The sequence below is a fragment of the Oryza brachyantha genome, chromosome 10 (assembly GCF_000231095.2).
Source record: "Oryza brachyantha chromosome 10, ObraRS2, whole genome shotgun sequence".
Lineage (NCBI taxonomy): Eukaryota > Viridiplantae > Streptophyta > Magnoliopsida > Poales > Poaceae > Oryza > Oryza brachyantha.
The window spans coordinates 13,725,940-13,796,537 of record NC_023172.2 but is presented as its reverse complement, the minus strand read 5'-3'; the positions used below and the strand labels follow the sequence as shown (position 1 = coordinate 13,796,537).

The following is a 70,598-nucleotide window of genomic DNA, read 5'->3' as shown; positions in this document are numbered from 1 at the left end:
CGTGATCACGCATTTACGTGATACTGACCCTGATTAACTGTTTGTGTATTATTACTCAATACTGTTGAGAGAAAAACCTAATTTCAGATCAAGGACCACACGAGCATCTCTGACTTTCAGATTCAGTGTGAAAAATTTCCTTGTATTTTGTTCCGTGGACTTGCAGGCTGTCACTTGTCTTTTGGTGTTCATCCAGCCTGTGTTTTGTCAATTCTCTACCTAACTTAAACTTTCTCAAATCTTTTCCTACCCCTCTTCCTACTACTACCGTGTTTTGCCCCAGTAGGTAACCGATCCCAGTGTAAAAAAGAAGAGATATGTCTTCAGTTGCGTGCAGCCAGGGAAGTATACCTGTGGTTAAATTTTGGTTTGACATCTCTCCCCTGCATATTTTCGTTTTATAAGTCAAAATTTAAATTTTTAACTTTATAATTTTTCACTAAAGTTTATTTATATCCTTGGTTTTTAAATCGCTAAGAATACATATATAAAATTATTGAGCGCTTTTACGATACCTTCTACTTAGCGGGACAGTAGTATACTAGATAAATCTATCACCGTTGATTTTTATGGATACTTTTGTAATTTGCTTAAGTAAGGGAGGATCAAATTAGTCGTTTAAATTAATTGGGCTGAATTTAGTAGTAAGCCTAACATGCCGTGGGTTAAACACACAAGAAAGGAAAGAAAAAAAACGCAAAAAGAGAAACAAATCAGACGTTGTTGCCGGCTTGCCGCCGCTTCTATTTCCTTGATTAGTTGATTCACAGTTGCATCCATCCAGCGAACGCACCGCCTCTATCCACCGCCTGCTCCGCCGCAAGTGCCATGATCAATCGGGCCAACCGAAGAAAAACAAATAAACATGCCTTTCATCAACTGTATATTCACAGGAATACCATGCTTTTTTTTCCCCAAAATAACCCTACTACTACACTACTACGCAATCTAATAGAAAAAAAATATCGTGTTCGTTCGATCTGGTACAATAGACGGTTCATATCTATTTAAAGGTACTTAAAAAAATACATAAATTTAACATTCATATTTTTTTTCGTTTGTAAATATACGTCGATTGGCAGTCACCCCATCTTACTTTGGCCAGTCTGAAGCGTCTTTTCTCCGTAAATTCTTATGAATCGGTTCAATCTAAGAAAAACCTATCATGAATGATCTAAGCTCTAGAAACGAGCCATTGCTACATTCATTTCCACTTCCTTTTTTTTCTTTCGGCGAAATGCGATCCATTTCACCAGGAAAGGTAAAATTCTAGGCGAGCATGTGTACGCTACCTGAAACATGTTTTGTGTGAAGATTAGGCGGTTGGAACTAACATCCGCGGAGCCGGAGCGGAGGCAGTGTGGGCGTGAGACGATGCGTGCCGCAAAGGAAAAGCGCATGCAAATTGCCTCCGTGTCGCGTCATCACTCATCCCGGCCGGTGCATAGCACACGCCGCCGTAAGCAACGCCGCGGTGGTGGATGGAGTCGACGTGCCTGTGGCACGTGGACCTCGCAGCCCCGACTGATGTGGCCAAATAACATCGGGCTCGTGACGTAATAGTATTGTTTGACTTAGGTGCAGAGCTAGAACAAAATATAGAGAAATGTTTTTCACCTACTTTTTTATGTTTTTAATTGAGTTTAAACTGTTACATGTGTCTGATATTGGATTGGAAGAGATACATATATAAAAAATATATATTAACTCTAACAAAAATAAAATCTAACTCTCCGGATTACCGTAGCTCCACACCTGGTTTGGCCATACGATATAGCATAACAACATTGTATCACTACGTGTTTATAGTGTGACAGTGTTTTCTTCAATTCTTGTTATGTGGTATGATAAAAAATTATTTTAAAATTAAGTTTGTAGAGTTTTCTTAAAAAAAATAAAAATTCCCAAGTGGCGCCGTGCGTGTGTGGAATTAAATGTTTCGTGAACTGGATCAACTGAACCAGCAGCTGTCAATTTTATCGTTCACAGATCGCAGGATAAGTTGACCCAGTTCAGAAACCGACTGGCACGAGCTCTCTGATGGCACGAGCTCTCTGTTCCCCAATTTGACTGTAGAAAGGAGCTCAGAATTACGCTGTCCATTCGCTACAATATCTTGTTGATAATGATAAGCGAGCCTTTTGAGTTTTAACTAAAAGTCGTCCAAGCCTCCAAGACCTTGTTGATGATGATGCCCTCTGCTAAGAGGCCAAAATTACACGTCAGATGAGCTGCCTGGTGTGTCCGTGTGCAACTCTATTGCGTCTCCCGTTGGGTTAAAAATAATTCAATCATTGATCTTGTGTGCTCATCAGATCATGGTAGGAGCAGTACCTGACTTATCTGTAGCAGTACTCTGCAATTTCTGCTGCCATTTTCGTTTCTCCCAGCATCTGTTTATTAATTGGCGTGTACTAACACGTTGATGTCATTTATTCCTCATTGACTCATTACGTACATCAATCATCATATCCCAGAGATAATTCGATTTAGTTCCCAGAGTGGCAGAGTGCTACAGTACATGTAATTTCAGAACACGGAGATTCAGCTTCAGCAGAGAGTTGTTTTAGCCAATAATTGTGCAGAGTTTTGCTTGCGTGCAAACCAATCCAAAACGTGCATCAAGAGCTGGAGTTAAAGTGTTAACTACCGAACACCTAATCCCCATCCTTATTTTACTAGTTCTTCTGTATGATGCCACTTACCACAAGTCATTTATTCGTTACTAGTAGCAATCACCAAACAGCAGCTCATCCCGCTGTTCATCTTTGACTCCTGATTTTTCCTGAAACCATGCTGCTGAGTACTATTCAGAGACCAGGCTCCATCGTTTCGCCTTTTAGAGAAATAAATGAAAATATGTTTTGCAAACGAAAAATAATTTACGGATAAACTTTTATATACGTGTTCATTGTGACTCAAAAGCAAAATGTGTAAAACAAACCATAATGAAAAAACCACAAAATCAAGTCCAAAATTAAATTCGCCTCAGCACTCGAAGCAGTAAATTGACTGAATTCCCTCTTCAGATTACGTGAAGAACAGAGACATTTCACGCAGATCATCAGGCCTCTGAACCTTTTACTACTGCTCTTACTGCTACTGAACGTGCAGAGGCGTGTGCTGCTGCCATTCTGGAGATTTTTCTGATTTCTGACACTGGCGACGCTGCAGATTATCATCTGAATCTTTTTTTTTTGACCCCTGATGGGTGCGTCCACTACGTACTCTCCGATGGTTACGTGTGGCCGCCGGCGGCCAAAGCTGAATGAAATGCAGATGCTGCCGTGGCCGTGCCCTTACTAATGGCACTTTAATAAGCAGCCGCACTGTTAGAAAGAAACGAGCAAGGACAGGTTGCTGGCTCTAACTCTAACTAACTGAATTAACTTCACATGTGACCTTGCAGTACCGTATCTTCCATGAACGTTTTCGCAAGCTACTATGGAGCAGTAGGAGGAGTAGTGGTAGTTTGAGTGATGGACAATTAAGCCTTTCAGAGGATCAAATGCTGCATGTCAAATACGGTAACATGGCGTCCATCTCCGTACCACTTTCTCGTGCAGGGCCCGGCCAATCTCGAAAGAAACCTTTGTCTTTTCGTTTTTCTTACAAATTTCAAGCTGTTTTTAGAGTTTTCTCATCAAAATTTATTTTTAGCTTTTGTTTTTAGGTCGCTAAAAACAGATATATAATTTTTTATTCATAAATTATGTTTATAAATATACTGTTTATCTTTTTCCGAAAGTGGACCGGAGCGAGTGACAGACAGAAAAAAATAAATAAAGATATAGAGTGAAAGAAAGAAAGGAACATTGGCGTACACATGGATCAAACATTGTTGCATCATGCATGAGTAATGGTAGTTTCAGGTAAAATTTGGCCATCACAGGTTGATGCTTGATCTGATCTGCATCTGCACCTGCTGCTCCAGGAAGAATGGTGACCGGCCGTTTGCATGCACCCGTCCGTCTCTGTAACCAGGTGCCAGCCAAGTCACTGGTGGTACTGAATGCTGATAAGAGTCAGCATCTGCAGTTCCCTCTCCCTGATCTGTCCGTCCGTCCCTGTGGTGTGGCCTGCCTGCAGCCTGCGTCCCCCTCTCCATCCCCTTCACCCCTCCCTGTCTCACAGCCGGCTCAGCTCTGCCGTCGCCCGCGCCGTCCCTTTCGCCTGCATGGCTGCATCCTGACGGGAAACGCCGTGCTCTCCCCCGCTTTCCGGCCTCCGCCTGCCGCGGAAGCGTGCTACTGTGTCTCTCTCTTAATAACTTTATTTTTCGATTTCTATATCTCACGTTTCAACCATTTATCTTATTTTAGAAAATTTATACAAGATTTTTAAAAAATTAGTCAGGTATAAAATACATTTATGTTTTACCATCAGATAGCAATAACATTATTAATCGCAAAAATATTTTAAATAAGACGAAGAGTCGAAACATTGTATCTAAAAACTAAAAAACGATCTTAATATGGGTACCCTTCGTTCAAAAATATAGCATATATTATATTTCGTTAGGATAGGACTCTGAATAAATAATTATTTTACGTAAAACAATTTTATAATAAAAATAATAATATTACATTAGTATTTAAAATTGTTTATCTATACTATTCCAAAAGCAGGTGATGACGGTGACAGTGAATCTGTCAACCATAAACCATATTATATATTGTGTTTTTTTATATAATTTATTTAAAATTAGTCTTATTTGTTGGTTTTGTTTTTCTCCTCTAAAATAAAAGTTTTAAACAATACTAACATGCATATAATTCATATTTTTCTGTAGCAAAATACGGGTATTTAGCCAGTATAAAAAATAAGATAATAATATAGCGCAATTTTTTTGTCAAAAGTTTTATCCTAACAAAACTTAATACACGCTGTATTTTCAAACGCGGGGAGAGTACTTACTTGGCTAATGGAGAGCCACATGTGTGTGGAGACAGACAGTTAGGCTAGCTGGCCATAACAGTGCTTGACACTGCCGTGCTTGACACTTTGACAGTGAAATCCCCTGAGTTTAGTTTGCTCTTCTTCCGGTGGCATCATTGCTGGGGGCTCAAAGGGGAGGAGGAGATGACTGCGACCCTGGACCTTGGTTAACCTCCTCCGTCCCTAAATATTTAAGCCGTTAACTTTTTTATATACGTTTGATCATTCGTCTTATTCAAAAAATTTACATAATTATTAATTATTTTTATATCATTTTATTTATTTTTAAGTATGTTTTATATATATATAGCTTTACATATTTTATAAAAAAATTGAATAAAACGAATGATCAAATATATATATATATATAAAAGTTAACGGTGTCTAAATGTTACATTTAAGGGACAGATGGAGCAGTTGTTTTGTTGTTCTTTTTTCGTTTTAGGTTTAACCATGGTTATGAGAATTGAGTGTCTCCTTTTCGACCAGCAAGCGTGCGTGCGAGATCTCTTGACTTTCACACTCTGATGCCGTGCCATTTGGTTGGACGTGCTTTCGAAAAACGTTTCTTTTAAGATAATGGAAAGAATCTTCCGGTTAACGGTGGAAGTGCACACTTCTTATTTGTGAGCTTATTTGGGTTTTGTCCTTGATTCATCCGTCAGGATCAATTGGACCACACACTATAAATTTTATAATAAGGTTAACCACGGTTTGCAAAAGGGTTAAGTTCGATTCGCAATAGTTGAAGGGGGTAAACCATACTTCTTATTTGGATTAAATAGACGAATGATGTTTGTCTGGTATGTAGGTTAAGGTGGGGTAAACCATACTTCCGCAAAAGTTGAGGGGGATAAAAATGAACTTAACCCTTTGAAAAACAAGGGTGTTTTCTTTTCTACTAGCATGTATGCATGCAAGACCCTCGTATCATATTACTAATACTCACTCTGATTTCTTTTATTTGATGTTGTTAATATTTTTCAACATTTAAACATTAGTCTCATTTAAAATTTTTGTGCATATAATACATTATGTAAATATTTGAATAAGACGAATATTCATGCATAGATCTAAAAGTTAACCACGTTGAATCAAAAAATATGAATGGAGTATTTGGTCAGACGTGCTTATAGTAAATGACCTAATTACTTCGTACCAATAGCCTATTTTCGCCTTTTGTCCTCGATTCATCCAGAAGGATCAATTGGACCACACACACAAATTTACCAGACCTTAGGGCTTCCTCACCAAGCAGGATGTACTGGAAGCGCAAAATGGTAGTCTAAGAGCAGTACAATAGCAGGCTATAAGCCAGCTATAATTATATTTTAAAGAGATAAAAGGGGAGAGATAAGAGAGATGAACTACTAATTTATAGCCGGCCAGCTGTAGTACGAGCTCTAAGACACAGTGTGTATGACATGTGAGACATGGTAGTATATGTTTTGTAGATAACTATTGTATAAATTGACTACTAGATTAACTATAGATAAATTAGAGCCAGTAGTTGGTTATACTATTTCATGCACAGAATTTTTATCAGTACAGAGTGACAAGGAGATGGAATGGCTTGAAATGGAAATGACAAAGCCAGGTCGAATCGGCAAGCAGCACACCGGCCAGAAACCCAGTCAAAACGTCACTGAAGAAACAGAGGCGTCCAAGCCGTTTTTATTCACCTTTCACAGCGGTCGCTAGCTCACGGCATGTCGGCTCCCTTATGTTTTGTTACTAACTTATAATTGACAGCTGCATGCCATGAACTCAAATTACAATTAGCAGTGTTTTTTATGCTCTTCAGATAATGACAATTAGTAGTAGTAGTAAAAGACCAACTCTTTTCTTTGTTGTGCGTATCATGGATGACCTTTTCCATGTGCAGTAGCAGCAATTGATCACTGTCAATTAGAGCAAGTTCAATAGTTTAGCTAACTGCTAGCTCTAATTTATCTATAGTCAATTCATACGATAGTTATCTACAAAATATCAATACATGGTCCCACATGTCATACACACATTTTGTTTTGAAGTCCGTGCTGCAGCTAGCTAATTTAAATTAGTAGTCCACCTCCCTTCTCTCCTCCTTTTATCTCTAAAATATATTCGTAGCTAGCTTATAATCTGCTATTGTACATGCTCTAACAACCTTTAATTAGCTGTGCTTGAGCAGTACATTTGACCCGAAAAGATGGGGAGGCCATTTAATCACCTGTTCTAACAACCTTTAATTAGCTGTGCCAGCTTAATTACACCGTTACTTCCAGAATAGATTTTCGTGTCCGGCGTTGATACGGCGCACGAGTTTGAACAGTGAAAATTGTGCAGGTACTGCTGGTGGTAAATGCTACCAAAATTAGTGCAACGTGACCAATTCAATTATTACTTCTCTAGTTTCTACACTTTGCGGCATTGGTCAAAGTAGTGATACTTCTGGATGTACACACTTTATAAAAAAATATCGTTCTCAATGTTCCAGTGTATTCTTCAGATACCTCTTTTTAGACGAAACATCTCATCACAAACAGGTGGTTCTTTAGACCTCAAAATGCTCTCTAATTATCAACAAATTTTAAGCACCAATATCTATACTTCTTCAAAATAAGATAATTTTGTAGTATTAATTTTACCACCTACCATTTTATCTTGACTAGTTAAAAGTGGAGTAGTCTGTTCGTCCTCCCCATCTCACGTCATGAAAAACAAATGCTTCAAAAAAGAAATAGAAAAAAATCAATTTTTTTTCTTTTAAGAAAACCATTTGTTTTCTTTATGATCTTGTGCAGTCCATAATGGATCATTTCATTTTTTATGAGCCCGTGTATTCTATCATTAGTTGTATGGACATGTTTAATGCATTGGTGTATTACTAGTATTGTAAATATTATAAATGACCATCTTCAACTTCTTAATATTATAATTAATTAAATCTGAATGAATAGTCACATGTAAAATAAATTAATGGGAACACTCTCTATAGAAAAGCTGATAACATTTAACAAAAATTTTTATTTCTTTTAATATTTTTATCTGTTGCAAGTACAGGCATTTAGCTAGTGTTTTTAAATATCATTTTAAAAACGTGTACTACAAGAGTAATTATGATGTGAAATGCATCTAACAAACTATTTGTTGGGTATAAATGGATTGTCCTCCAATCCTGATTACTTAGCTTGCATCTTCTATTTATGGCTAATATATGAACCTTGCAACCAAAATTTAACTTTTGAGACTTAATTTTAGGGTTGTTATAGTCTATTCTAGCCTTTGTTTTTAAACCGCTAATAACACAAATACAAAAATATTTATGATTTTTGACCTTTTTTACAACTTAGGGTGAATTTGAGATGGGGGAAGAGAAAAATAATATATGCAAAATGGAGGTAAATCACTAGTGCACGATTAGTTTAATATTAACTACTTCAAACTTGACAAATAAATTGATATGATTTTTAAAGCAACTTTATATGATTCTTTACGTAAAAAAGGACCATTTACTAATTTGGAAAGCATGCTCATGAAAAACAAGTAAAATTTTCACTAAAATCATGTGTGCAGAACACTCCTATAGGCTTTTAACTTTTTACTACTCTTTAACGGTTGAGTTTAATCTCTCTCACGACACTCTATGGGAGAAGAGTGGTGGATCTATTGCCACTCACTCCTAAGAGCTGAAAAACTTTAAATTTTCCCACCTTTATTAGTCTTAACTCAACTTGCAAAGGCAAACTCTCATTTTGTTAAAACTTTGGGTGAAAATTTCACAAAAACCCCAAGTTTTGGAGGCGTGCATAACCCAAAACATTTGCTATCGCAATTGTCTCAAGGAGACACATATTTATGTAAAATACTCATTTCCACGTATAAGCTTAAAAGTGTAGTTTTTCTCAAACATTTTGTCTTAAAAGATGGAGATCGAAACATATCACATAATACATAGGATTTTGTGTTATGCATGGCTCTAAACTAGGGCTTTTGTAAAACTTATATTCTTTCGTGACAAAGCTTTTGACTGAAATTGTCGGTGCATATATACAACTCAAATAGTATCGTTAGACAATTTATTAATAGTCAATGTATGAAATATCCAAGTACGCATGCACAATGCAGAACAAATTAAACACATCAAATTATCCTTTGAGGAGGATGTGATGAAAGTGAAACACCGGTTACGAAACTGGCTCGTAGCTAGCACTGTCTCTAATAACAAGTGGACAGCTTACGGGTCAGCAGTGGTCAAATTAACCTGTTACTGTAGGCAGCCGTGAGCCGTGAGTCAAAAAAACCACCCCAAAATTTGACCGCCGAAATACCTCACCATCCCCTCTGACCCGCGTGTACGTGCACACTTGGACCATTCCCCAAACAAGCCCGAAATCAAAATGGATAAACTATTAGCATGTGGTTAACTAGGTTTTAAATATTGTAAATTTGTAAAATAAGATTTTATTTGATTCTCTAGACAATTTCGACAGAGAAAACTTCTCTTATAGAAAAACACACATTTTATCATTTATATTAGCTCAGAAAATGTTCCCACTAAAAACGAGTGGCACGAGCCTGAATACATGATTGCACGAATTAACAAAGAGTCTCATTTTTTCGCTTATGCTTATAAACTAAAATCTAATTCTTTTTCAACACATTGAATTTGGATTTGATTTTGAGATATTTTTCCATCATCATATTTTATTTTCAGCACTTGCTTTTATATCGCTAAGAATTAATACATCTATAAAAATTTTATTTATAAATTATTTTTTATTTACAAATATACAACTTAATTTTCCTAGAAAAAACAGAAAAGATAACCCGCGAAGGCTACCTAGTTAGCCGGCGTGGCCGCGCGTGCACGGTTGCGTAGCGCGATCCGCGTGCCGTTCTGTGCATTTTAGCCGACATGCTTTGGCTCGGCGGCCTCGGAGACGCATCGATGATGGTGGAATCGATCGGAAAGGTGTAGCTGCAACTTGCGGGGAATAGAACATCACAACACGTTGCACGCGTGCGTGCGTGCGTGCGTATCCGGTCAAAGCCCAGCGACGTTAGCTGGTTTCACACATCGACTGATCGACCCATCTCGCGCGGTCAGGTCGATTCGATCAGCGCTATCGATCCGATTTTTCGAGCTGTGCATATGGTGAACTCGTATGAAACGATACGAGGTAGATGCCCCCGATCGGTGACAGAATAATGTCATGTCTCATCATCTGCTTCTGCGCGTACGTCGCCTGGCCGCTGCAAACGCATCCAACAAACGACGGGAGTCGAAAGGCTCGTTGCGAAAGCGAGCAGAATTGTGTGCCCGTTGAGGCACAGTTGTTCAGGTTGCTTGCTCGGCACAAAGATCTCTTTCGTTTTCTTAGGTTTTGTTCTCACTTCCGGATATTGCCCATTATGTGTATGTTTCACGAACTGCTAAAATTTTTAACTTTATATAGGAGCAGTTAATTTTATCGTTTATATTATTAAATATAGCTATAAAAAATCAAGAAAATTAATCTGCATGCCTAAGTTTAAGTTTGACGGGAAAGCATAGACATCTCTCTCACGGGCATTCGGACGCACGCGCAGTAGAGCGAGCGGCGACCCGATGGATACATGGATAGACAGCAACGTACGTACGTTGCCATTTGTAATAACCTTAAGCTGCCCATGGCATTTCATTTGTTCCTGGACAAGTTGCTACTCAACAAAATGACAGGGGAATAATAATACACTCTAGAATGGCCTCATACACATGTACACAAGGGTGCTCCTGTTCCTGGAACACGAGCTTGTACTGCCGCTACTGCGGCAACCTTGTCGTGTGCTGCTTCGATCAGTTAATAATTAATCAATCTCACAGAAAAAATAATAATGACGGAGCTGTCTCCAAATGTGAAGAGAATTAATCAGAATAGAATTAATGAGTAAAAAATTTTGTCGTCCTGTGCTGTGATGTGAAAGGCTCTGCAGGTTGCCAATTGGAAGAGGGAGGCAGCAAGACCCAGAGAAGGACGCGTCCTACGAACGAACGGATGAAGCCGAAGCCCCTGCCCGAGGCACGCAGAGCAGTTTGGTTTGGTGGTTGGTTCGCCGCCGCGGGGTGGATTTTGTTGAATGGATTATTATATTATTTTTTAGTTTTTATTAATTAATAATTGATAAAGGGTGATTGTTTGGTTTTTAGGAAAAGACAAATATTGTTTTTATAAATAAAAAATAAGTTATCAATAAAATTTTTATATATGTTTTTTTAGTTATTAAAAACAAAGTAAAAAAACTATGATAAAAACCCTTAAAATCTACTTAAATAAAAAATTTAAACCTTAGATTATAAGTATAAAGTCTGTTTGGATCCAGGGACTTTTTTAGTTCATGTCACATCGGATGTTTAGACGTTAATTAGGAGTATTAAATATAAACTGATACGAACTAATTATATAAATAAATGCTATTTCATTAGATAATTTTTTAAGTCTAATTAATCTACGATTAGTAAATGTTTACTATAGGATCACATTCGCTAATCCGTGGGCTAATTACGCTCAATAGATTTGTCTCGCAAAATAGTCCAGAATATGAGATAAGTTTTATTAATAATTCATATTTAATGTCAATATGATAGTGGCTTAAAAAAAATCTCTAGAAACAACAGCGTCTAAGAAGAGTAGGATACAAATTTATCAAGTAATAAGTACATATTGTAAGCAGTTTCTATCGGTCTATCCACGTTCTTCACGAAATTCGAAGACGGCGCTTCCGAGCGTTTGTGATCAGGTGGACTGGAGGGTGGCAGATGGGAGCTGAGCGCCGCCGCACGCCAGCTTTGGACGGACGGACGGTGTCAGCGGCGGCGCTGTGTGGGCTGTGGCTACTCCTACTAGCAGTAGCACGAACCGAAGACGAGGTCGTCAGGCAAAGCTGCAAAAAGCCGGCAGGTCACTGGGGGATGGACGTGGTACGTCATCCTGCCGCTGCTTCTGCTGCGGACTGCCGGGCCGGCTGCTTGCCACAGTGCATGCCCAGCAGTACTCCCTACTCCAGTCCAGCCAGGGGGTAATCAGTTCAAGTGTTTGAACCTTGGTCATTCCTAATAAGGAGATTCATTTAACTAATTGCATTTTTTATTAAAAAGGTTAATACCCTAAAATATATGCAACTCTAAGATTTAAATTTTATAATATAATATAAGCATTTCCGCACTGATTTACATGATTTCAATCGTTTTAATGATTCCAAAGCCAATAAGATGTTTAGGATTCCTAGGGCTCATTTGAAACACATGATTCGAAGAACACCGGAATAGCAAAAACACAAGAATTAGGATACCATTCCAACTTGATCCTATTGAATGTCAAAACACAGGGATTGTTTAATTATGTTGTTTGGTTGCTTCAAATGAAAAGCGTACAGGAATTTGAAGAGAGGGGGTGACACAAAGGAAATTTTCTAATAGGTTTGAGCTCATGGTATATTTACTCCAAAGTTTAGGTCATTACATAGGAATTGTAAAGGGTTCACTCATTTGATCCAAAGAAGCATATCGAAAATATTTCCAAAAGATTTGTACCCTATAATTTTTTTTCTAAAATTCCTTTGTTTCAAAGGAGCCCTTTATCAATTCAAAATTCAATAATTGACTACTGAAGTAACTAAAAGAGAATTTTTTGCATCTTCTTAATCTATGCTAAATAACTCGGAAATGATTGTATTTTAGAACAGATGCAGTAAACATAAGCATTTCTAGGTTGTTTAGTAAATATTAGGGTTGGGTAAAAAGATACATTTATAGTCACTTTAGTGGCCAATTTTTAAAATTTAAATGATTTATTTTATTCCTGAGCTTCTGATTGGTTGATAAATCATTCATGTGATGGGAATCAATTAAGTAATGCTTATATTATGGTATAAAGTTTGAATATAAAAAATAATTATATTTTGAAACAGAATGACAACTTGATCTTGATCAAATATAAGTATTTCTAGTTATGCATCTGGATGTCGAGTTAGTAAGGGCTAGAAATATGTAGTCCCTCTATCACAAAAAGAATCAAATCCTTGTAGCCCCCGAGAAAACTCGGCCCGTAGTCTAGGAGTATTTAAGGGATAGAACTTTTTGATTCATGGAGCAATGGTAGGCAAGAAAGTATGAGTTAATTATTTTAGGATAAAATTTGAACTGGGAAGAAATTTATTTTTAAGAACAGAGGGAGTAGTTAGATTAGCAAGCTACGTAGTAATGAGTGTCCATGCCTATGCACATGAGGAAGTGTTTCATTAGACATAAATTTAATATGAGTAAATAAGAGTACACATTGCACCGGGTATAATATGCTTTGTTTCATGTTGCTCTAGGTCTAATACATAATTTTATTTTAAACTAAGGTATATGGAAATAACTTTCACTTTCCATTGGGTTGCATCATATGATTAAATTAAATAGGAGTCTTTTAAAATATGAGTACAACTTATGAAGAATTTAGAATGTTTCACTTGAGTTCTTGTTCAATTTTCCTTAAATTCCATGAAATTGGTAGTTATCTTAGAATGTATCCTTGTGCCAATCGAAACTTATAAGACCTTGGTGTAAAGTAACAATACATGCTAAACATGGTGTAAAACAAAAGAAAGTGGCCATTACATGGTGCAAAGTTCAATTATTTAGTATTAACTATTGAAATTTGTAAAAGGAAAAATAAAGAGGCCCATCTTTTAGCTTTTCCGTCAAAAAAACCAAACGGTATATTCGTAAATATATAAAAAAAATTGTGAATAAAAAGTTTATACATGTGTTCTTAGCCATATAAGAGTAAAGATCGAAGAATAAACTATCATGAAAAAACTCTAAAATCAATTCAAAATTTAACGTTGAAACTTAAATTTTGGTTTATAATCATAAGCAAAAGCGAAAAAATGAGGGTGAAAATTTCTCACGGAATTTCTTAATACTTCTCGTGCTCATAACCACGTGTATGAAGACAAAATGGAAGATATTCGAACGAGCTAGCAATAAGCGAACAAAATCCTTTGTACTTTCCAAAAATCAATTATTTGAATTTTAAATTTACCTCAAATGATCTGTTTAAATTTTCCACCGAGCTTTCGATATTATGAAAATGGTACCCTCTCCTCCCAAAACGAGCTTCTCTGACTTAAGTAAGAGTGGCTAACATGTAGACTCATGAACAGTGAGGTCCATTGTCAGCCATCCATGTTCCTCTGACTTTTAAAGTCAGAGGAGCCACTTCCCCTCACCCTCCTGCCCCTGGTCACGAGCCGTTCAATTTGGGCCCACTCAGTTTCTCAAACGTGTGGAAGGAGCTCAGCAACACAATGATCTACTGTAGAAGTGAATAAGCTAAATGCGGGGGAATAATTTGATTGTGATTTGCACGCTTAATTGAATTGACCACACGTTACAACTTAACACTCACGTACCGTCCATCGATCTCTTCTCTGCTTTCTTTAAAGTGAACCAAAAGAAATTAGAAAACGACGAGGCTGAAAAAATTAAATTTAATTACCAGAAACAGTTCACAGTGCATGAACAAAAATTAAACAAAAAAGAACTGGGAAAATAGATGGGATGATGCATGGTGTGGTGATTAATTAATTAATTAATAGCAAGTCGATCACTTATTTAATTTACTTTTGATGCAAATAAATATATGTCCCTGAGTTATTACTTACCAAGATCCAGGGTGATCGATCGTCGTTTTTTAAAAGTCAAATAATATATTTATAAATAAAAGATAATTTATGAATAAAACTTATACCTACTCTTAGTGATTTGAAAGTCCATGTGAAAAACAAGTTTCGATAAAAAGGCTCTAAACTAACTCTAAATTTAAAATTAAAAATTTAAATTTTATCTAATAACTATCAGCAGAAAGGAAAAGATGGGATGCCAATATAGACTTTTCAGTGTTTGATGCCATCATTCACAATCTGTTTGGATCTGATCGATCGAGTTGAGTTATTAAGGTAAACTGCCATTGACGTGCATGCATCCCATCCGAAAGTGACACTGCATCACACCTAAGTGGATGAGTTAAAAAGAGGGTGAAGCAACTAGAAAAAAAAAACCAATTAAAGTCACGCAGTTGTGGATTAACACGCCGCCAATATGGTCAGGAAAGTTGGGCATCTACTTGCAAATATGTGGGGTCCGGATTTGATTAATGAAAATGTGATTAGATGGTGATATGAGAGTTTTGAGGAGCTAAATTTATCTAAGCATGCATCCTTCCTACCTCTTTTTTTTTTTCCTTCATAAAGTATAGAATAAACGATAGTAGTATATATTATGGTATCAGGATAGACCAAACTATTTTGGTAAAAGTCTACATGTAATGTGAGTTTCATAGTTAGGTATGAGTATGTTCCACCCAGCTAGGTTAAGAAAAACGTCAATTTTCTTTTGACCCAACATAAGGTGATTTTGACGGCACGTGTCTACATGATGTTGGTAGTTCAATGAAAAAAAGACCTAGCTTACCAACACCAATCTGAGAGAAAATATCTTCCCAGCAAAAATATCCCTCGAATACATACTCTATTCGGTTTCATAATTCTTATTGTTTTTGAGAAAGAGCGTAGTCAAACTTTTAAAACTTTAAATATTAATTAGTTTTTAAATATATAGTTAGAAATTACTAAAACAACATGTATAGATAACTCATAAATTATACTTTTAACAGAAGAAAATCAGAGTCGTTATCTAAAATGACAAGAATTATCAAACCGGAATTAAAAGAAAATCACGGTCGTTAAACGACAATAATTATCAAACTGGAGAGACTATCATTAGTCAATTTTATTAGCTCATATGTCAAAAATTAATCTCCTGTTTCCAGTGACGGCGAAAAAAATAGCTAATCCACTCCATTCTAAAATAGCACAATGTTTTAGCATTTTCCTATTACATGGAAGAGATACACACATAAGTGTGTTAGTCTCTTTACCACTGCATCTGTTTCATAATGTAAGATGTTTGACTTTTTTGGTTGCAACGTTTGACCATTCGTCTTATTTAAAAATTTAGTATAATTATAAAAAATAAAAAGTTATGCTTAAAGTTATTTTGATAATAAATTAAGTCAAGCAAAATAAATGATATTTTCAGAAATTTTTAAATAAGACAAATGGTCAAACATTGTAAAAAAAATCAAATATCTTACATTATGAAACAGAGGGAGTAACACTTATATATAAAGAGCTATGCACCTAAAGCTCCACCATATATATTAATTTGATGTGCTTCATCTACCAACCAAGCCAGCATACAGAAATTTCAAAAAAAAATAGATATAGGTTATACCAAGTTTTATCCACGAAAGTTTTAGTCTGTTTTTGTTTATTTTCTTCAAAAGCACAATATTGAAAAAAACACCGAGATTTACTGATCTCTAACGAAATGATCGATTACACATACATCTGCAAAGCTACTAGAATTATATACACACACACAAAATCATTGAGTTATAATTAATTAATTACCACGTCTACGATGAATAATTGTCGTACCCTCCAGCGGCTAAAATAAAAGGTCCAAGAGAGGAGTTGGAGGTTGGAAACAACAGGCTGTCACAACACAGGTTTTGTACGTAGTTGTTACCAACTTCAACGCCGACGTCGTGTGGCCAATGTTCACCTGTCACCGCTGGCTGCACGTAAAGCTATGCCTCCTGGCCCTGGTGGCCGGCAACGACGACGATGGGAGGGCCAAATTAAACATTACTCTCATCGGTTCCATAATTCATAGGTTTCAAACAACCATACTATCTTAAAATAGTTTTATTATACTGTAATTTTCTATTATAATATATGAAAATCAGTAAATATTTAATTTTACGAAAGTGATTCTTATAGTTTTACTATACTGCAATTTTCTATTATAATATATGAAAATCAGTAAATATTTAATTTTACGAAAGTGATTCTTATGATAATCTGTATAGTGTCTTCTTATGTATCCTAGCTAAATATCTTGGAAGTTATTAATATATAATGTTTTGGTGGTTTGACTTTTAACTAGCTTGTACCTCATCTTTTTTATACTTATATTTATAAGTCAAAATTTAAATTTTGAGCATTTAATCTAAAAGTGAATTTTGGAGTATTTTGATCGTACTTTATTTTTCAGTCTTGGCTTTTAGATATCTAACGATAAGTATGCAAAAGTTTTGTTTACAAATTATTTTTTATTTATAAATATATTGTCTGTCCTTTTCCCATAAAAACGTCAACCAATCATCTCTTGGGTAAATTATGGAACCAACGGAGAAAGCAGGGAAAGCGCTGATTAACATGCGAGTCTATGATCGAAGCACAAGCTATTAGCTCGAGTAGTTTAGTTTAGCCTAATTGTTTCAGCAAGATAGGATTAGCATTGGTAGATTAGTTAAATTAATAGGGGGATAATTTGGGATGGATCATTGGCTTTTACATCCCTCGATCATGGGGTGTGATGCAGGTGGGATCGTGTGCCACCTGGAGGGGAAGATTCCTCTCTTTTTCTCTCACCCTTAACTTCAGCAGCATATTTCTAACCTTTGGGGTGTGGGTGCTACACGCACATGAGACCGTACCAGCATAAATAACACTCGTTCATAAGCAGCATATCGACCAAAGAGCATCCCACGTTTCATCCTTCATATCCTCTATCCTAAAAATAGAGAATAAAATATAAATATTGAGCTCCAGCAGAACATATATCTTATTCTCTATTTTTAGATATCATCTATATTTGGAGAGAGAAACTCTATATATTTGGAGAGAGAAACTATATATTCGGATGTTCTCTCTTCGTCCTTCAAAGAAATATAGAGGATGTTATATATGGATGATCTGCTTAAGTATAAAGATATATATAGAGGATGAAACTGTTTTAGATGATCATCCAAATAAAAGTATAGATGATCAAATTTAGATGATTGTTGGGATGGTCTAAATGGCAGCAAAATCAACCTCATGTCTGTTTATATGTTGGGAGCCATTTCAATGTGTATTTATATCTATATAGTAGATAAAATGTTTGTGCAAAGTTACCATGTTATGCATTCATCTAGCTCGGCAGGTTAGTGCCATGTCCGATATGTCACTCCCTCCATGTTTTTTAGTTTTTTTTATATGAAGCCATTGACTTTTAGGTTTACGTTTAGTATATAATTATTAATTATTTGTTATAATTTGATTTATTATTATGAAAACTTTAAGTATGACTTATAGTTTTGTATATTTAGATAATGTTTTTTAAATTAGATGAATGATCAAACGTAAATATAAAAATTAATAACTTTATATAAAAAAACATAGAGGAAGTACATGTATTTTCATTGATGGTGTAGGTGGGAAACAAGAGTGTGATAAGAAATTTATTTTATATGTAAGGATAGGTGTGTTTTTATTGATATTTTGACAATGACCACTCCTCACAGATAGTTTTGGTGTACAGAAGCGGTGCAATATTATACGGCTACGGCTAGAATTACGTCACAAGCACGTTCACATACAAATCGGCAATCAAATAATGGTCAAAATAGAGGAGCCCCCAAGGTTTATATTCCCGTATGAGTAACACCGCCACTTTGTCCCCCTTCCTTCTCCTGTTTTTGCGCTTTGTTTTTTAATCTCGCATCTAGTTTAGTCGTCTTGTTTTTATCTTCTGGGTTTGTGCCTTAAGCCAGCCAGGCTTTTAGGCGTCATGTACCAGAACTCTTACAATGAAATGGAGTAATGAATCAAATTGATGATATTATAGAGACGTAGACCAATAGTTTACAACGTAATATCTGAGACCACCGCTTAAAAACATGACGTAGAAGCACCTACATTTGTACACATTATTTAATGGATTGCTACACCATTCACCACCTATATATTTTATTATATATGAATGCATGATATACTAGATGATGCATGCATTTGCAAGGAAAAAAATGCACATTGAAAGTATGGGCACCTCTTATGTCCTAACTGTACACGCGTGTCTCTATTTATAGCGAAGAGAGTAGATATATGCATGAATAAATATACAGTGAGATCATCCGTGTTACTTGATAAAAACTCTTTGTTCAACCACAAGCGTGTAAAACTCTATTCTCATGCCTATTTGTTCACCTACATAACCTCAACCTTCATTCTTATTTCTGAACTGTTTTGTCTTCGTATTCCCTGTGTTCCACGTTATAAAACTTTTTAAATTTGTCTAGACTTATTTATGTGTCTACGAATATATATATATATATATATATATATATATATATATTATACAATATAGATGAATTTAGACATACTCATAAAGTTATAATATGAAACAAACAATATTGAAGTGATGCGATGTTTTCCATGTGACTGATGATATGTGATCATAGCAAAACTCAAGTTCAACTCCCCCTTTGGGCCCTAATACTAAATTTATCCCCATGTGAAACGAAATGCCAATCCCCGTCTTGCCCATGCATTAACTTAAGCCAGGGCATAACAATTGGGGTGGTTAACTTAATTTAATCACCAAGATTTTTTGCCTAATCATTTATCTTATCTCTTTCTCTCTTTTTTTTTTAAGAAAAAGGGCCACATGGCCATTTATTACCTGGAAAGGGAGGGATTAACCCACAACATGCCAATGCATGGCCATTTTTATACTCCCCTGCACCCCTGGCCCCCAGCCACGCGGGCACCACCCACGCGGCTGCCATGACACGTGGGCCATGGTCCCGCGTGGGCCCCACCCATCAGCGGCGTACGCGAGTGGGCCGCCCGGTCGGTTGCGCCCTCGGAGAGTGGAGAGGGGTCCGCGTTAATCGCCGGGCACGTTCTGCACCTCTTTCGCTCTCTCCCGGGTGGGGCCCACATTACAGCTGTTATAATGTGGTCTTGTCTGCCTCCTCCTCACTCTACTACTCCTTTATTAATTTTGTTTTGTTTTGTTTTTTCTCCAATCCTCCTAACTAATTTTGTTCTCATGTAAACTTTTTTTTGGGGGGAGGGGGATTTGATCTTGGTTTTGTAATGAGTTTTTTTTTTGGGCTGTTGCTGATGCAAAAGTTATGCCATTTCTTGCTGTAATTGTTTCTACTGCCCCTTTGGATACTCCAATGGTCCTTAGCTTGGTACTGGTCATCAGTGAAACCAATTGGCTCAAACTCAGGTGTTGTTTTTACAAAAAGAAAATTATCTCCTGTTTACATATACAAATAAAAAAGAGAAAAAACGTAGAAAAAGAGTAGAAAAAGACAGTGAATTTTTGCTCATAACATAAGACTAAATATCCAGGGTGAAAAATAACCGACTAGCAGATGACGATGATGATCAATCACAGAATCCAATATATTCCCCCCATGGGGATTGAGGTAGAGGGAGTTTTTGTAGAGGTATTTGTGCTCCTCTCCCTTTTATTACAAGCCTTCACCTTTCTCTCTCATCCCACAGTTTCCTACTCCCCTTTCACCTGTTTCTCTCTCTACACCATCCCTACACTCCTCTCTCTCTCCCTCCTCTGTCCTTTCGGTTTTTAACTTAAGCATTAGGCAGGGTAAAGCTCCCTCTCTCCCCTGACAGCGCAGCATCTTGTTTGTTTTTATCTCCCGCATCATCTCCCTCATCATCTTCATCTTCAGCAAGCACACGCATCTCTCTCCTCTCTCTCTACTCTCTCTCTGTACTCAACATTTCTCAACTTTCACTTCTTCTTCCTCCTCTCTCTCTCTCTCTTCACAGCTATCATATTCTCCTCCTGCTGCTGCTGCTGATGATGCTTCTCTCTCTCTCTCTCATCCATCCAGTATTATTTATTGCAGGCTTAGTGATGGTATCTTAATTCTTTTTTCCTCTGCTGCCTCCTCTTCTTCTTCGTCCCTCCTCTTGCAGTTGCAGGAGTATTTTTTCTTTTTTGCCAGGCTTCTTCTTGTACTGGTGTTTCTTTCTTTCCTCCCTTTCTTGTGCTTCTTCTCCTTGTCTTGCTAGTTGCTGCTGCTGCCTCTTCTTCCTTTTTTTTCTTCTTGGGTTTCTCTCTCTGTCTCTCATGCTATCCTTTTCACCTCTACTCCTGATGTACTGATCATTCTATCACCTCCATTCCCCAGTGGTAACACTCGGCGGCGTGCACGAGTGTGGGTGGGGGGAGGAGGAGGAGGAGGGGGAGGGGGAGGTAGTAGCATGCAGCAGCAGCAGCAAGGGGGAGGGGGAGGAGGAGGGGGAGCGGTGCAGCAATTCGGCGTGCAGGCGGCGGCGGCGGAGATGTCGCCATTCTCGCCGGCCGGGGGAGGCGGGCAGCGGATCTCCATGGCGGAGGCGCCGTCGCCCATCAGCAGCCGGCCGCCACCGGGGCAGCAGTACGACGAGCTCGGCGCGCCCGGCGGCGTCGGCGGCGGCAGCGCCGGGGGGTTCGACGCCGAGGCGCTGGCGGCTGCGGCGGTCGGCGAGGAGGGCGCCAGCGGCGGCGCGGGGGGCAACCGGTGGCCGCGGCAGGAGACGCTGGCGCTGCTCAAGATCCGGTCGGACATGGACGCCGCCTTCCGGGACGCCACCCTCAAGGGCCCGCTCTGGGAGGAGGTCTCCAGGTAAAATTCAACGCCATGAGCCCCAAGAATTGCTCGCCGGCGCCGCCGTGGCTGAATTCTCGTCGGCGAAATGCTGCATGAAATCTCGGCGGCGTCCAGAGCCGGCTGGTGTGATTTTGGTTACGCTCAGTCAATTAATTACCCGGCTAAAAAACACTTCTTTTTCACTTTTTCCTTAACCATCCTTCACGAGCACAGTGACTTCTTTTCCATTTTAAAATAATACAGATATCACTCTCCTTCCTCACCTTTCCAAGAAATTTTTTCATGCCCATCTCTTATCAAGATGGCAGTACATACACCCATACGCTTCAGATCCGGAGGCATCAATTCCATTCTGTCTCCTCAGCCTCTGAATTTTGCAAGCAAAATTGAGCGAAAAAAAATGCGTTCTTTTGCACAAGCACTGGAAAAAGATGGAATTTTTACTCCTGCGCAGCATTCTCTTCTTGGGATTTGATTCATCCTAGCTATTGCTGCATGTATGCATATATGTGCCTTTCTTTATCTTTTCCAATGGGTGCCCAAATCGAGTAAAATTCTACTACATGCATGCAACTTTTGTGTGAGGGTTACAGTTTCATGCGTGTGTGTTTTTTTTCCTGCAATTATCTGTGCAATTTTGGTGGTACTGGTCGCCATTGACGAGCTTCTTGCTGTTGCTGTGTGTTCATGGCGTCGTGGTGGTTGGGTGCAGGAAGCTGGCGGAGGAGGGCTACCGGAGAAGCGCCAAGAAGTGCAAGGAGAAGTTCGAGAACGTGCACAAATACTACAAGCGCACCAAGGAGAGCCGCGCCGGCCGCAACGACGGCAAGACGTACCGGTTCTTCACGCAGCTCGAGGCGCTGCACGGCACCGGCTCCGGCGCCGGGGTTGCGGGAGCGGCGGCGGTGGCTCCTGTACCGGTGACGTCGCTCGCCCCGCCGGCGACGGCTGCTGGGGTTTCCGGGGTGGCGGGGCCGTCGGCCGTGCGCGCCCCCGCCGAGCCGCCGCCCGTGGCGCCGGTGGCGATGATGGGGAACGTGATGAGCTTCTCGACGTCCAACACGGAGGATTACTCTGATGAGGAGGATTCCGACGACGAGGGCACGGAGGACATGGGAGGCGGCGCGGACGAGCGAGGGAAGAGGAAGAGGCTGTCGGAGGGTGGCGCCGCCGCGGGCGGCGGCGGCGGCGGGAGCGGGAAGATGATGAAGTTCTTCGAGGGGTTGATGAAGCAGGTGATGGAGCGGCAGGAGGCGATGCAGCAACGCTTCCTGGAGGCCATCGAGAAGCGGGAGCAGGACCGCATGATCCGCGAGGAGGCATGGCGGCGGCAGGAGATGGCGCGGCTCTCGCGGGAGCAGGAGATCCTCGCGCAGGAGCGCGCCATGGCGGCCTCGCGCGACGCAGCCGTCGTCTCCTTCATACAGAAGATCACCGGGCAGACCATCCCAATGCCGTCCATCCCCGCGCCCGCCATCACCGTCATGCCTCCGCCGGCGCCGTCGCAGCCGCCTCACCCCGCGCCCATCGCCTCCGCCGCGCCAGCTGCACCGCCACCATCGTCGCAGCCACCACCACCACCACCACTGGCATCATCCCACTCGCAGCCCCAGCCCTCGCCGCAGACCAAGTCGCCATTGCCCGCGACGCCGCAGCCTCAACACCACCACCAGCAGCAAAGCAGTATGGACATTGTCATGACGCCCGCAGCCGAGCCGCACGACGCGGCGGGCGGCGGTTCGGGATACGACGGGTCCGGCGGCGGCGGGCAGCCGTCGTCGTCGCGGTGGCCCAAGGCGGAGGTGCACGCGCTGATCCAGCTGCGGAGCAACCTGGACAACCGGTACCAGGAGGCCGGGCCGAAGGGCCCGCTCTGGGAGGAGATCTCCGCCGGCATGCGGCGGCTGGGCTACAGCCGGAGCTCGAAGAGATGCAAGGAGAAGTGGGAGAACATCAACAAGTACTTCAAGAAGGTCAAGGAGAGCAACAAGAAGCGCCCCGAGGACTCCAAGACCTGCCCCTACTTCCACCAGCTCGACGCGCTCTACCGCAACAAGGCGGCGCTCAACTCCTCCGGCGGCGGCGGCGCCGCGCCGGCACTCCCACCGCCGGAGCACGCGGAGGCGGCGGTGACACTGGCGGCGCCGATCTCGCAGTCACCGCCGCCACAGCTCATCCAGCCCGTGACCAAGAACGGCACCAGCACAAACGGGAACGGGGGCGGCACGAAAGGCAACGGCGGCGGCGCGTCGTCCGAGGGAGGCGGAGGCGGCTCCGGGGGCATGCAAACGCAGGCGAGCAACGGCAGCGTCGCCGCCGGCAACAAGTTCTTGAGCGGCGCGGCGGCGAAGAAGGTAAGCTAAAGCTAGGCACGGCGTCGTGTGCATTCTCCGTGTGGCCGTAGAGATTAGATTTGGCGCGTACGTCGTGGTACGGTGCTGTTCGTTTTTGGTGATCCAATGCTGATTGCGTAACGCTGCGCATTTAAAGCCAGAGGACATCATGAAGGAGATGATGGAGCAGAGGCAGCCGCAGGCGGAGGCGGCGGCGGCGGCGAACAACGCCTTCGGCCGAACGGACGGCGGCGGCGACAGCGACAACATGGACGAGGACGACGAGGACGACTACGACGACGAGGAGGACGACGACGAAGACGACGTCGACGGCAACAAAATGCAGTACGAGATCCAGTTCCAGAGGCAGCACCAGCACCAGCACCAGCAGCCGCCGCCGCCGCCGCACCGCCACCACCAGAACGTCGTCAGGCCGAACGCCGCGGCCTCCGCGGCCGCCGGCAACCCGCCGGGCACCGCCGCTCCCGGCACGGCGGCCGCTACGACAACAACCGGATCTTTCTTGGCAATGGTCCAGTGATCCATCCATCAGACAAACACCCGGTGACTCTCTCTCTCTCTCTCCCCTACACATGCATACCTCCCTGAGCGTCAATGGCATCTTCTTCTTCCTCCTCCGTCTCTTCTACCATTTGTATCTACCTACCTACCTACCTGTCGATCGCCTCCATGCTCGTCCATATCTCAAACACCTCAAAAACCTAAAACCTCAAGAATTCTCTTTCTCCGGCATTTCCTCCATTGATTCCTCATGCAAGCTAAGCAGCTACATGCATCTCCATGCCAGATCGAAACCGCCATTTCAATTCCTCCTAGCTTGCATGATGCCCATCACAGATCGTCGCTGCATGCATGTCCTAGCAAGAGCTTGTACAGTAGCATCCATTTCTTGATTCGTTCTTGTGTTAATTACAGTGGTCTCTCTCTAGCTAGTGTCAAAAACAAAAAAAAATTGGTGGTGTGGTAATTTATTGATTTGTTGTGGTAAATTTAATAAGGAACCCTCCATTGGCGAGGGTTCATGGAGAGGGTTAAAAACAAACTTTGGTGCGGTGAAAAACGAAATAGGAGAGGAGCGGTAATAACACCTCGCTCTCGCGGTTAAAAATGGAAGACAAGGGTATATATGTGCAAAAATGATGATGCCGTTGTTGTGAACTTGTGGTTGTTACACCTCGGTAAAAAAAATTGTTTGGCTATGTGTACTACTGCTCGATCTACTGTGGCATGTTGCAAGAAAGGCGCGGTGAAAAAAAAAATTGAAGGTGAAAAAAGATGTGCTCATCAAGTGGCAGTGAAACAAGAGAGCTGGTGCTGCTGGTGTATGCCGGATTTTTTTTCCTATTTCTCTCCTCTTTTTTCTTCTTGTATTTTCTCTCTCTCTCTTTCTTTTACTTTTTATATGTTTTCTTTTTGTTTTTTAATTACCTAAACTGTCCATTATGTATTACCTGAGTTTTTTTTTCCTTTCTTTTCCCAAAATGTTGTTACCGAAGTTTTACAGTGTATACTTGCGACATATTACATGTTAAATTCTTGCTATTCTTATACCAGCATTCTTCTAAGTGTGATGCTCCTTGTCTACTTTATTTATTTATAGAGAAATGAAGGATTGGTGGCAGATGCAAAGATTTAAATTACATGTGCAGTTCTGGTTATACCCTAGGATCCAATGCTTAATTTATTGTAAGCTTTTGGTTTTAGATCCCATAAGGATCTCGATCTTTCAAATATTAATATGTATTGCTATGCCAGGATTAGTATATAAGTCTGGGGAGATAGCCCTCACATGCCAAAGATTAGCATACCATAGAGCAAAATCAAGGGTTTGATATATAGGGTGCAAAAATTAAAGAAGTAATTATCAAAATATATATAATCGGGGTAAACTTATTAAAATGGCTACATATAGCATCCAAGCTAACTAGTTCGATGTTCTGGTATGATGTCAGATGCATGCATTATCCTAGAATATTTATGCTAATGTAAAACAACCATGCATGTAAATCAAAATGCCTGCAAAATATTAATTAGACCAAAAGTTAAAAATTCAGTATAAATTACCAGCACAAAATTAACCAGAAGGATCTTGTATAGATCCCTATCATGACAGCCTCGAGTGCTAGCTAAGAGAGCATGTGCTACAAAGTGACACTTGATTAATTATCACTTGCACAAATTCTTGTTGATTAAACCACACTTTTATACACAGTAGGGTACTACTCCCCCATTCTTAAAATATAAACATTCCCTAAATAACATAAAAATGTTATTCATTTTTTAAAAATTAACCACTTGTATGGCTAGAATAGAATATGTTCCCTTTATTTTAGTTTTTTACTTCAAAAAGCATATAAATTCTTAGGGTCTCTTACATTCGAAGGATTTTTAAAGAAAAATAAACTGGAATAATTCTAGAGTCCCAAATTGCCATTACATACATGGAAACGAAGGAGAACTAGGGGACGATTGTTTGGCCTTTTATTATAAAAAAACCAAACGACATATTTGCAAATAAAAAAATTATACATAAAACTTTTATATACATATTCTTAGTTATATAAAAGCCAAGAATAACAAATAAACTACAGCGAAAAATCCTAAAGTAACTTAAAACTCAAAATTTAATGTAAAAAATTAAGTTTAGCTTATAAATATAAATAGAAGTAAAAAGATGAGTACGTTAATATACTAATATAATGCTAGTAGCACTAGTTATCCTCTAATTAAAAGTGTGCTCTTAGTACGTGAGATACCCTACCACTGTTCTTTAGGCTTGGATGCATCGGAGTTAGAGCCAGCAGGGGGTGTCTAGCAGCTATAGTGTGGCGTGGTGATCCATTTGGCAAGCATACAAAATTAGTTTTTGGGTGCAGGCTGGCTGGCTGGCTGGCTAGGGATCCGTATAAAAACGGTTGAAGTGTGGGGTGATGTGTCTGCCATAAAAGGTTAAAAAGAATGGAGAGCTGTGGGATTGATGCCTCCTGTTTAATTATGGGGGAACGTGGAGCTTGCAGGGGCGCTCACCATGCTGCCCTGACTGTAAGGCCAGTCACACTGGATATTTTCATGTCATAGTTATCAACACTGTAAACTAAATAACCGAGTTAGATGAGTTTTATAGGGATGAAATTTCTCTCATATCTCATATCTAATGAAACTCCCTTATTAAATGACTCTATCAAATCAGCAATTTTACTGATGTGACACCTTATTTAATATGTATTATATCCTTATAAAACATGTATTGAGACTGGCATAATAACAACACCTCACTTCTTGGCTTGGAATTAATAGTAGTTTATTTTCATATAAAAAAGCAATTATGTATTCCAAATATAAGTTTGTAGTAAGAAGCAGTGAAAAATTTAGTGCCCTAATAAAACATATAGGAAAAACATAGATAGATGGTGTATGTATGATTTGAGCATAGCTAAGTTGGTTAGGTTGTTAAGTCCCTCGGAAAAAACATATAGGAATAGAGTGTGCATGTGTCTGGACGTTTATAAGGATAGAGTGAATATGCGCGGTGAGTGTGGATGTGTCTATAAGCTTCTGGTTTGTAATGTGTTTCATGAAAGGAAAAAAAAGAGAGATTTATGCTATTGGGGTTATTACTTGCCTGCATGCCATATATCGAAGGGTACCATTATACTTGTGGATTCGAATGCGGCATTTCTTAGCTAAATACATGGATAATCTAGGCACTATGCCTACATGTACCAATAATATACTTAGTGATCAATCTAATAAAAAAGTTTATCATGTTTGACAACACTTGCTATCCTATAACAGTAGATTTACATGAGCTACAACTTCATTCACAATTCCCTAGTACACAGTAGTCATGCATATATATTTTCTCACACACTCTGATCGAGTTGCTTGGGCAATTGGCATGAGAAGGGCGAGCTTGGCTCTAGCTACTTTCTTCTGGCTGCAGGCTGAATGTTGCACATGGGATGGTGAGAAAGGTAAAAAGAGGGAGAGATAGGAAATTGGGATCAGACATGTCCAGGAGGAGCCCACACAGTGCCACCTTGCTTCCTACTTGTGCTCCCTTCTGTTCCTTTTTTTTTTTTACCACTGGCTTTTTATCTTGTCATGGTGGTAAGTCACATGTCCAATGAGTGGGAGGGCCAATTCATCTGCCAACCTGTGTGAGATCTGTGTGTAAATTCAAGCCCAGTCTAGAGACATTTGGAATGGTAAATGACAAATGATAAAAGTTTTAGGGTAAAAGTTTTGACATTGTATTTTTTCAAGTTGGTGTTTAGAGGTATGTAAAAGTTGCTATTTTTGGGCAAAAGTGAGAGGTGCTCTACATCCCTATGCACTTTTTGATGAAATTTGCTACTCTATACTGCCAAATACCAAATGTAAAATTATCATTTTCTTATCCTAGGGCCTGTTTAGATCCATTTGGAATAGCAAATGGCAAATGACAAAAGTTTTGGCATTGTATTTTTGCAACTTGGTGTTTAGAGGCATGCAAAACTTGCCATTTTTTAGGTAAAAGTGAGAGGTGGTCCGCATCCCTATGCGCTTTTTGACGAAATTTGCTACTCTAGACTGCCAAATGCCAAATGCAAAGTTATCATTTTTTACCTTAGTGTTTAGATCCATTTTGCCAAAAAGTGCTCCAAAATGGTAAAACTTTTGCTATTTTGATGGATCTAAACAGAGTCCTAGTGTTTAGATCTATTTTGCCAAAAAGTGCTTCAAAATGGCAAAAGTATCTAAACAGGGTCTTAGTGTACAATCCCTCTGGCAATAGCATCTGCATGTGTAGAGTAAAAATGTATTATAGAACAAACACACACCCACAGCTCTCTTCTAACTAATTAAAAAAAGTTGGACAAACCAATGCTAAAGGCACTGAACATATACTAAAAAACAAACGGTATTCCAGGCCCAAGCAAAATTACCCTTTTCTTACCTTGGGTGGGTAATAATCTGCAGCAGGGCCATACACTGAGAGTTTGTGCATGGAAAGGCAGACTCTCATTCAGAGAGGTAGCTGCAGAAGATTCTTTTGGTGAGCGAGAGAGAAGAGAGAACCAACTTCAACGTACTATTAGTGAACAGGGTAATAAGGTGAGAGAGAGAGAGAAAAAGAATTGGAAAAATTTGGCTTGCACATTGTAAGAATTCACTGGCCCGGTAGCATGTGCGGTGACTCCACGGATCACGAGGCGCTGTTACTTGAGGACTGGACACCGGGCACAACTAAGAGAAAAAAATATCAAGAAACTTCGCTAAGTCAACACCCAGTGTTACACAGGTTTTTCACTAGGTTTGATTTTATCTGAAGGTGTAGCTTAAAGCTAGCCTCCTTGGCAACGACTGGTTTATTGAAATTTCTACGCTGCAGACATCAAATAGGGTTTTCATAGCCATCTAAAAGTTAAATCTATAAAATAAACAAAACAATAAAAAAACCTCTAACCAACTCCAAATTTAAAGTTGAAAATTCAAATTTTGACTTACATGCAAAAGCGAAAGACAAGGGTGCAAGCAATTCACTTGGTCTTTAAATGAAAACGATGATCACTGTACACATGTAAATTTACAAAAATGTAACCAATCTGTACAAGATTTGAGTTTTCTTTTGAAGCGTTACTCCTGTGTATATATTGCCGGCAATATTGTGTCTTTGTAAGGACATTTTCTCAAGTGTAGGCATCATGTCAGCAAATACTTGGTGATTAATTATTCTTATCATCAGGGAGAATCTAAATTACACTACAAACGACGTCAGGCACACATAAGAATAAACAAATACTAGAACACCAGTGTTGCATTTTTGTAGAATATTTTTATTAGATGCTACAAGCTGATCTCAAAGAAAATGAAATGGCATGCATAATTGCATATGCCTTGGTCAGACTGCTAGCTTCGTCTAGATAACATTAAACAGATAAGTAAATGAACATGATGAATAATTAAAGAAATGCATCGATTTCTTCTTCAATATTTCATAATCTTAGATATGGAACATGCATCATATTTCATATATATATTGGAGCACTGATCTTATCTTCAGTGCTATATGTCGGTTTTGCCATCCTTGTTTGTTACAACTTTACATACTAGCAGCTTTTATCGGTGTGCTAGTTAGGTACAGGAGAAGGGCACATCAGGAGACTAGGGAGAAAGAAAAACTAGGTTCTAATTTTGTGACAGCTATAGCAAGTATTTTATAAAAAAATGTTGCCTCCAATTAATTCTATTTTTCTACTGAGGGAAACCCTAAATGAATTAATGGTTGAGATTCTGAGATCGATCATGCAATTCTCACTTCTATAGCAACCGGAGTTGGCTAGTTAATTAATTAGATGCTTTGTGGCTTCGTTGACACACTAACATACTTATATAACCAATCAAGTACATAAAAAATTTAAAGCTTCCTAGTCCTCATAGAAATGCCTATATTTAAGATATTTAGCTTTCGGTGGTCTTCACGTTAAATGTTTTCAATTAACATAGGGACCGCTTAATTAGAATCATCGCCTCATCGGCGTACTTACCCTTGCGTGCATGTTTATAGTCGTACACTAAGTAATCCATTTTTAACGAAAGGGCAAGAGTTTACCCACTCGATTGAGCTAATCTTGTTTTTATTAATGCCAACAATGTCTGAAAATGACACCCATTGATTGCGTTGTTAGTAGCATTGTCCACTAAAATAAGATATATATAAAAAGACATGTCCCTTGAGAACGTACCATCCGCTTAATTTCCGTGAATAGTGGTTCAACATATACAAAACTCTATCATGTTTACACAGGATATGATCAATCAACTAAATACATTTTTATTAGGTTATATAGGGGCCGGGTATGTCATCAACTAACATATTAAAGTAAACGTCAGATAACATTTGGTACACTAAGTGAGGTATATATTTTTTTTTGAACTTCACTAACTAAATTTTGGTAGGTTTATGCAAATTTAATTTAACAATTAGCTAGCTAGAACACAAGCGTGCATGTCGGTGCCAAAAAAAAAAGGTGCAGATGAGGAGGTATCATCTATCCTAGGGTGACAAATCGGTAAAGAGAAAAAGGGCATCCTTCCTAGTGTAAGAAAAGGTGATGTTAAAATGATTGGGTCGCAGCTCAAATGATAAGAACAAAGAGAAGCGTTTGGAAGCGGCACAAGTATGCAAAACTAAATTATTAATGGCTTAATATGCGGCCTGACAGCGACATCATGATGTGCTAGTTTCTTTTGATCTGTTGCGTCTCTATTGTTTTTTTAATCTCTCTTATCTCTTTTTATTATATTAGTGCGACTGCATAGAAGAGAGGATTAAAAAACCTGTAAAGTTGCGGCGATTCCAGGGACCTTTTCCAGAGCAGCAAGGCTGAAACAAATAAAAAGAGAGGTAAATAACTAAAAAAAGGGGGTTCCCTCCAACGTCGGGATGAGCTCTGCGTGTCGTGTTCTGTGGTGTCAGTGTCACACAAAGCTGCTAGGCTAACTTAGTTATATGCATGCATGGCTGCTGCGTGCACCAAGAATTTACCAAAAGAAGCCTCACCAACGTGTATTTTAATTTACCCTTTAAAGGCCCCGTCGCAGGGATACCTGGGAGGTTTTTTTAATTATCAGAAATGCTAAACAAGGACTCTAATTAATTGCCTTCTATACAAACAAAATTGATTAAAGAAACTGGTTGCAATAGTTACGTAAAACATATAATATGTGGCAATGTGATAAAAAAATAGAGTAAACTTATTGCAAACATTATGCATACATTTACAAATTAATAACTCCATATTAAAGTAAACGAAACTGTTGATTTTTCTTTAGGTGTTTGGGTGCAACTTTGACCACTATTCTGCTATTAGAACATAATTTATTATAATAACACATAAGTATTTATAAAGGCAAAATCGACCCATGATTTTTAGGTTTTTAATCTAAATATTTTGAAATTATTGGGGGTTAAAGTTTAAAAAGTTTGACCGAATAAGTCATATATATAAATAAGTAGGAAGTAATTAGCAAAACAAAGCACCTGATGGATTACCTGAACAATTCCTTATAGGGGCGCGACCATTTGTTTAAGAAATTAAATAATGTGAGCTGTGTCAACCAATGAAGGGTTTAAGCAAGCTTTGTCTGGCATGACTAATCAACGAGTTAAACAGCGAGATGCATCCAAATGGCCCCTTGCTATATATGTGAAAATGGTCCAGCCGGCGGCTCCCACTGTGCACGCCGGTGAGCCGCGGCGATCGATGATGGTCCAAACGGAACCCATACATTATCATGGTCCCGTACGTGTTGCTGGAGACGATCTGAAATTAGACATCTTTTTCCTTTGTCCTCTTCAAGGTTGGATGGAAGTAACTAATTAAGCAGATCCATCGATCCTTAAAGATAAACCACATATCTAGTTAGCTTGCGTTGTCCATCTGGACCACCAGGTCATCAGGTCTGGTTTGGTTAGCCACAAAACCTTGCGTACATCCGATCGGGTCACATGCCAAGACGTGAGCCTGAAGCTGGTTGAATCATTAGTACTTGTCCCTGAAGAAACAGCATCGATCTAATCGGCAGATCAGAGGCTGGACGCCTGGATTCCTTCCCTGTCTTTTAACAAAGCCAAATTAAAACCAGTAGATTAACCGACTTCGTGGAGTTAATGACAGATTAGCACTGACCTTATTGGAGGAAAAGGAACCTTCTTTCTTCAGAGAAAAGCTTGAACTGGCTTTTAGCCTGTGCAAGGGGTAGGACCATTTCTGTTACAGCAAAAATCCAATATTGTTGTGTCCAGGATGGAGCTGTCAATAGTTCAAGATGTTAATCTCTGCCAACCGTTTCCCCTTTCCATAATCCCTTGTGTGGTGTGCATCTGTACAAAGCTAGCTAAATGTGCACTTCCATTAACCTTTTAGCAGCACCTACCCAACAAGTGAAGTTAGGACCAACTGTTGACAACAATACTTCAACGACCACAATGAAAGAGAGCCGGCCAATTTGGTTGTCCCTGTGAGCACTTGTACGCCATAATATAAGCTCCCTGATGCCGTCAGATAATAGATGCCAGTACTGTAAACAGGAAAAAACAGTGGATGTAACTGGAACTGGAAGATAGCAATCTTGAATTAAAAAAAATGTGGATAATACGTCAGAGATTTCAAATACGATTGATATCACTTGATTATTGAGGAAACTGAAGTGCTGCACCTCGGCCAGGATTAAAGTAAAAAATAGATAAAAGTCACAAGTATATCTAAAAGGGACTAAAATCATATATTCCAATTTACATATCGGCTTTCCAGTGTCCCAAGGTGTTTTTATCTTGGCAACTCAGCCATACTCAAATAAGTGCCTACCCCATGTGATAATCACAACTGCTAGTTTCCTTCTCATTAGGTTAAAGTGCCAACATTTCGCTTGTACATCATGGTTCCAGCAAAGATTCCCTACAGTTTCACAAAAGGTACCATCACCTAAAGCACATACTTGAGTGTTACTGTCATTACGGGGCAGTACAAAGTGACCAAACCACAAAAGAATGTATCAGTCAGAAGTCCATTTCACCTTAATGTGCTCAATTACATTTAGAATTTCCACCATTGCTCTGGTTGTCTTGTCTCATGATTAGGTGAGCGCACCAATGCTGTAGTGCACTAAGAAACTCTTTCTGATATCCGTTAGTGTTAGGTGCTGCAAAAACTTTACTGACAGCATGCAAAATCGTTCCTCCATGATCATAGCACACAGGGTATCCCCAGTAAATCATCTGCTTTCAGTAGGAAATAACAGAATGGTACAATAGGCAAATACTTCAAATTAATTTAAAGCTGATTACTTGGTAGATATCGAGGGATTGGATCATATTTACTTCATCAAATACCAAACTCATCACATCTGAGGGAATGAATTCTCTTCCATGTCCCCCACAGGAATGACATTGAAATCGAATCTACAAAAGTAAAATGGAAAAGGAAAAAAATAGTAAAGCTCCCATTTCTTTTGATTTCTAATAGAGGTTGGAAAAGGGTAAGATATGCAAAGTAGAAGTAGGGGAATTGCGAGTTGTTGGTAGTTATTCCCATGCCAGAGGAGTCCAGCCAAGAATGAAAGCTATACACAAATACTCACTAGGCAACATGGAGAGACATGGCTCCCATGTTATCCCGTGCAACCCCTGTTCCCCACTTGTGCCCTCCCGTTGCACATGGCCTCATAACCAACTCTTCCTCCCCTCCTCTCCCATAGTTAACATTGCCATGGGACCCCATTCCTATACAGAACAATTATCACCACCTTCCTTTTCCCAACTCCTCTGTACCCTAGACTTCTGCATTGAAACAGTACTCTGTTCTAAGCAATATGTAGCAATATCTCTAAAATATATAAAAAGCAATTCGTGAGGGAATCCGGTTGCAAGCTTTTATGAATTATTGCATGCACTAACTAGCCTTGTTGTAAAAAGGAAAATCAAGCTCAGGATAAAGAAATTTCAATAATTTAATATACTGAGCTAAAATGCCTAACAGTGTGAGGTTAGTGGATCGTAATGAGCATCCTGTACCACGTATACGAATACAGCCCAGTTAGTCACAGCTACTGTAGAAGATAAATATTCGAAATCAGTGGAGTCCCAGTTCTTTCGAAAAGGATGTGTTTTATCATTTTACTTTCATGTCCATCACTCCAGCGATGCTACCTTTCATTGTCAGCCCAAGCTTGGAGGTGTGTCATTATATCATCTACTAAGATATGACAAAAGTATTCGAGCTAGCGGGCCAGATGGTTAATTAGATAACCATGGGGAGGCTTTTGAGCCCACAAAGAATTTCACACTACAGTAGGAACTGCGATAAAGAATCCCAATATATCGAAACATTACTGTTGATGGATAGGAACATATGAGCATAAAAATTCCTGTAACTTTCCAGCCATACAAGTGGGTTGGCCTTTGAGAGGTCATTTTCACAGACCATACTTACAATTGCCACAACTTTGCTGGAGATAATGTAAACTAGAATATAGATAAGGTGTTTCCAGCTTACATATTAACCGTTAGAGGAAATCTTTTGATTATCACGGCATAGCCCAAAATAGGAAGATTCTCACCAAGTTGGGCCTCCTCAATTGATATGCCAGAGTTCTGATAAGAGTCAAGCAGCTACTCAAACAGCAAATTCCAGTATAAGATTCTTCACCTGAAACAAACATTTGGACGGAAACTGATGTACTCCCACCGTTTCATATTGTAACACTTTTTAGCTATGTTAGGTTCATCTATTGATCAAGGTATATTAGTTGTATTTATGTCTAAATTCATTAGCATTCATATAAATATAGGCAATGTTAGAAAAGCTTACATTATAAAATGGAGTTAGTAGTACAAACATTGTTAGAACAGATGAAGTCAAAGGATTGTCACAAGCAAATCACACACATCATCAGTTCTTATGTATAGACTTACCAACAAGGGACAGAGGAAAAACAAACATTTCGACAAATAATTACCTACATATTTCCTTATGTGTTTTTTTGGAAAACTCACACTTATTGGCGCACACATGAATACAGTTGTTATGTATTGAAATTTGAAACAAGTTGAAATAATATCATTATCGCCGCTAGTCTAGGTCCCGCAGACAAAGTATAAAACACTGAAAACACATGTTAGTTTATTTTCACACAGTAATCATACTTATCCTATTTTACAGATGTCAAATCGAACAAAATAGCTCACCTTTCGCTCATGGTCAAGAGCATGCCTCCTTCAAATATATTATCATTACTTCAGCAAACATAACTTGCAGTATGTGCTAAAGGCTACCTTAAAGAATAATGAAAGAACCTTACACGCCCTTGACAATTTGACTACTGACCTAATAATGTTGCATGATGATATAGCGCAAGCTGGATGTAATGCATGAAAGATTATTCAAAAACAAAATAAATGTTCACTTACATCAATGCCGTCAATCACTATCTTAGTCAGACTTGACAACATTTGGAAGGGTTTATGCAGAGACTATCATTATTTTAAAGCATTAAGAATAAATGCAAATCAGCAAAGATTCATCCCCAGTTCAGCCCTTCAGATAATATGACTTCTAACATGCAACCAAAATTCTATCAATCTTTTGGATTTTTTTTCAAATATTTTTCAAATCCGCTAAATGCCTTAGCTGTGACTAACTGGCTATAGCCCGCTATAGCTGCTCTTAGACATTGGAGTGTCCAACCGCTAACCGGCTTAGCCTGCTATTTAGAACCTTGACCATGACAGGTAATTGCTACTTCTGTAAGTCACTTAGAGCTGACCGTATTTTCTTTCTTTCCCATAAAATCATCTGACTTTATTTCTCTTTCTATTTGATCCAAACTGTTTTCTTGAGTTCACCTTAGAGGCTACTAAAACAAAAATGTCTTGAACAGCAATTGTAAGTGCAAGGCACTACTATATATCTGTGAAGTCAACCAACGATAAGAAAAAAGGACAACTCAAACTCAAGTGATTATTTATTGGAAAGGCAGGCATTAGAATACTTACTGAAAGTATGGTGCTGGGATATCATTCATCAGACGGGCAAGAGAAAGAATCCATAAAAGAGTCCATAAAAGAGAACCGATTGACTTAGTGAGCCGCTGCACTAAGGGGCCAAGAATCCATACAGACCTGAAAAGAGAAATGATTGTATTGTACTAACCAAAGTATAATTCAATATTCAAATATAACTATTCCTTTCATTTAATTTCGCAGAATCCTTTTCTAAAACTCCTTCTGCAACTCTAAGTACACTTCTGCAATTCTGCCGAGCCATCAACCAGGACAATATGCTAGGGTTACATCATTACATGAACTGAAATAAATATATCGACTGAATATGTTGGGTAGTAAAAAGTTTCAGGCCTAGCAACGAGAGTGATCAGTGGGAGGAGAAAGGATGGTAAGTGCAGGGGCGCATCAGGGAGTACCCACACTTCACCATTACATGGCCCGCCGCGGCATCCTCCCCCTCCCAACCGAACCGAGCCGCGCAGAAGGAGGCGGCGCCGGCGAGGAGGGCCGGCCCATCCCCACGGTGCAGAGGGGACCGCGCCAGGAGCCGAGTTAGGAGGAGGGGGAGGAGGAGGAAGACCTAGCCGCATTGCCGAGCGGGGAGGTACGCACGGCGGGTTGTTCGGGCCGGCCACCGCGCGGCACCGGCGCCCGCGCCCGGCCGGCGTCGTGGCGGCTCGAGTGGGCCGCTCGTCGCCTCGGACACGGGCCGAGCAGAGAGACGAAGCTGCGTCGTGCTCCGGCCCGATCAGATCAGGCACCATCGGCATTGATGGGCCTGCTCCGGCGGCGCAGTGTGGCCCGGCCCGTTGCGATGGGCCGCGGTTCGGCACGGGAGCCTGTGGGCCGTGGGCGCGCGTGGCGCTCGGAATTTAGTAGCGGGCTGCACGGCAATTCGGGGTAGGCACACACAAGCCAGGTTGAATGGAAATGGGTTAAATGGATTGTTTTAATTTGAATTGTGTTTGGTTGGGTGTAAATGGAGTGTAACTTCAAATGGTCTGGATTAGATTGGGTTATAGAGACAAATGGATTAGTATGGACTGGATTTGATTAGGTGATTTTAGGTTCTAAATGGATTTAACCCGTGGAGGTAAATAGATCCTTTAATTGGATAGCTAATGAATAAGATAATATACATACGTGGGGCCCACATGTAGAAATCGACCAAAATTTGCACAAAGTTGCTTTTATACATAACAAATCATTCTACCAAATTTCAGTCAAATTTGATAAACTTTTATAGTGTGAACGCGAGTTTTAAGATTTTAAGTTCGAGTTTATACATATCAAATAGTGCATCAATTCTACAAGAGTGGATTGAATCCATTTTAACCAAATGAGTTGGTGCGGGTTGGACTAAAATTAAAGTTGGATTGATTTGGATTGGATTCTAATAAAGAATAATTGGTGTGGGTTGATTTGATAGACTAATTAGCAAAAAAATAAATTGGAGTGGATTTGGATTGGATTACAGTCTACTAGCAGGGGAGGCTTCGCCGGCGCACATGGCCGTCCAGCTCGCGCGCGGCAATCCGGCGGCCGGCCCCTGGATCCCGCGCCGCATGCGTGCTGCCACCGGCATTATGGCATCCACGGTTCACAGTCTCCCCATCCGATCAAAAACCATGAAAAAATGATAAAATTGGAACAAAATTTCTAAAAGCTTAAAGTTCACTTTGAATTATTTTAACTCATATATGGAAAATCACCTTATTTTGGTATAAACGATGCAAGATGGTGGGCTTACACACACGATTTTTTTAAAAAAATACAACATTTAACTTGTCTTTAAAAACTGAGAATAATTTGGATCCTGGAAACCATTCTGATTCTGTTGATTTTGTAAACGTGACGGCATTCGAGATCCAACCGACATCCCCGCGGCCGCTCTCATCGTCGTCACCGACGCATGCACCCACAGACTTCACCGCCGCTGCCTTCTCCCCCGGTTACGGCGACCCCCGCTCCGCCCATCTGTCCGCTACCTTTTCCACCGCCACACTCGCCGACAGGTGGGTCCACGTCGTGGACCTGCGCGACCATGGCCCACGCGTCAGTGACCGGGGATGCGCACGGCAGCGCAGGCGTGGGCCGCGCCTTATATTGAGCGCGGAAGAGACAGCCATCTCCCTCTTTCGTTTTGCCATCTTTGGGATTTTTAGTACCACCTCGCGTTCCGAACCCAATCCCACCGCGCATTAAGGCCCGGGCGCCCGCTCCGCCAGATCCCATCCCCCTCCCCGGGCCGGCCATGACGGTGTCGCCGCCGTCGCCGGAGGAGCCGTTCCGCGTGTTCGTCGGCTACGACCCGCGGGAGGACGAGGCATACGAGGTGTGCCGCCGCAGCCTGCTCCGCCACGCGTCGGTGCCCGTCGACGTGCGGCCCATCCGGCAGCCGGAGCTCCGCGCGGCGGGGCTGTACTGGCGGGAGCGCGGCCCCACCGAGAGCACCGAGTTCTCCTTCACCCGCTTCCTCACCCCCTACCTCGCCGGCTACCGCGGCTGGGCGCTCTTCGTCGACTGCGACTTCCTCTACCTCGCCGACATCGCCGGCCTCCTCGCATGCCTCCCCGCCTCCGCCGACCGCCTCGCCGTCGCCTGCGTCAAGCACGAGTACGCGCCCGCCGAGCCCACCAAGATGGACGGCGCCATCCAGACCGTGTACCCGCGCAAGAACTGGTCCTCCATGGTGCTCTACAACTGCGGCCACCCCAAGAACGTCGCCGCGCTCACCCCGGACGCCGTCAGCACCCAGACCGGCGCCTTCCTCCACCGCTTCGCCTGGCTCGACGACGACGAGATCGGCGAGATCCCCTTCGCCTGGAACTTCCTCGTCGGCCACAACAAGGTCGACCCGGCCGACCCGTCCACGCAGCCCAAGGCCATCCACTACACCTCCGGCGGTCCATGGTTCGAGAGGTACAGGAACTGCGACTTCGCCGAGCTCTGGATCAAGGAGGCCGAGGAGCTCAAGGCCGACAAGGAGAAGGAGAAGCAGCAGCAGCAGCAGCTCATCAATGCCAACGGCGGCGAGGAGGAGAAGAAGAAAGAGGGGAATTGAATTGATTTGCATTGCATTTGCAATTTTGCATTGAATTGGTTCTTTTCCTTGGTCAAATCGAGCACTTTCCATTCAGAAATTCACTCACGGATGCAGTAGCAGTAGCAAATCATGTTACTAATCTGTCGGTTTCTTGGTTTGGTTTGGGTGGTAGGCTATGAGTGGATAGCTCTAGTATACTTGCTTATTCGTAGTTCGTAGTACGCTTTTTGTGTAGCTGCAAATCATCAAATCAATCGATCTATGAGTCCTCAATGTTCAGAAATTTTAGTTCTTTTGCCCTTTGATCAATTGACCCTGTACCTGTTTCTGCTGTTCCTGAATTCTGATCATAGAAATGTGAATCTCTTCTGATGCTGGGAATGGCATTCTCTTCTTTTTGCAGTGATGATTTGGTCCCCATTTCATCGGTTTGCAGGTAGCATTATGTTGGTGTCTGCATTCCACCTATTCAGGAGATTGGATTTTTCACGGAAAACCTGTTATGATTTTGGTTAATCTTGCGTAGAATGGCCCATTTGTTTAGTTGGTGAACATAGGGATGTTCCCGTACACTCGACACAGATAATCCGAAGAGATCGCTTCGTTTTCGACTATATTACTACTATCTGTTAATTAAACTAAGCTCAGTGACATAATCACAGATGCATGTTCGTTGGAGATTTTGGACAAGACCAGCTCAAAATCTGTCCTGTCATCCGTACACATTGTACTCCTAGTCACGTGTACACTATACAACTGCGGCATACTATACCTGTGATCACCTCATTCTGGTCGCTTGAAATTTCTCTTCTGATAAGAAAATCCAAAGTTGATGCAAGCTGCAGCTGCTGCCTGCTAGTAGTATATTGCAATGCAATCCATTGATCATTCTCATCATTTCACTGCGCTTAAGATTGTGCCTTTGCTCTGTGATGAGTGTGCGTCTCTCCTCGTTAAACAAGTATACTGTCCAAGGATGCAAGCAAAGCATCATGTTGGATTATTGCTGGACAATGTGCCTCGTCGGTGGTCAATACTCTTATCTTTTTTTCACCATGTTGCGACTCGAAGCAAAGTATCTGGTCCTCTCTGAACTGAAGCTTTGCAGCCAGCAGCAATTCGTGTCAGTGGTCAGCATCTGCGTCGTACCGAAACGTGGCTTCATGTGCAAATGTCTTTGGCTGTATCTTGATACCTTTATTAATTCGTTGCAGAAATGCCGTCTGGATCACCCCAAAAACACAACACAGAGACAGAATGAACCTACATCGATCCTTGCCTGAGAATGGTTGCAATCTGGCTGAAAAAATGTGATTCCAAACCACGTAGAGCAGATTTCCGTTCGGCTGAGGCCTGAGGAACATGACTTCAAAGAGAGCGGCGGCGGCGGCGGCGAATCGTCTTCTCCGCGGCCGGTGGAATGGAAGCAGCCGTCTACCACCGCCTCCGTAACGAGTCGCACGTGTAGCCGACCACCCTTCCGGCCCAATTAGTATCGGCCGCACGTAATACGCATTACCGATCGGGCCCAACTAGTGTGGGCCATCTAATCATCTTTACAGAATTTTTTTAATTTTTAAGTTTATTTAATAAATAATTTACAAAAATATATTTTCATTTCTAAAATTTACTAAATAAATATATTTTGTAAATTATTTAGTAAATAAATATATTTTTGTAAATTATTTATTAAATAAACTTAAAAATTAAAAAAAAATCCATCTTTACACGGCTATATAAATTTAATTTGCAGGCCCAAGCTTGCCCATCTCACCGAAAGTTCGTCTGATCTCTGCGTTTCCAATGGCCTACCCCACACATCTTGCCTCTAGTGTTACGACTAAATTTAATTTCCTTCAAAATAAGTCTGACAAATTCGGTATGTAACGTTTGAAACCAAACTGAAGAAACTCCGTATAAATTTGGCTAGCTCTGATGACAAGTGATTGCATATGTGGATCGGTTTGTGATTCTACACTGAATTTACTTTATTTTGGTTGTGCTTCGGAACGTGCAGTAGAAATTTGGCTAGCTCTGATGACAAGTGATTGCATATGTGGATCGGTTTGTGATTCTATACTGAATTTCCTTTATTTTGGTTGTGCTTCGGAATGTGCAGTAGAGGTTGTTTAGATTGACAGAAGAAATGTATCACACATTCTAGAAGAATACATCATGACATTTTATTACCTTGGTTTATGTATCACACATTCTACACAAATACATGATGACATTTTATTACCTCGGTTTATGTTTTCATGGTATCAAGCACAATATTTCGCTAATGTCTACATTACTGTGTAGCCAGGGCCGCCTCCACCTTCTGGAACGGTCCATTCGATGTTTTGCTTTGGATCTTTAATGTCACAAGCCTGTACATTCCAACATTTCATTCAGGTTATTCAGGGTACAGGAAGCAGAAATGCAATGCCCATGAGCAACTGAATCATGGGGAATACCTTGCAATGAAGGCAATTTTGGGCATTTATGTGAAGCTTCTGGTCACCTTTATCGTCAGAGACATACCTGCGTGAGAACAGATATGGCAGAAGCAATTAGCAATCTTTTATTTGGGGCACATAGTACTTAATTGCAGATTAGCTTTTCTTCAAGTAGGAAAGACCAATTTCATACTCGTAAACTCGAGCTGGACAATAACGTGACTCCGGTCCGGCATACAGAGGAAGGTTTACTCTCTCCGGGACTGTAGGATCCCTCAAGCGGAGATGCGGAGGTTGATCATGCTCATGGTTTGTGCTGCTCCTGTATAAATGAGGTTACAAATGCTCAGAGTACAGAATGTGAATGTAATAAACACTCTAAAATTATATTTACCAATCATAGGGGACTCGGATTCAAGATAAAAGAATGGAGAACGATATCTGTTCATCCACCAAATTTGATGAATGCTAATGAGGTTACTATGTTACATGTGGCAATTGATGAAAAAGTTCTAAAAACCGGTTCAAGGGAAAGCACTATCGTTAGTAAACAAAATTGAACATAACTTCAATGAAGAATTACAAAATTTGTATAGACGCTCGTTATTCTTGCTGCAGATTTTACCTGTATAATGAAGTTGGAACGTCAAAGGATATTTGGCCATCTGGTTTTGGATATTGAATAGGCGAGTGCAAACTAGCCATCTGTTCACGAGGATGTGTTTGGTCAATCTCTGTAGTGGCAAAATGAACCAATGTGCTTTTCATTTATGCTAATAACGAATGTCTATATTAGATGAGCGCCAGAAGCACTTCAAACTCACATCTGTTGCTTCATGGTCAGGTCTCCCATGCTTTAGTGTAAAGGGTGACTTTCCTTTGAATATGTACCTAATATTGCAAACTCCAATATTGATTTCATTGCATAAGAAGAATGTATGGTAAATAACATATTAATTGGGCTCACCGTTCCACTGCAGACAAGGCTATGCCTGGAACAAATCCATATTTAAATGCCTGCAACAAAAAAGAAAAAAAGAATGGATCTGTCTGCTTAGAAGCTTTAGAAAAAGAAAAACAGAAACTGCAAATCCTCATTTAAGCTTGTATGATGGGATATTTATAGACGAAAATGATTGTTGACGGAAACCTGCAACGAAAATAAACACATACTGGTCTATAATTCCGAGCCCTATAGAGCTCTTCCCATATCCATGACTTCTTGAGATTCTCCCAGTACAGTTCCATGGAAGATCCTTCAGTAAGAGCTTTGAAAGTTGCTTCTGCAGCCAGCATACCTGTTGTACATATTCATCCCTTTAGTACATTGCTTCTCAACGTACTGTACAGTTGGCACATATGATCTGCCATTTTCAGGTGAGAATAATGCACCACTTAAGGAGATAAAGAAAAGTGAAATCTGAAATAAGATGTCAAGCAATTGACACGGAAGGGCACAGGCAATGCTACAACATGAAACTTAAAAAAAATATGTAAGGTACCTGATTTCATGGCTGTATGAGTTCCTTTTATTTTAGGAACATTAAGGAACCCTGCAGAGCATCCCATAATTGCACCTCCAGGAAAAACTGGATTTGGTATTGACTGAAATTTTATGCAAACTTTATCAGTAACTACTACTAACAACCAAAATGATGCAAAATAAGGGCGACTAAAGTCACTCAACTGAAGGATGGAAATGGAAAGCTACATAGATTGTTGAATGACATAGCATAACAAATGAGCAACACTACAACAATGATTAATCTCACAAAATTGATAGTACCAAAGAAACTATGTCATAGTTAACCAAACAAACTAGGGTCGCGTTCGCCGGCAGGGGGTAAGTTATCTTACCTCCTTATTTTCCGCGCGCACACTTCCTAAACTGCTAAACGGTGTATTTTTTAAAAAATTTTCTATAGAAAAGTTGTTTTAAAAAATCATATTAATCTTTTTTTTTCATAATTAATAATTAATTAATCATATACTAATCTATTACTACTTTTTCCGCTCCGGATAACTAACCCTCCCCTATCCCACAAACGAACGCGGCTTAGGTACATTGCACTCATTTCCATGTAAAAATGCTTGAAATGTGATAAAACATATGCCCAGTATAGTCACACACGGAGATTATATATGAAAATCTATTTACTACAAAATTTTCATTTTTTTTAAATGTCATCTTACTTGAAAGCCACCTTCATTCAAAGTACGAGCGCCATACTGAAGAACTGTTCCACCTTCCAAAATTTTCCTGATAGCAGGGTGTTGCTTGAATTTCTGAAATATCGAATATGATTTCATAATGTGTAGCCAAAAAAAAAAAAACGATCATCAGGTCCATATTATCATTAAACAAATATCCCACAAAAACTTTACAAACCTGAAATTCATCATATGGACTCATGAAAGGATTTCGATAATTCAAGGCAACAACCAGACCGATCGCTAACTGAAATATCAGGGCAGAGATAAAGTAAGCACCACTAAGCCATAAATTGATTCAAACTACTGTGGAAGAAAATGAAATTATATACTACATATTCATTTATCCACTCTGCAAACCAAGGGTCCTATAATAAGGGATGGTTTAGTGGCTCCTCCTTGAAACCAAACTAATCTGTAAACTGTGAACTTAGGCTGTCCAGAAGAAATGTCCATCTCATCTAAGATCAATACATTTTGCATCTTTATACAGATGACAGAACTCGCTGAACATGTATTTGCAAAAGAAAAGGAAAAGGGAACTCATAAAGGGAGATGATAACAATTAGCAAATATAACAGAAGAACTACCTGTCTATTATCAAGGTGGTAAATAAATGATCCTCCATATGTATTTGAGTCCAAAGGCCACCCTACGGTATGAACCACAGAACCTGGCTTATGCTTTCCTTCCTCAATCTCCCAAACCTAAATGAAAGACTCCAATTAGTTTGAAGTGGCATTGCTAACTCGTCTGTGAGTCATCCGAGGAAAAGAATGAGGATATTTTTGAAGAGAAAGCTAACCAATTATAGCCCTATAAGGAACAAAACAGTGCAAGTCATGGACCTATTTTTTTATTAAATAATATTTTGGAGTGTTTGTGCACGGGTTATTGAAAAACATTAACAAAGAAGTGCCCTAACCTATAGTCTGCATCCTGCATATTGCATATATAATTTGGTGTGCAAACCGATTTTAATTTGGACAGTTTCCACTAAAAAAGGAATCTTATACTCCATATGAGATGATATGAGTTTGTTTGACAATATTTGAGAATAAGGCACTTGGAAACTGAAAGTGGAATTACTGAATGTCAAGATACCTCCTTAATTCCGAGGGCATATGTCTGATGCTGGCCTTGCCCACTCTCCCTGAGCTTGTGGTTTCTTATTATTTTCTGGAAAGAAACATAGAGAAGAATATAGTGATGAGTTTTAGCACCAAACTGCAAAATATGAAGAAAAAAATTGGAACATATGAATTTCATAAAACTAGAGTTATGCTGACCTCTGATAATGAACCTCGGCAACCCTCAGCCAACAGTGTCATCCTCCCTGCATTTTCTAAGTAGCTGACCATGAGAATAGATACGTGAGTGGAACCACCAGCATGGAACAAAAACATAGCAATTTTACAAAAAGAATAAAGTTAACAGGCTGAAAAGGTTTTAAAGACAAACAACCAGGAAACAAAATCACTATTATCTGCCTATAGAAGCAATGCAAAAAAGAAAATAAGAAACTGATTATCTCAACAATATGCACTAAATAGAGATGATTACTCGCCTCTTAATTCAACACCAGGCTGATAAGTTTCCCTTTTGGAACCATCTTTAGCAATACCAACATCATTGGTTGCGACGCCTGTAACTTTTTGATTTTCATCATAAAGGATCTGTTAGAGAAAATTCAGGGAGATATTAGCCCTTAGACAGAAGAGTTCCTCAACTGAAAAAGATGGTACCTCACTCGCAGCAAAACCTGGATATACTTCAACACCCAATTCTTCAGCTTTGATGGCCATCCATCGCACCAATTGGCTCAAGCTGGTCAATATTAAGCATGTTTCTACAATCAGATTCTCTAGAATAAGCGAAATATAGAACTTTGGATTAGATGAAGCTGATAATTAGAAAAAAATCTCATCACCTTATCACATAGTTTCCCTTGTTATCAAAAGGAGATGGAAGTGACCATGCCCTATTCTTTGTTAACAGCCAGAACTTGTCAGATGAGACAGGGACTCTGATTGGGGCCTATCAAACACATAACAGGCACATAAATTCCACTGCTTCATGTACAGATGTACGTAGTACTTACTAATTTCAATTTACTGGCTACTTCAGTGTATTTTGCTATCATCATTCAAGGAAATGCCATATCATTACCAACAACACGGATATCATGGATTCATGGACCACTCTGTTTGTCAGCTCATATTACCAAAAGGATTACGTGTTATTCATTGGGATATGTCATGATGAAATTGACAGTTTGCAGCTGTCACTGAACATAGACTAATTATGTGCCTTAGGGCGGAGCTAGACTAAAAAGTCATTGGTGTCATCTCTATTACTTATTAGAAATAATACACATGAAAATAATATGATACATCAATTTATAATGATATTTTCAAGATTTCATTGGTGTCATTTGACACCATGAAAAGCCCCTGGCTCCACCGCTTAGTCCTATGAAACGCAACAGGATGCTGAAATATCCTCATACACCGAAATATCCATGATTTCCCATGATCAACTGAACCGTATGTTTCTGATGAATGAATCAAACATCGTTAATTTGCACTTCGCCTAGACAGCACAGTGACTAACTAAAACATGTAACATATCCAGTTTAGAGAAGAGAAGTGCATACATCATATTGCCTCCACTTCGGGATCAACTCATCCAATGCTCGTGGCTCGAACACATTCCCCGACAATACATGAGCCCCTACAGAGAAAGTAAAATCAGACAAAAGCCGAAGTACACAAACAGAAGACAGTAACGACCTCGCACACTGGTGTGCTAGTACGCAGAAAATCCGAAGGGGGCTGATCGTGCGTGAGGATGCCGCACCTACTTCGGACCCCTTCTCGAGGACGCAGACGGAGAGGTCGGTGTCGGCGGCGCGGCAGAGCTGCTTCAGCCGGATGGCCGCGGCGAGCCCCGCGGGCCCCGCCCCCACGATCACCACGTCGTAGCTCATCGCCTCCCTGCCTCCGCTGAGCCACCTCGCCACCGCCGCCGGGCCCCACCTCGGCACGCGGTGGCCCGGCGCGTGGGCGAGCCTGGCGGCCGCCGCCGCCGCGCGGAGGACTCGTTGCATTGCCCCGATCGCGACCTCGTGGCCTTCCCCCGACTGGAATCCGCCGCGTGATTGATCGAAGTAGGAGGCAGAAGAGAGGGAGAGGGAAAGGGAGGAAGCTGAGGAGGAGAAGGCCGAGAAGCTACGGAACCGTGGGCTATGGGGAGTGGCCGCTGGGCTGCTCGGCAATGGGATTAGGTCGCTGAGGTGGACGGAGACGAAGACGAAAGCCACATTATTCTTTCTTTTTTGAGAGAAAAATAGTAAAACCAAGTCGCGGGCTGTTCGTGGGCCTTGCAACACTTCGATGTCTGTGGGCTGTGGGTGTGGCCTACTTTAGAGTATTAGGCCCGTAATTCCGGCCCAGAGTTTTGGGCCCATCGAAACAAGGTTCGTGGGCTGTTGGGATTCTTTTGGCCCAGCCCGTTCTTCAAGAATTTCCCGGCGACCAATGCAGGAGCGACTCGCCGGAGGAGCGGAGCGCCGCCGAGCCCATGCCTGCCGCATCCAGGTGCAACGGTCATGAGTATTTCACCTAATTATGTGTATATTTTTTATATAAAAAGTATTCAGTATTATATTTTGTTAATAAGGTATGTACGTATAATATTTTCAAGGCAAACAGTCACGAATATTCAACCTTAAATTTAGAGTTTTAAGGTTTTCCATCGTAGTTTATTTTTAGTATTAATTTTTAGATCAATAATAACATATATAAAAATTTTATCTATTTTTTTTTCAAATATGTCATGTGGTCTTTTCCAACAATCACCCCTTTTCATCTTTCAAGCTTTATTTAGATGTATGAGTCGGTTACAAACTTTATAATAGTTTGCCATAGTTTTATTTGAAATAAAATCCAGATGATCTTGTCCACTATCTATAGAGTTTTTTTATCATCCTTGAAAAAGTGTGGTATCTTGAGGTACACTGTACCTTAAGGTACCAAAAATTTATACTAAAATTCTTGATATATTGAGATACTTTTCAAGAATGGTAAAAAAGCTCCAAAAATAAATACACACGAGTAGTTTATACGTAGTGCTACTTCCCTTGTCAAAAAAGTTAATAAAAAGATGAACACACGTAGTATTTGTCTATGAACACAAGGCACTTCTCAAGAACATCTGAAGCAAAAGGCCAGAGGAAGTAGTGCCACATCTTTCAAGTTTACGTTATTCTGCTTTTTGCAAGATCGTGTGATTTAGCCGACAAAACCATCGAGACAGACGAGCAAGCCAAGCCATGCTGGTGCTACTGCTGCCTTACAAGGAACATCCCAAATCCTGCCTCCTGATTCCTGCACGCACTGACTGCCCGGCATCTCTCTCTGTCTGGGTCAACGCACAGATTTGCTCTATTGTGTATTGATCCGTGTAAGAACAAAAAAAAAACTATATAAATCACTAACAAAATGCTGGAATCAAGAACAGAACCAGACTGGATTGGTTTATCCAAGAACAAGGCCCCATCAGAGTTTCAGAGGGCATTCGACAATGGGTTTGCAGCACACTCTGAGCTGCCTGCACGTAGCTTCGTCTCTGTACACGAGCGATTAAGGGGTTGTTTAGATGGAGCTAAACTTTTTGGCCTCACGTCATATTGAATGTTTGGACACTAATTTAAAGTATTAAATATAGACTAATAAAAAACCAATTTCATAAATGAGTGGTAATCCGTGAGACGAATTGTTTAAGACTAATTAATCCATAATTAGAGTATGTTTACTGTAGCATCACATAGGTTAATCATGGATTAATTAGGCTCATTAGATTCGTCTCGCGAATTAGTCAAAAATTATGGATGGATTTTACTAATAGTCAACGTTTACAATTTATAATAAGTGTGCAAACATCTGATAGTTTAGCCCCTTGTCCCAAACACCACCTAATATTCAGAGTTTTCAGTTTCAGACGCATGAACTGGAGCTAATTTAATCGCAGCGGGTGCAGATAATATTCAGAGAAGAAGGACAAGTTTTTCAGTACCGGTGCGATAAACAAATTCAGCACAGGATCGCCGAGCAGATAGGCTCCGGATTCGCAGCGACCCGACGATTCAGCCGACAAATTTGCTCGCGCCGGCGACCGTGTCCGGTTGTTCGACGAACAGGATTTCTATCTCTGAATCCTCCACACGAACAACGATCTGTTCGTGCGCCCATGCATGCAACTCGCCGATCTATATTGCAGTCAATGACGCAAAACTGATCACAGATGTAATAAAACTGTAATCCAACTAAAAGTTAAGTTTTTTTTGAGACTAATTCAACTGAAATCTTTAGAAGCAGGCATAGTTTCAAAGCTGCTGTTCCAATCAGCATTTGAATAGGAGTACAGGACCCACGAGTAGTACTATTTTTATGGCTTGTTGCAAAGCTGTTGAGCTTGGGAGTTAGATGAACACAGTCTTGTTAGTTCTGATGTCCATTTGTTCATTTGCTCCTCGCACGTAGCTTCCAAGCACACTGCAAAACTGGCCCAAAAATTATATTTTTTTTCTCTCCAAATATCCATTACATATCTATTTCACCAAACGATTGAATTGGTACGGCAAGCAAAAGACATGGCATTGTATTTAATCGTCAGGCATATTTATTGTCCAACTCTAAAATATATTTAGTGGCCGCACGGACGGGTTAGGAAGATTGTTCTTGTCGGATTGATTCTCTAGTACTCCTCTAGCTAGTAGCTCCTGTTGCACACATCTTTTTCTGCCTTAAAAATGTATGTATATATTATTTTTTCTCTGAATGACTCTTGAACCTTCTTGCTTGCTTCACGCTCTCGTCTTCAGCAAATGAATTCAGTCACATCACAACGCTTAAGATGCCGATCAAATTTTAAGATTTTTTAACTCTGGGGGACTAATTAATCTGTCGTGTTCATGACTGATTGGGGGGTTTGGCGGTGCGATTTTTGGGAATGTGATGGAATTGGGAACCATCAGCAATCTTCACCCACGCATGGCCCAGCAGGAGATTGCAACTGTTCTTTTTAATTGTGTGTTCTTCGTGTCAAATTGGAGTATTGGAGTGAGCTAAGTACACACTATGTTAGGACGTCGTCTTCAGCATTGGGCCCCAGGATGATGTAGCACTGTGCTGATTTCTCCATGGACTTGAAATCTTCAATCCACATCCTGATGTGATCGCCGCGACGATACGATTTCTTAGTGTTTTACACATCCGAAAGGCGATGCATGATCAAACGATGAACAGCCTCAAGATTAAGCTTTCTGATTAATGATATGTCTTATTCGTATCAGGCAATGATTAATTCCCAAGAACTGAAAACCCCTCAAAGGCACCAATATTCAGATGACAGATAAAGCTGGTACATTTGAGAAGGTGAGGGGTTAGGTTTTTGGTTTCAGTGAGATGTGAATCACAAGAAGAGGTCTGTGGCCTGAATTTTTAGTGAACACATGGAATGCAAGGTTCTCAACTTTTTGTTTCTGTTACAAGTTTTATTAAAGAACTGTTGCCTAATCGTGGAAGCAAGAACTCGGAGCACTTTACGGCACATTTGTCAACAATTATCTAGCAGCTTTCACGCATGTAGGTTGTTGGAAATACTCTCTCCGTCACTCATTAGCATCTCTACATTAATATAATGCTTGTCTACAAGCTATACAAAATAAACGAACTGACGCTTAAGTCTGAACTCTATACGAAGCCAGGGAGCAGTAGAGCACAAGACAAAATTAACACATGTGATCCACAAGGTGCAATTCAGCGTGGAAGTCACCAAAATTGCGACATGTAATCTTGCTGCTGCCGTTGCTTTCGGCACCTTGCAGACCACTGTTGCAGGACAGCCATCGGTAACCAAATCAGGTAGCTGGGAAAAATGACAGCAGCCTGCTGAAGAAGCTCTGAATTTTTTTTCTTGGCTGTGACGCTGGGTGTAATTAACTGCGTAAACTAGTACTTACTAGAACGAATCTCGCATGCAAAATCTTTGCTTGCATCTTTCTCAAGATGGTTGAACATAGTGAGGACTGACTATCTATCAGGGAATCAATGGAGCCATTTTCTTTGTAGGCATGCCATCCTGTCATCCATCACCAGGACACTGTTGTGTGTTCTACACTTCCATTTGTACTTGCTATCTAGCTCAGCTCAGCTAGCTATTTCAGAGTGAAAAAGACGAAGACATCTTTTGCGGAAGAAGCTTTGAACACTGCTCTGTGATATACGACTACACTTCTGCTGAAGAAGCTCTGAATTTATTTACTTATTTCGATAATGGAAAAGGAGAAACTCTGAATTTGTTAGCTGGGTGTAACTGTGTAAACTACTACACTAAATGCAAATCATTTGTTTGCATCTTTTGCAAAGAGAATTGAACACGGTGAACTAGTAAATCCTGAATTAACTGACAATTTGGCAATAGGGACACTGAACCCCTTTTTTCGTAAGCTTGTCGTTCTGTCATCCGTCACCACGACACTGTTCTGTGTTCTACACTTCTACTGACTACCAGTACTTCTTGCCATCTACTAGGTTATCAGCTAGTTACTACTATATATTTCAGAGTGAAAAAGTCTATGGCATCCTAAAATGCATTCATCAAGAGCCTATAGATAGATCACTGTAACCATCACTTTGTCCTTAAAGAGCATTTGGATGTATTGCAGCACAGCTTAGTGCTTCTTAGTGAGTGGTCAGTGAGCCATCCGAATCAGCTCCAAATGATTGCTCATTGGCCTACTCAATTAGTAGTAAGCCCCAAGCTGCTGCTGCTGATGCTACTGTGCCTGATGACTTTTTGTTCCCAGTACAGGTTCTTGTTCTGCTGCAGCATCCGTAGCAAGAACCAAACGGGGCGATGGCCGGGATTGCTGCGTGGCACCGAATGTTTTTCCTCTAATGCTGACAAGGCAATGCACTGTTGCTGGACCTTGATAAAATGATGGTATCGGCGCAGGTGGACGGTCCAGATTACGTGCGTAACCCTCATCCGACGGCCTCAAACCGGGTCAAATGAACACCAGTCCTCTCCTTGTCTTTATTCAAATATGTTTTCTCAAAGAGTACTTGTACGGTGGTCGGTATTATCAAGTTATATCAATAGTTTATTTACGAGTTTTTACCGCTAGTTTGAAAAATTATTCTACCAACGGTAGATAAGGTGATAGTATGAACATATAAAGTTTACGAGTTTTACTATTATAGGTGTTCTACAATACTCTCTACCGTTAGTAGAACTAATCTAAACTACTTTTTTTTCTAATCCAGTGGATCGGATATATTTATACTATCATAACAACTATGACAGTAGAATACTTTTTTCTAATTATAGTATGATTTCAAATCAACAGTCGAGATTCTTGTATCAATGGTAATACTGGTAGTAGAAATATAAAATATTACCAATAAAGAGTATTGTAATCAAACTCAAAATATTAATCTGCTATCAGTAGATGAGGTTCTCGTATAAACAAATCCGATATATTAGATCAAAAAAGTCTAATAGAGACCATTTAAAACATCTCTTTCCGAAACTTCCTCTGAGCTTCAGCAACCAGATGCTCACGAGGGATCAATGGCCTTTTCTACCTTTTCAGGTGCTGGACATCGCAGCTTAACTAGCACTCACTCATCGTCTCATCACAGGCAACCGTACGTAGAAGCCACTTACTCCTGCTTGACCCCAGCGACGACTCCTTCTCCTACTCCTACTACCACATTTTTCTCTGTGTCTTGTCCTGTTGGATCATCCAAGCAGCCAGATGCGCTTGCATTGCAAGGGATGGAGGAGAAGAAGAACAAGAACGACGAGGAGGAGAAATTTAAGACGTTTGGATCCATAAAAGAGAGGCCAGCACAGGATGGATGGATGGCCAGCGAGCAGCGTAGCTTCGCTTGAAGCAATAAATTTCACCCCTTTTAAAACGCTCCCCGTACGCGCCCCATGCAGATGTGTTGAGTCCAGTGAACGCGAGCTCTTTTCCTGTGAGGTTCAGGAATCCGATGTGTTCATGCTCCTTCAAAAAAAAAAAGTTGCTCAGCTCTGCTCAGCTTTATTACCATTATAACTCGCAAATCTGAAACACCGAAAGGTTAGCCGAGTAGTACTAGAAATTAACTGTAGTACTAGTAAACAGCATCAAGCAAGAAAGAAACCTGAAGAGAACTACTACTGATCGATGCATGTAACAAACTGTCGTTTTAGTCAGGGTTACAAGCAAGCAAAAAATGCTGCTTTTGCTGATGCAAACTTTATGACTTCTGCCCGCAAAGCTCTGAATTTTTTTCGTCTGCATTACTAGGGTAGTACTAACAGCAGCATCCTTGCACAGTCATGTGAGCTTAATTTGAGCCTACTAGCTTTTGCATTTTTGCAATCTCGCAGCAGCAAGCAGACTAATTAGCATCACAGACTGCTCGGACGATATTGATCGGCATGGTGCTAATGCGAAGCACAGATCGGACGCTGACAGGTAATCAGAAGCGACCAAAAAATCACATTAATCGCGGAGACTAGCTCGCTTCAGATCGCTGCGCCCACCGGGATGGCCTTCCACCGGCTGGCTGGCCGTCGTCTCCTAGCTCCACCTCCCCTTGACCACCGCCACCGGTCGGCCGGACGGACGGCCCACGGCGGCGACCGGATCGACCAAATTCGGCCGACGCCACCAACCCCAACCGAATCCGTCCCGGCCATTCTCTGTCGCCTCCTCCGACACCGTGCCATGCATACCCGAGGCCGAGGACGAAGCCTCATCACATGCTGGTTGTCATGCACTAGCGTCATTAGTGTAAGCGTACTGCTGGTAATTCCTCAGTTTACCTTAGAATTCTCCGGATAGTACTAGCGTCAAGCTCGTTAGGTGTTCTATAATGTTCTCCGGATAGTAGTAGAACTAATTTATTTTTTCTAATCCAATAGATTAGATATACTTGTACTATCATAATAACTACTGGTAGTATAATATTTTTTTTGCTGGTAGTAGAATTTTAAATTAACGGGCGAGATTCTTATATCAACGGTAATACTGGTAATAGACTACAAGTAGAGAGTACTGTACTCAAGCTCTTGTCCTAAAATAAGAGTATGTGAGAAAAAAATTAGTAAAGCTAGTTTAACATATACTTTATTCTATCAAAAAAATACCTCTACATTGAAATATATTGAAAAGAGAACACTCTCCCACTCCAAATCGCAACATCTCAATCTTAAAGAAAAAAAGAGAGCAACGGTAATATGAGAGGATATGATTATAAAATATTAATAAATATATATAAAGGATATAATATGAATGTTTTGTTAGAGTGATAATCGATATAAAGAACCAATCTTTAGATGAACATCTAAATAACAATAACTGATATAAAGAACCTAGACGAGGGGTTTGGAATGCTCTGATGCATGACCGGAGATGATCAGCGGCAGCGGCAAATAAATGGCACGGAAAAAGCTTTTGCAAATAACATCATGGCGTACGTACGTACCTTACCTAGACGATCAAATGGTGGTTGCGAGACATCCTGGATCTTGAAGGAACTATAACTGTCCAGTGCCATATAATGCCGTTTCAGCTGTAATCTAATCCAATGGTGCTACCACGTATACATGTAGCTCAGCCTCATGCTTATGAGCTATCGATTTAATCTAAATCCAATGATCAATCCATCCTTTAAAAAAAAGGCAATTATTTCAGTGTTAACCTATTGGATTCCAGGGATGATGGAATGGAAGGTGAGCTAAAGGAGATTTTGTTGTTCTTAACAAGTGTATTTGTTGTGACCTAACACTAGTGAGTAGTGAGTAAGGTGGGCTCCATATGCCAGCCACCCAAGACTCATTTTTAAATATTTTTTGAAGAGGCTCCATTGTTAGTATTTCCCTCTTAATCTATCACCACACCAATTCATCTTATAATCTCAGACACAGGTTGGGTATGATTCTACCCTATAAACCCATATACCAGTGAGCAATAATATGAAACAATATAAGAAGTGATCTGAATCCCATAATCTCTTCTAGCATCATCTTTTTGTTTTAAAAAAGTATAATGTTAAGGTTTATTAGCAATTAAAAATAATATATAGATATAACTTTATATATATATAGTGATATAAAAACATTGCTTGAAAATAAACTATAATAAAAAACCAAAAACTATATATAAATGTAAGTTGTATGGTCTAAATTTTAACTATAATCATAACTGCACAAGTATAAACGAAAACGGGGGGCTTGCCAATTTGGCTTGCATTTTGCAGTTCACACCCCGATTAAATCCGAATTCCCCACACGCAGCAATATATAAGTCTACCCCCAAGTACACACATCATCACCCCAAACGCCACACAAAGTCTTCGTCTTCTCCTTCCTCCTCTGCTCTGCTCTTCACTTTCCTCTTCTCTCTTGCGGGTGCAAGAAGCAGAGGAGCACGCGAGCTGAGAAGGGAGGCACCGAGGCAGGATGTGGCAGAGGTACAGGTTCTTGTGCTGCGGCTGCGGCGCCAATACGGCGGCCGCCGGCGACAGGGAGCTCCATGATTACGCGGGCTGCGGCGGTGAAGGAGGGTTTGGGGAGGAAGATGGGGGGAAAACGGGAGCGGTTGGGGCGGCAATGAGGCTGCCGTGGTCGCAGGTGGAGGCGATGACGGGCGGGTTCACGTCGGCGGTGGTCGGCGAGGGCGGGTTTAGCACGGTGTACCTCGCGCGCATCTCCGGCGCCCTCGCCGCCGTCAAGGTCCACCGCAGCAGCGAGCGGCTCCACCGCGTGTTCCGCCAGGAGCTCGACGCGCTCCTCCGCGTCCGCCACCCGCACATCGTCCGCCTCCTCGCCTTCTGCGAGCAGCAAGGTGGGTGCTTTGATTCTCGAGCTCGCTCACCGGCGTTTTGGTTTTGCCCGAGCTGGCCGTGTGCCGTGGATGTTGCTTCGTTGTGCTGAAAAAAACTCTCTGGCTTTTGTCGTTGCAGAGGAGGGCGTGCTGGTGCTGGAGTTCGCGGCGAACGGGAACCTTCACGAGCGGCTGCACGGAGGCGGGAAGGCCGCCGGGACGATGCCGTGGGCGCGGCGCGTGTCGGTGGCGCTGCAGGTGGCGCGGGCGCTCGAGTACCTGCACGACCGGTGCGAGCCGCAGGTGGTGCACGGCGACGTGAAGGCCTCGAACGTGCTCCTCGACGCGGCCATGTCCGCCAAGCTCTGCGACTTCGGGTCGGCGCGGATGGGGTTCTCCGCCGCCGTCCGCCCCCGGTCGTCGGCGCACACCATGCTCGGCTCCCCGGGCTACGTCGACCCGCACTACATCCGCTCCGGCATGGTCACCAAGAAGAGCGACGTGTACAGCTTCGGCGTCCTGCTCCTGGAGCTCCTCACCGGCATGGAGGCCTTCTGCGCGGCGGAGGGCCGCCTCCTCACCGCCGTGCTCGCGCCGCGCCTCAGGCCGGTCCCAGGCGCCGCCCCCTGCGACGCGCGCGTGCTGGTCGACGAGCGGCTCGGCAGCGCCTACGACGCCGGCGAGGCCTCCGCCGTGGCGGCGCTGGCGGCCTCGTGCGTCGGCGACAACCCGAGCCTCCGGCCGTCCATGGCCGACGTGGTGCGCACCCTGGAGCAGAGCGCGCAGGGCTCCATCTCGGCCGTCGCCAAGGGATCCGACGGCCACGGGAAGCTCTGATTCACGAGGAGGCCGTCGTGTCGTGTCGAATCCTAGGCGCTTAGATCTGGGGCTTTGGTGAGCTGTAACTTCATGATGACGAGGATGACGTCATCCGCAAACGTGGACCCCTCCTATTGGCCAGAGCTAGAAGAACAAAGTGGTAGTGCTCAAGCACATTATAAAAAAAAAGAATCAAAAAAAAGGAGAGCAAAAGGTGTTGGGGAAAAAAAAGATTTGGAGCATCAAAAGCTGGGGTTTGTGTGTGCTAACGGGGAATTTCGATCACATTGTGGTGCAAAAAGTGGCAGCGATTTGAGAGGGTGATTAGAAAAAATGGATCGTCCATTCCACGATTCTAAAGAGATTTTGGTTTTTTTTCTATTCCTTTCGTTGTTTGTGTAGAGTTCACCGGGTGTTCTTCCTTCTGTTCATATCGTTGGTGATGGACTTAGATTTCAACTAGAGTTTGGATTTCAAGAGATTTGTGTATGTACATACTGTGTGTGCAACTCCTTTCTTAAAAAAAAAAGAGATAAAACTGCTACTGCAACTTGATTATGTACTGCTACTACTGTCGACAGTAGGGTTAAGAGCTTTTTTTTTTTACTTTTCAATACTATATTTGTTCGAAAATTTAAGTAGTTTTGGTTGGTCAGTATGAATTAAGGAGATGCCAAAAAAAAATCCTTTATAGTCACTTTAGCAGACAAATTTTAAATATTGAATTGATTAATTACCCTTTCTAAGCATTTGATTGGTTCTAGAATCATTGGAACTATTGAAATCCCAAAAATCACTGTATAATGCTTATATTATGATAGAGAATTCAAATTCTATAAATACATTATTTTGGAAAGTGGGAGTAAGTTTAGAAGTACTGGCCAATCTGTTGTCGTCCATGTTCAGAATGAATACAGCATTATTACGACCTTATAAACACAGCTTTGTGGAATGTACTGGAGTGCTAAATAATTGGATCATGGCGCCCCTAATTTCAAAGAGCGTCTCTGAAAAAGTCTCAACTGGAGGCATATACTCCTATTCGCTTCCTCTTTTCTCACTGACAACTCAGTCTTCGCTGCTCTCTGACCAACTATAGGAGTACTATTATACTATACTACTCCATCTGTCTTAAAAAAATCAATTCTCCGTTTCCGTGTCCAACGTTTAACCATCCGTCTTATTTAAAAATATTTTAAAAAATTAGAAAAAAATTAGTCACATGTAAAGTACTATTCATAATTTATCATCTAATAAAAACAAAAATATTAATCCCAAAATTTTTTTAAATAAGACGAATAGTCAAAAATTATAGATAAAAAGTGAAAAATTGGTTTATTTTGGGACGGAGGGTACTATACTGCTACAGTAGCATCCCTAAGTCAAACAAATGTATTCCACATTTCTACTGCTCTCCGTATTTGGTTACCCTTGTTTCAAACTTTCAATTGCTCCAAATACATGAAAGAATTTTACAACATTTGAATCTGATATCTACTTCAATCTGCATCTTTTCCCTGCGTTTCATACCGGCCCGTTTGAACATTTGAAGATTTTGAACATTCGATTTATCTGATTTTTATTATAGTTATTTAAAGGTACAAATGAATTAATTAACTATCGTAAAGTTAAAATTTTGGTTAGAAAAGATCATATGAGTAATGTTTATAAAGTTTATTTTTTTGCACAAAATGCAGGCCAAATTAGCGAAATGATTAGGGAGGGGATTGACCTGAGGCGATGGGGACGCGGCTCCCCCCGGACCAACCACACGCCGGCGACTCCGCTCATGCGGAGCCGAGCAGAGCACGCCGCCGGCCACCACCACACCGAACCCGCGGAGACGTTGACGCGCCCGCGGGAGCGCGAGCCCCCAGCGAGTCGAGTCCGTGACGCCAAAGCCACGCCCCCAACACACCGGGAAGACGCCGTGATCGCGCGCGCCGCCGGAGCCGGAGTCCCCCCGCGGTCACGGGCACGGGCACGGGCACGGGCGAACGCGACGCGCCGGTGGCGCGTCGCCGTCGGCGATGGCGCACTCAAACCTTCACCGAAAACCGGCCGCCCGTCTCTTTCGGCTTTGACGGCTAGGTAAAATTTCGTTTTTTTAATTTTATATTAGGGTTGTGTTATTTACTTATTTGTCCGTATGAATGTATGATTGTATGCTTTACATCTATTTTTTTAATGAAACTTTGGATGTCAACCTATGCATTATTAGCACCTGTTTATATAGGCCATTGCAGTATCTAATGGTATGTGTTTTCTTTCCATTAATTTATATTTTTCTTATTCATGTAACTTCAAACTTCCACTGCAAAAAAAATAAATAAATTTCAGAATTGATAGGTGACAGGTTCTGGTAATTTTAAAATTACTAAGCACCAAGTCTTACTTCATATGGAATGAACTCTTTGTTCTAATAAGAAACATGATAATTTCATTTATCCAACCTGAATTTTCTGTCATTATAACTTGAGAATTTTCTTGAACTACTCCCTCCCATTTTATTTGTAGGACATTGGTTAGTTCAAAATTGAACTAACCAACGTCATACATTCATACATGAGGGAGTATATAGGTAGATGGTTGGACTGATCACAAGTTCAGATACAACTAACTGAACACATGGGAAGCCCCGCAGGTTTAGTTATTAATCACACACGGATACAGAGGAGGAGTTGTTTGCACCAGGTTGAAACAAAGGATTTGATTTGAGTAACAAAAGTTAACAAAAAGGAAGAGAGAGAGAGAGGGGGGTTTGGGTGTGGGGCTCTAGTGAGCGTCTTCCTCCTCGCAGTGCTTGGTGTACTTGGCCGCGTCCATCAGGGCGTCCAGCTCCGCCGGGCTGCTCGGCTTCACCTTGATCATCCACCCGTCGTCGTAGGGGCTCGAGTTGATCTGCCACCATTAGCAGCAGCATTAAGTGTGATCAACTCTGATCATTACGCACGACATTAGTTAGTTGAGCTTAAGCTTTTGTGTGTGTATATACCAGGCCAGGTGTCTCGGAGAGCTTGCCGTTGACCTCGACGACCTCGCCGGAGATGGGGGAGTTAACGTCGCTGGTGGCCTTCACACTCTCCACGTTGCCGAAGGCTCCTCCCTGGCTCACCTTCGCCCCGCCCTCCGGCAGCTCCACGAACACCACCTCTCCCAGATGGCCCTGCGAGTACAACATAGCTAACTCAGGTTCCGTGCAATTAATTTGTTCTAATTATTAACTGTTGAGTTTTTTTACCGTCTTTTTCAAGCGCCCGAGGTACCATATTTTTTAGTGTAAAAGTTTAGTAGCTTAAGGTATACCAGAATTATACACTAAAATTTTTTATACTTAAGATACTTTTTAAGAATGAAAAAAAAACCCTTAATTGTTACTATTATTGACTATTTCTGTGTACAACACTGAAATTAACTAGTAGCTGGCATTTTGCGGTGGATGTTAGTTTCTTTATCTTGTTTCTTAGTACTAAAGTAACACTACAAAAGAAATATTCTTTCAAATTTAGGGAAAAAAGAGGATAAATTACACAAAGGATAATTCATCATCTTTCTTAAAAGTAGTAAGTTGTTACAGAAGAGGGCAGAATATTTGAGTTTGGAGCATGCATGCCACGTAGATTTTACTATCATACAGCAGCGAATTGACAATTAGAGCCTGTTTGGAATGCATTAATATATAATTAATCGTTTTGCACATGAAAGGCATGGAATATATTCTTAGGTTGGCTCACCTGAGCATGGTCTGTGATTCCAATTGTGGCCACGGAACCATCATGCTTGACCCACTCATGAGAGGAGCTGTACTTCAACCCATCAAGAACTGCAGCACCAGCATGAAAACATCACCATGGTTTAATCTACAGGGACCATAGTATAACATGTATGCTGAACTCTTTTTCAAAAGGTGATCTTTTTTTAATTTTCTTCCATTCCCTTTTCAACAAATACCTAGTAAGTCTATAAGTATATAACTACAGCATGGACCAGTCAATGTAACAATATAGAATGAAAAACAAGAAAGAAAAAGGGAAGCTATGGCAATTTCTAACTGGGTGCAAAGTGCTGGCTGGCCTGAAGAAGTTAGGCTATCATGGTACAATGCAAGACTGTACAGCAACCAGAACATTGTAATAAATACATGCTTTGTTGCAAAAGAGGGCAACAGAGAATTTATTGACAGAATTCTACTCCAGCTATACCAGTGGAGAAGTATCTGGAGATTGAATAGGCAGGTGCAGCCCTGCTGGCTCCACTGCATGAGATCTTGAGGGCATTTGCAGCTGAGCTAGCCCACAGCCTGAGAGCCATTTCTGTGCCAATTTTCTTGCTTGTAACCAAAGGGAACAAACTTATCTGTGTTCTTCTTGTTTCCCCTCTCCTAGTTGGCTGGGTAGCCCAGTGGTGGTAGTGGTGGTAGTAGTATAGTGGAAAGCTGCAGTGAGATGAGGAGATAGGGAATTGTTTGGCTCAGGAAGAGAGGGGGAAAATGGGAGGGGTTGTGCAGGGATAGGATTTGTATGGTTGGTGGGTGCTCATAGCCTCATCCTTGTTAAGACCATTAATTCCCCTCTGCTTGATCCAGTGTATATCCATGGGTTAGGACCAGTTAATTACTCAGTTAAGTGTGACATTGGGAAAAATGATCTGATGGTAGTTTTGAAAGTTCAGTGATTAAACTAGTGGAAGTTCAGATAATTGTCAGCTGCTGGATTTGGGATGGTTGCTTATATATTCAGGCAGACAGGCAGTTCTGGGTCAACAGTCAAAACACACATCAAAATGAAGTTCACTGTACAGGAGTTACCTAGTACACAGTAAAATAACTTCAGATCTAATCTCAGTAAAAAAAAATTGCAGTCAATTTGTTAATACGAGATTGGTCAGTCATAATCTGTTTGGTCCTATACATGTCCCATATGTTACCCCTCAGTTGCACAGGGTAAAAAAGAAAAAAAAATCACTGATTTCACGTGATGTCGGCAGATCATGGACCATGTCTCAAATGCTGAAACCCTGAACAAAAATCAAGAAAAAAAATCCAAAAAAACGAGGTGTGCACGCGATGATCAATCATCGCACGATTTACAGCTCATTTTACATGTAGACTGTACTGCAACTCTGAAGAAAGAATGCAGCAAAATGGCAAAGAGATTAAAGAAAAAAGGTTGGTTACTGAAGAATTGTGTGTGCAGCAGTTGAGACAGTAGCAGATAAGAACTATGGCTATAGAGCTAGAGTTAGATGGAAGAGTAGTATGAGATAAGAATATGGAGCTGGACAGCTCAAGTGGATGCTAAAGTAAAAAGGCACTCTCTTACTCTTCTCTTCTCTTGTTTGGAATCAGAAAAGAAAAGGAAAGAAAAGACTTGGCTGCTTGGCTGGAATGTTTGGTTGGATCATGCGCCCCCTTAGCTTAGCTCGCCAAGAAATCTTCGCTTCATCTCACCCAATAATTCCAAGCCACGAGCTCTCTGCTCATATCCAGTGCGATAATTCCTGCCATTTAAATGCCATTTTGAGAGGCAGCAACTAGTGTGAATTATTTAGTTTCTCGTGCATTTCAACGAAATTCTGTCAGAAAACTGCATCGACTCCTTTTTTTTAAAACATAATTATAATTATTACGCAGAGACAAATATATGTAAAGTTTTGAACAGGATGTCTTCCCAAGGAAGGTGAGATTGTTTATGTGGATAGCAAGGATCGCCTTTCCTTAGCATGAAGAGAATGTGATCAACTTTACACCTTGCTTACGATTATGGCCTTAATTTTGATACCCTAAACAGGAGCACACCACATGCAGTCGACCCTGAGACCACCAATTAACTGATTAAGTTGGCATTGCAGATGCATCCGTCAGTTACATGATCAGGGGATGGATCAGCTGTAGGTTTCATTGCAAATGGCTGCTGCATGGATTATTGGAGCCAGAAAAAGATGCCTGTCCTTTGCAATGTAAAGAGTGACTGAGTGACTGAAAAAAAATCTGATCTTGTTTATCTGCTTCTGCAGCAATGCATACCTTCAGAGAATCATATCTTGTTAGCACTCAGATGATTCATATAAGTAATTCCCGGTACTCCATATCTTAGAGATATGAAGCAAGTAGCACTGAACAATAACAAATTTTCTATGCTGCTATCAACTGAACTACTAAGTACAGGTTGTTCAAGAAAAAAAGCTGCAAGAACCAAACATCAAGTAGTCCAGATTGTAGCAGCCAGTTCTTCACGGGGTGTAGTGCAACAACGAATCAGAAAGTAGGGTACCTTTTGCATGCACTTGGCGAGGGTATTAGTTAATCCAATTATCCAACTACTAACTAATACTATGTTATTTATGTCACATCCACCTACTAGTAGACGTCATTCAGCAGACATTTTATGGAAGCTGAGTAGTAAGCTGTTTCATCCAAAGTACACAGCACATGCTAAATGCTTGCACGAGGAGGTTGACACACAAAGCCAACGACCATTATTAATCAACAACAGAAAAAAAACAGACTAGTTAACAGCAGCTGCATACCAGGTGAATGATTCACACTGATCAACCAATCCATATATCCTCATGGAATGAACAGTTCAGGAGAGAAAGAATAAAGGGTTTCAGGCTGGTGAGCTAAAAAGGGGCAGGCATGGATGCAGGAACAACCCAACTGCATGCTGCTGTGATCAACCAACTTATAATTCATCCTAACATGCACAAGCTTCAAGTCTGTGTTGATCCATAATGGAGTTTAATTAGATAGGGGAGGGGAGCATGGCACATGCCGAACACTGCCATTGGGTCATTGCTGTGGCCATGGCCAGCAGCATGAGGGACATCCTCAACATACTTTGGTCACCTCATCGATAGGTCAACCCATCAGCAGTACTTGAAATAGATACTATATCGAGAATGTTATCAGCATTGCCAATTCATTTAGCAATCCCCCACATGCAGTGCATGACTTTGGAACAGTCATTCTTCAGGGATTGCGTGCCCTTGGTTTTAATCATCATCATCATTTGTTAACCAGTAACCGAGTGATCTATCAGGAACGCAAGAACCCTAGCTGGCAGTAGGTAGGTGGTAGCAGTAGATACATGCTGATCGAGTGGCCAATAGGGCGCTGCAGTTTGCAGAGCATAATTGGGCAGCAGCAGTACTAGTAGCTTACCTGCAGAGTTAGCGTGCTAATCTGTCAGTTGCAATGCACTCAAAGCGGATTAGCCATTCTATATGCGTCTCCAAGAACGAAGAAAAGAGGTAGGGTTCGTCATTGACAAATTGCCATCCATCGCCGCCATTGGTCTACCTTGGAGGAGGATAAGATCACATGCTCTGGACCTCACCTTATCCACGACGCCCACCGGCGAATAATTCATCATTGCACTCATGATCGACGGCCGGAGATGGTGGTGGTGTTGCTGCTGCTGCAGTACATGTGTGATGTGATGATCGATCTCTGCATGCACCACCTGTCTGCACTCTGTCACCGCTGCAAGCTGCATTGGATGGATGGTCCCCCGTTGCATCGCAACCTCGCAAGAACATTCGTCAGCAATCACTGTACTTATACTGCCAGTAGCAATACATTAATCAGGCCATGTACATTGCACAATTCGATCGATTGCTGCTAAGCATTGTCTCGATGACTGTTCAGAGAGAGTCCTGCTCCTACCAGCTGCTACCTGATTGGAGTTTTTGGGCTTTTGGTGACCAGCTTCGCTATCGAGTCTGCCATTCGTCAGGCTGCTCGAGCTCCATTGACTCGGACGGAAGCTCGCGTGTAGTGCATTATTGCGAGGAAAATGTCGCCGTCGATCGACGGCCGGCGAGCGAGCAGAGGCACGTGAGGTGATGGCCGGAGGAGGGAGAACACCTCATGCCAATAAGAGCAAGGCTAATAATATAGCCGTAAGTTGGCATAAAAATCATTATAACCTTCTCTTAGTTCACTCATATAGCATAGATCACTCGTATAGCAGTTAGTTATTTATAATTAATATAATGTCTACTTATCTCACTCATAGAATTTCTTGGTTCTCGTACCAAAGCTTATAGCCCGCTTCTCCGCTCTTTCTTCATATCACTTCTTGACCTCGGCATTTGGTTGGCTTATAGCCTAATGGCCGGCCACCGATAAGACGACAGGTGGATGGCTCCATGGATATGCTTGCTTGCTAAAGTCCTGCAGTATTGGTTCCTGAATGCGACTTGTGGATCGGCTGTTACCCTATTCTGGTGAGGGGGCATGTCGATGAAAATGTTGCTTACTTTATTCTTTGCTCGGTACTCTCTCTGTCCTATGATACTCATAAAACATATTACAAGAAACCTACTTTAATGTATGTAATGTAAGTTTAGAATTAAGGTTTTTTTATCATCATTGAAAATTACTTTAAGATATAAAATATTTTACTGCAAAATTATGGTGTTTCAGGGTAACAAAATTTTACGCTGAAACATATGATATTTTGAGATATTTTTTAAAAGACGTTAAAACAACTCTAGAATTAAAGTTGAGGTGAGAAATTATCATAATTGGGTAAGGTAAGGGGGTGAATGAATAAATTAAATATGGGATGATCATGGTTAGTTGAGGTGAGAAATTAGATGGATAAGTAGTATATATATTGTAATACAAAGATAGTTGTAATATGGGACGGGAGTACTAAATATTCACATAAATCTATAAACTATAGAACAAGTAGTAGCAGTAGTGTTGTTTGGCTAATCTGCCACCCAACTGCCAACTCTCTATGCTTATAAAATAAAAAAATATTAATGCAGCCTATATGTTACCCACCAATCCAAACCTTGGAATGCTAAATGCTGGCATTGATTATTGTCTATTTAACACACAAACAACTTGTACAATAACTTATCTATTTATTTGTCTACGAAATATTTAACTTATTTTTTACACATAAATCAAGGTAATCAATAGTGCTAGCGAATAGACGAGACATGGCGTACAAGCGGTGTCGGTTTGGCATTGGAGCACGCATCCATGCTGTCTCTTCGTGAAGAGACGATGTGGTCGTCTATTAGATAGGCGGGGTTTTTTTTTACAAATTTCGTAACATACAGACGACTTGAAGACATGCGTTATATGTGCCCTAAGATTGGGCGACGTTTGGTTTGAGACATTAGATTTTGGCATATGTTTTGAGGACATAAAGGTTGGCAATTGTCTGTTTAGTTTATTACCTTATCAAATATTGGTCATGCCAAAATTTGGAAAGATCGAAAAATAGCATAAAAGTGAAACAAGACCATAAAACTCAACCGGCAAAATTTCAAGTAAAGAAATGATCCATTTTGAGAGCACACACAAAAATAAGAAAGGAAAAGGACAAAAAAAACACCTGTGGGCCCGTGTAGGCAGTACAATTTTTTTGCTGGACGCCTGCACTGACGGCTGGGCCACTTGGCCGTTGCCTCTCTGGGGGAATCCCCGGGGTCATGGCAGGTGGGCCCCGCCGCGCCGCAAGGTTGGACCGCCAGCCTGGCGCCCCATCCCACCATCCCTCCCCGATCCGATCGCCGATCTCAGCCTCGCACCAAATTTGAATCTCCCGCGGCCGTTCCCGCGTCGTAACGAGCCGGGAAGCCGTTATTTTAGGCTAGATTATATTAAAAACATCACATTTTAAATTTTTAGATATCTAAATAGAGCATTAAAATATATGAACATTAAAATTAATTACACAGTTATAGGGGAAATTATGAGACGAATCTTTTGTGCCTAATTAGTACATGATTAATCATAAGTGCCACAGTAACTTACATGCGTTAATGATGTATTAATTATGCTCAAAAGATTCGTCTCTTGGTTTCTTGATAGAATCTATAATTTATTTTGTAATTAGAGCAAGTTCAATAGTATAGCCAACTAATAGCTCCAATTCATCTATAGTCAATCTAATAGCCAATTCATACAATAGTTAGGTACAAAACATCAATACATGGTCTCACATGTCATACACACATTTGTCTTAGAACTCGTGCTGCAGCTGGCTATAAATTAGTAGCCACATTCTCTTCTTTATTCTCTCTTATCTCAGTAAAATATGTTTATAGCTGACTTATAGCCTGTTATCGTACCTGCTCTTAGACTACGGCCCCGTTCAGCGCCCTAGCTTAGATATCTAAGTGCACTCGTTTTCTGCGCTGACACTTCCCGAACTGCTAAACGGTGTATGTTTTGCTAAAAATTTCTATAGAAAAGTTGTTTTAAAAATCATATTAATCATATTTTTAATAATTAATTAATTATATACTAATCAATTACTACGTTTTTCCGCGCCGGATAACCTATCATATTCCCCCTTTAGCCGAACGCGGCCCACGTTTACTACTTTAAATGTATATCCATATATCCTGACATGATGTTTTTGCAAAAAAAAAAAAACTGAACCAGGCCTAACTGGTTGAGTTTGAGCCAACCCTATTTAGTTGAAACGGTTGTTTGGTTTAGACATGAAAATAATCCTGTTAAATTTTAGTTTTTGAACTTTTAAAACTAAAGAAAAATCTACCGAACGCGAGGTGGGCGGCCGGGCACACGGGTCGTCTGCAAGTGCATGCAGCGCGTGGCCGTGCCCATGACGTGACGTGCGGCGTCGACGCAAGCAAAGCGACCGGTGTGCATGCGTATCATGTATCTATCGATCGATGGATCGATCGTTCGGTAGCGCGAAAGCCAAACTTAATAGCTGGATCTTGGAAACGTGAGACCACAACTTTGATTGATTTAGGCTCGATCATCATGCATGCTGTACCCACGGAACGGAGAACACCGGAGTGTGCACAAGAAACCCCACTCGGAATTATACAGGGGGACATGTTTTAGCTTTTTAAAAGAATAAGCCAAACGATATTTTTGTAAATAGAGAATAATTTTAGGAATAAAAACGTTTATATACGTGTTAACAACAATCTAATAACCCAGACTATAAAATAAGTTTTGGCGAAAAAATTTAAAATTTAGGACTAAAAATTCAAATATTTGCTGATAAACATGTATAAACCAAAGCTAAAAGATGGGGTGTACATTGTTCTGTACATACGTGCACAACTAGCAACTGCTCGTACTGTGCATTCATACGCATAATGCACAACGCATTAGTGTGCACGATCGATGATTGGGTGTATCAATAAGTGTACCGTCGAAGCACGACGCACAAGAGAGCTAGATCACATACATACGGCAGCGGCAAGACTTGCCACTTGGAGATCGAGCTGGAGTACGCCAAGAACGTGGATTACATAGGGAAAAAAAACAAGGAAATTAATCAATACGCGTATGGTGATGATAGTATTGCTCACCGGGTAGCCAGCTGGATATGGATGAAAACCGTATGGAAATTACTGAGCGTGTTGGCTATAGTTTCCATTTGATGCCACATGTTATGTTCTGATTTCATATCGTTTGAAACTGAACGGAAGTTTTTTTTTTCATGGACGTTTAGTGGTATATGTCATTTTTACGTAGAGTTTCTTTTTTTTGAAAAAAAAGTGTATAATATCGACAACCTATTTGAATATGAGAACCTGGCCTAACTTAGAGCATCCTCAGCAGTACATTCATCTCATCGTTCATCCTAAAAATATAGAATAAATGTTAAAAATTGAGCTCCACCAAAACATCCTTCTATCCTCTATTTTTTAGATGTCATCCATCACTGTAGTACAAAGAGATATGAAAAATAAAACTGTTTTAGATGATTATTTAAATGAAGATATATGTGACTAAATTTAGATGAGCTGTTAAGAATACTTTATGTGTTGTCAGGATTAATACTACAAGAATTTTAGTTGTTACTGTTTCGACCTCGTTAATATATATTTATGACACTTTACCATATTATAAGACTTTCTGACATTTGTTAGATTTATTTTTATACTTGTAAATCTAAACATATATTTAAAACATATGCAATGATACATGAATGGATCTAGGTAAACTCATAAAGTCTTATAAAAGTTATATGGAATAGAGCGAGTAAACACGATGCATGGTAATGTCATACGTGGTTTTCTAATTTCTATTCTAATAATTCCGCTTATGATTCTCTCCAATGTCCCAGTAGCACTCGTACACTCAACTGTTTCGATTCATTTCAAAGAAATAAATAACCTAGTCTTTTCGTTTCTCCTTATATTTATAAGCTAAAATTTAAAATTTTGATCTTAAATTTGGAACAAAATTTGAAGGTTTTTTATTGCGTTTTAAATTTCAGACTTAGCTTTTAGATTGCTAAGAATACATATATAATTAATTTTTATTTGCAAAATTTTTATTTGGTATTTTTCCTAAATAATCCAAACAATTACCCCGAAATACGGTGACAAAGGTAGTTTAGTGGCTGTTTAGCCCCTTGTCATGTTTGGAAATAGTAAACGTAGACTATTAATTAAACCCATTCATAATCTTGGGCTAATTCACGAGATGAATCTATTGGGCTAATTAATCCATGATTAGCATGTGTGATGCTACAGTAAACATGCTCTAATTATGAATTAATTATGCTTAAAAAATTCGTCTCGTGGATTAGCACTCATTTATGAAATTAGTTTTCTTATTAGTCTATATTTAATACTTCAAAAGTGTCCAAGCATCCGATGTGATATGAGGCTATAAAGTTTAGCCACATCTAAACAACCCCATAAGGGCAATCCTAACCCATGGTATCTATGGATAGTGTTTAGACAAGAGAAATAATAATAAATACATATGTAGACACTATCTCCTAATGCATAGTGTTTATAACAGTTTTCATAAGGACAAAAAATTAATGACTCTTTGCATGCCAAATACTGAATGATCACTTGTGGCACTCATCAATACATATACCAAAGATGAACATCAATCTACATAGTAGGAGTACCGTATAAGCATAGAAGATCAGGAGATTGAGAAAAATCCGGACTAAAGAAACGATGGGTTTGCCCCAACGCTGATTTCTCTCGTTTCATGAGTCTTGGTACCTGCGCCAATCTGTTTTTGTGCATGAGACACAATTTCTCTCTTTATTCCTCTCTTACTTCTTTAATTACCTTGCCACATCAAAATTTTGCTTTTGTGACGGTCTAATAAATTCTATAAACAACATCTGAGGTGGAGGGCTGGGAATGCCCTAAGCATCCTTTTGGCCGGTCTCATCCCTACAACGGTTTGCCTAGTGTAGCCATCATCATCGCCGTCGCTCGTCTCGATGGCCGGCGGGTCCATCCCTCCCGGGTGGCCAACGATGCCACGCCATGTGACCACCGAGACATCCACAGCTCCACACACACGCACACGCTGGTGCGCGCGCCGGCTGAGACACGGTCACATGCGGCGTCGCGTGGATCGGTGGATGGGTTTTAGCTGCGTTGGGTCGCGAAGAAAAGGGGCGGGCGCCTTTGCGGCCGGCCGGCTTTGCTTCGCTTCGCTCTGGCCTCGCCTTTTTGCCTTTCCTAGTTGTTGTAGCACTGGCAGTAGCAGCAGAAGCACGTACCCGATGGATCGAGTCTTGATGGGTTTTATGGTACGTGTCGAGGTGTGATTGCACCAGCCGGCTTAATCTCGGAGCGATGATCGAGCTAATGGGTGATGCAACAGTGCAACATTAATACCCTAGCAGTACTCTCCTCGTGTTTATAATGAGAGCGATGGTTGGTTTTATTCGAGAAAAACCAAACGATATATTTATCAATAAATAATAATTCATGATTAAAACCTTCAAACACTTCTTTTCATTGATATAAAGACAAAGCTGAAAATAAATTATTATAAAAAATCCTTTAAATCTACTTTAAATTTATGACTGAAAATTTAACCTTTT

At 40.9% G+C, this 70,598-nt stretch overlaps 5 protein-coding genes and 2 long non-coding RNA genes across 11 annotated transcripts; 3 read left to right on the top strand and 4 right to left on the bottom strand.

Annotated features, from left to right (window-relative positions):
• The first annotated feature begins 20,510 nt into the window (after positions 1-20,510).
• On the top strand, positions 20,511-25,459 carry LOC121055525 (trihelix transcription factor GTL1-like). Of its 2 annotated transcripts, XM_040528098.1 has the most exons (4): positions 20,511-20,737; positions 21,012-21,488; positions 22,186-23,827; positions 23,964-25,459. In XM_040528098.1, exons 2-4 carry the CDS (start codon positions 21,085-21,087, stop codon positions 24,345-24,347), a joined length of 2,430 nt encoding a protein of 809 aa, XP_040384032.1. In that variant the 5' UTR covers positions 20,511-20,737; positions 21,012-21,084; the 3' UTR covers positions 24,348-25,459. The 2 variants fall into 2 exon arrangements, with proteins under 2 accessions (XP_040384032.1, XP_040384033.1); XM_040528099.1 differs by lacking the exon at positions 20,511-20,737 and having other exon boundaries at positions 20,879-21,488; positions 23,968-24,081.
• A 2,000-nt stretch (positions 25,460-27,459) lies between these two features.
• On the bottom strand, positions 27,460-33,768 carry LOC107305102. 2 transcript variants are annotated; one of them, XR_001551188.2, is made up of 7 exons: positions 33,389-33,768; positions 33,181-33,270; positions 32,503-32,893; positions 31,866-32,431; positions 31,151-31,196; positions 28,767-28,847; positions 27,460-27,983 (listed from the first exon to the last, which is right to left on the bottom strand). It is a non-coding gene; the product is annotated as an uncharacterized LOC107305102 (long non-coding RNA). The 2 variants fall into 2 exon arrangements; XR_001551189.2 differs by having other exon boundaries at positions 31,866-32,427.
• Positions 33,769-34,669: 901 nt separating this feature from the next.
• LOC107305101 lies at positions 34,670-36,971 on the bottom strand. Of its 2 annotated transcripts, none has more exons than XR_001551187.2 (3): positions 36,795-36,971; positions 36,366-36,491; positions 34,670-35,019 (listed from the first exon to the last, which is right to left on the bottom strand). It is a non-coding gene; the product is annotated as an uncharacterized LOC107305101 (long non-coding RNA). The 2 variants fall into 2 exon arrangements; XR_001551186.2 differs by having other exon boundaries at positions 36,791-36,970.
• A 1,551-nt stretch (positions 36,972-38,522) lies between these two features.
• LOC102702597 (protein CDI-like) lies at positions 38,523-39,838 on the top strand. The gene has a single exon (XM_006661894.2). The coding sequence runs from the start codon at positions 38,629-38,631 to the stop codon at positions 39,436-39,438; it is 810 nt and encodes a 269-aa protein (XP_006661957.1). The 5' UTR covers positions 38,523-38,628; the 3' UTR covers positions 39,439-39,838.
• Positions 39,839-41,581: 1,743 nt separating this feature from the next.
• On the bottom strand, positions 41,582-47,376 carry LOC102702880 (electron transfer flavoprotein-ubiquinone oxidoreductase, mitochondrial). Of its 2 annotated transcripts, XM_006661895.3 has the most exons (18): positions 46,932-47,356; positions 46,729-46,805; positions 46,003-46,109; positions 45,818-45,899; positions 45,640-45,748; positions 45,362-45,408; positions 45,177-45,251; positions 44,663-44,779; positions 44,251-44,319; positions 44,055-44,147; positions 43,364-43,466; positions 43,035-43,159; positions 42,829-42,878; positions 42,686-42,752; positions 42,487-42,566; positions 42,055-42,183; positions 41,880-41,946; positions 41,582-41,792 (listed from the first exon to the last, which is right to left on the bottom strand). In XM_006661895.3, exons 1-18 carry the CDS (start codon positions 47,179-47,181, stop codon positions 41,709-41,711), a joined length of 1,731 nt encoding a protein of 576 aa, XP_006661958.2. In that variant the 5' UTR covers positions 47,182-47,356; the 3' UTR covers positions 41,582-41,708. The 2 variants fall into 2 exon arrangements, with proteins under 2 accessions (XP_006661958.2, XP_015697500.1); XM_015842014.2 differs by lacking the exons at positions 41,582-41,792; positions 41,880-41,946 and having other exon boundaries at positions 42,056-42,183; positions 42,487-42,595; positions 46,932-47,376.
• An 8,080-nt stretch (positions 47,377-55,456) lies between these two features.
• LOC102702318 (salt tolerance receptor-like cytoplasmic kinase 1) lies at positions 55,457-57,255 on the top strand. Its single transcript, XM_015841566.2, has 2 exons — positions 55,457-55,980; positions 56,099-57,255. Exons 1-2 carry the CDS (start codon positions 55,596-55,598, stop codon positions 56,794-56,796), a joined length of 1,083 nt encoding a protein of 360 aa, XP_015697052.2. The 5' UTR covers positions 55,457-55,595; the 3' UTR covers positions 56,797-57,255.
• Positions 57,256-59,367: 2,112 nt separating this feature from the next.
• Positions 59,368-61,299, bottom strand: LOC102702040 (glycine cleavage system H protein, mitochondrial). The gene is made up of 4 exons (XM_006661893.3): positions 60,981-61,299; positions 60,513-60,601; positions 59,774-59,944; positions 59,368-59,679 (listed from the first exon to the last, which is right to left on the bottom strand). Exons 1-4 carry the CDS (start codon positions 61,087-61,089, stop codon positions 59,554-59,556), a joined length of 495 nt encoding a protein of 164 aa, XP_006661956.1. The 5' UTR covers positions 61,090-61,299; the 3' UTR covers positions 59,368-59,553.
• Positions 61,300-70,598: the final 9,299 nt, after the last annotated feature.

Excerpts from the sequence above, each read along its gene's own strand:
- LOC121055525 (XM_040528098.1), top strand. The coding sequence starts at position 21,085 with ATGCAGCAGCAGCAGCAAGGGGGAGGGGGAGGAGGAGGGGGAGCGGTG. Across the intron at positions 21,489-22,185 it reads CTCTGGGAGGAGGTCTCCAG|GAAGCTGGCGGAGGAGGGCT; the intron begins GTAAAATTCAAC and ends GGTTGGGTGCAG. Across the intron at positions 23,828-23,963 it reads GCGGCGCGGCGGCGAAGAAG|CCAGAGGACATCATGAAGGA; the intron begins GTAAGCTAAAGC and ends GCGCATTTAAAG.
- LOC102702597 (XM_006661894.2), top strand. The coding sequence starts at position 38,629 with ATGACGGTGTCGCCGCCGTCGCCGGAGGAGCCGTTCCGCGTGTTCGTC.
- LOC102702318 (XM_015841566.2), top strand. The coding sequence starts at position 55,596 with ATGTGGCAGAGGTACAGGTTCTTGTGCTGCGGCTGCGGCGCCAATACG. Across the intron at positions 55,981-56,098 it reads CGCCTTCTGCGAGCAGCAAG|AGGAGGGCGTGCTGGTGCTG; the intron begins GTGGGTGCTTTG and ends TTGTCGTTGCAG.
- LOC102702040 (XM_006661893.3), bottom strand. The coding sequence starts at position 61,089 with ATGGCTCTCAGGCTGTGGGCTAGCTCAGCTGCAAATGCCCTCAAGATC. Across the intron at positions 59,945-60,512 it reads GAATCACAGACCATGCTCAG|GGCCATCTGGGAGAGGTGGT; the intron begins GTGAGCCAACCT and ends TTGTACTCGCAG. Across the intron at positions 59,680-59,773 it reads TCTCCGAGACACCTGGCCTG|ATCAACTCGAGCCCCTACGA; the intron begins GTATATACACAC and ends TAATGGTGGCAG.
- LOC102702880 (XM_006661895.3), bottom strand. The coding sequence starts at position 47,181 with ATGCAACGAGTCCTCCGCGCGGCGGCGGCGGCCGCCAGGCTCGCCCAC. Across the intron at positions 44,780-45,176 it reads ATGCCCTCGGAATTAAGGAG|GTTTGGGAGATTGAGGAAGG; the intron begins GTATCTTGACAT and ends TCTTTCATTTAG. Across the intron at positions 42,184-42,486 it reads GTTCCAACTTCATTATACAG|GAGCAGCACAAACCATGAGC; the intron begins GTAAAATCTGCA and ends TCATTTATACAG.